The sequence below is a fragment of the Medicago sativa genome, chromosome 5 (genome assembly GCF_051527215.1).
Source record: "Medicago sativa cultivar Bolivia chromosome 5, Bolivia_mono, whole genome shotgun sequence".
Lineage (NCBI taxonomy): Eukaryota > Viridiplantae > Streptophyta > Magnoliopsida > Fabales > Fabaceae > Medicago > Medicago sativa.
Genome location: NC_140753.1, coordinates 37,296,686 through 37,368,774, shown reverse-complemented (window position 1 = coordinate 37,368,774; position 72,089 = coordinate 37,296,686). Strand labels below are relative to the sequence as shown.

General features: G+C 35.3%; 4 protein-coding genes across 4 annotated transcripts; all 4 read left to right on the top strand.

Annotated features, from left to right (window-relative positions):
- Nucleotides 1-24,642: 24,642 nt before the first annotated feature.
- LOC146922105 (uncharacterized) lies at nucleotides 24,643-26,954 on the top strand. The gene has a single exon (XM_085715214.1). It carries the CDS (start codon nucleotides 24,985-24,987, stop codon nucleotides 26,362-26,364), a length of 1,380 nt encoding a protein of 459 aa, XP_085571340.1. The 5' UTR covers nucleotides 24,643-24,984; the 3' UTR covers nucleotides 26,365-26,954.
- A 797-nt stretch (nucleotides 26,955-27,751) lies between these two features.
- On the top strand, nucleotides 27,752-30,063 carry LOC146922104 (uncharacterized). The gene has a single exon (XM_085715215.1). The coding sequence runs from the start codon at nucleotides 28,094-28,096 to the stop codon at nucleotides 29,471-29,473; it is 1,380 nt and encodes a 459-aa protein (XP_085571341.1). The 5' UTR covers nucleotides 27,752-28,093; the 3' UTR covers nucleotides 29,474-30,063.
- A 797-nt stretch (nucleotides 30,064-30,860) lies between these two features.
- On the top strand, nucleotides 30,861-32,582 carry LOC146922103 (uncharacterized). The gene has a single exon (XM_085711459.1). The coding sequence runs from the start codon at nucleotides 31,203-31,205 to the stop codon at nucleotides 32,580-32,582; it is 1,380 nt and encodes a 459-aa protein (XP_085567585.1). The 5' UTR covers nucleotides 30,861-31,202.
- Nucleotides 32,583-33,969: 1,387 nt separating this feature from the next.
- LOC146922102 (uncharacterized) lies at nucleotides 33,970-35,691 on the top strand. Its single transcript, XM_085711458.1, has one exon. It carries the CDS (start codon nucleotides 34,312-34,314, stop codon nucleotides 35,689-35,691), a length of 1,380 nt encoding a protein of 459 aa, XP_085567584.1. The 5' UTR covers nucleotides 33,970-34,311.
- Nucleotides 35,692-72,089: the final 36,398 nt, after the last annotated feature.

The following is a 72,089-nucleotide window of genomic DNA, read 5'->3' as shown; positions in this document are numbered from 1 at the left end:
TTAATGAAACTGTCGAAATGATGGTTAATAAACAAGTGGAGGTTTGTTTTAGAATTGGAAAATATGAGGATGTTATTTTGTGTGATGTAGTACCAATGGAGGCTAGTCACTTATTGTTTGGGAGACCTTGGCAATTTGATAGAAAAACTAATCATGATGGATATTCAAATAAATATTCTTTTGTTCATCATGGCAAAAAGGTTATTCTTGCACCATTGAGTCCTAGTGAGGTGAGAGAAGATCAAAAGAAATTGAGAGAAAAATATGAGCAAGAAAGAAAAGAAAGTGAGAAAGAAGTAGAGGAGAAGGAAAAGTGTGAGAGAAAAGAAGAGGAAAAGGAAAATAAAAATGAAAGTGAGAAGGAAAAGGAAGATAAAAGGGAGAGTCAAAAAAGAATTCTTGTTGATAAAAATGAAGGAGGTAAACATAAAAAAACAGGGAGAGAGAATAAAGGAAAATTCCTTTTACATAATTCAGTCCCATTTAGTGCAAGTTTGGATTTGAGGACAAATCCTTTTGAAGGGAGGGAGAATGATGAGATCATGAGTTCATTAAGCATGTGGAAGGAGACATATAAAAAAATGCACTACAAAAATAATATTTTATTCTGTTTTTTAGTCCATTTAATTCCAAGTCAGCATCATATTTTCTAATTGAATAATTTCTTCTATGAGCTATTATTCTCACTGCTTTGGTATTAACTAGTTGAAGATTCATGGCTTAAATCTCTAGTGTCATTTGATTCATCATTGCATAATTTGATACATGAAGTGGAGTATTAAGTCACAATCTGCTCAAGGGACAATCTCGTTGGTTTTTATTGTTTCCAAAGTAGAGAATTATTTTGATTCATGGTACTAGCTCACCAAAGACCAAATAAAACGTGATTTTTAATTGTCACAATCATTCAGGTCAATTCCAATGAAGATAAATGGGCTGGTTCATAACGGTTTTAGAATTAAAATGTGGAAGCTTGATAGTAATTACTACATTTAAAGGTGGTAGCTTGCAACGGTTATGGAATCTGTTTGGAGCAGCTTTTATCCATTGAAAATGAAGATAACAAGAAAGTCACGTTAATTCTCAAAGAATAATTTTATGGCTATATTTTTGTAAGGCTGATTATATGCCATATAGATTAGGATTAGTTTTATTTGAATTAATTAGGGACTGTTGAGTTTATTAGAGTTGGAACTCTATAAATTGTAACTTTTTCTATAAAATAAGACATGTAGAATTTTGATAAAAATATACCTTTGTGTATGTGTGAGAGCTTTGTCTCTTTCTTTGGTTCTGGATTGAACCAAGTTTTTCGAATCTTATCAACGGCTTCCTTACCATTGTGGCGATTCTTCGTAGCTTAGCATTCCTTCTTGGATTGGAAGTGAGTGTGACGCCTTCTTTCACCATTTCTTTCCCCAAATCCATATTTTTATTTTACTTTTATTCCTATACAATTTTCTGTCCTTTATCATTTGGTATCAGAGCATGGTTTCGTTTGGGACAATTTTTGTTTCAATTTCGAAATCATCATCATCTTCATTTTCAATTTTATCAATGCAATTCCTTAATTTCATTTTCTTATTGAAGTATTAGAAAGAAAAAATTTTAAAAAAAAATGTCTCCAGAATTAGATATGAGAGAGTTTTTCATGGTAAGGAGAATGTTTGGAAATCAGGTCAAGGAGGAGGATACAACTCAAAGAGAAAATCTTTTCCAAACAAGATGTCTAGTGCAAGGAAAGGTATGTGCTTTAATTATTGATGGAGGGAGTTGTAGTAATTTTGCTAGTACTCGATTGGTGTCTAAACTTAATTTGGACACAAAATCTCATCCTAAACCTTACAAACTCCAATGGCTTAATGAAACTGTCGAAATGATGGTTAATAAACAAGTGGAGGTTTGTTTTAGAATTGGAAAATATGAGGATGTTATTTTGTGTGATGTAGTACCAATGGAGGCTAGTCACTTATTGTTTGGGAGACCTTGGCAATTTGATAGAAAAACTAATCATGATGGATATTCAAATAAATATTCTTTTGTTCATCATGGCAAAAAGGTTATTCTTGCACCATTGAGTCCTAGTGAGGTGAGAGAAGATCAAAAGAAATTGAGAGAAAAATATGAGCAAGAAAGAAAAGAAAGTGAGAAAGAAGTAGAGGAGAAGGAAAAGTGTGAGAGAAAAGAAGAGGAAAAGGAAAATAAAAATGAAAGTGAGAAGGAAAAGGAAGATAAAAGGGAGAGTCAAAAAAGAATTCTTGTTGATAAAAATGAAGGAGGTAAACATAAAAAAACAGGGAGAGAGAATAAAGGAAAATTCCTTTTACATAATTCAGTCCCATTTAGTGCAAGTTTGGATTTGAGGACAAATCCTTTTGAAGGGAGGGAGAATGATGAGATCATGAGTTCATTAAGCATGTGGAAGGAGACATATAAAAAAATGCACTACAAAAATAATATTTTATTCTGTTTTTTAGTCCATTTAATTCCAAGTCAGCATCATATTTTCTAATTGAATAATTTCTTCTATGAGCTATTATTCTCACTGCTTTGGTATTAACTAGTTGAAGATTCATGGCTTAAATCTCTAGTGTCATTTGATTCATCATTGCATAATTTGATACATGAAGTGGAGTATTAAGTCACAATCTGCTCAAGGGACAATCTCGTTGGTTTTTATTGTTTCCAAAGTAGAGAATTATTTTGATTCATGGTACTAGCTCACCAAAGACCAAATAAAACGTGATTTTTAATTGTCACAATCATTCAGGTCAATTCCAATGAAGATAAATGGGCTGGTTCATAACGGTTTTAGAATTAAAATGTGGAAGCTTGATAGTAATTACTACATTTAAAGGTGGTAGCTTGCAACGGTTATGGAATCTGTTTGGAGCAGCTTTTATCCATTGAAAATGAAGATAACAAGAAAGTCACGTTAATTCTCAAAGAATAATTTTATGGCTATATTTTTGTAAGGCTGATTATATGCCATATAGATTAGGATTAGTTTTATTTGAATTAATTAGGGACTGTTGAGTTTATTAGAGTTGGAACTCTATAAATTGTAACTTTTTCTATAAAATAAGACATGTAGAATTTTGATAAAAATATACCTTTGTGTATGTGTGAGAGCTTTGTCTCTTTCTTTGGTTCTGGATTGAACCAAGTTTTTCGAATCTTATCAATGGCTTCCTTACCATTGTGGCGATTCTTCGTAGCTTAGCATTCCTTCTTGGATTGGAAGTGAGTGTGACGCCTTCTTTCACCATTTCTTTCCCCAAATCCATATTTTTATTTTACTTTTATTCCTATACAATTTTCTGTCCTTTATCATTTGGTATCAGAGCACGGTTTCGTTTGGGACAATTTTTGTTTCAATTTCGAAATCATCATCATCTTCATTTTCAATTTTATCAATGCAATTCCTTAATTTCATTTTCTCATTGAAGTATTAGAAAGAAAAAATTTTAAAAAAAAATGTCTCCAGAATTAGATATGAGAGAGCTTCTCATGGTAAGGAGAATGTTTGGAAATCAGGTCAAGGAGGAGGATACAACTCAAAGAGAAAATCTTTTCCAAACAAGATGTCTAGTGCAAGGAAAGGTATGTGCTTTAATTATTGATGGAGGGAGTTGTAGTAATTTTGCTAGTACTCGATTGGTGTCTAAACTTAATTTGGACACAAAATCTCATCCTAAACCTTACAAACTCCAATGGCTTAATGAAACTGTCGAAATGATGGTTAATAAACAAGTGGAGGTTTGTTTTAGAATTGGAAAATATGAGGATGTTATTTTGTGTGATGTAGTACCAATGGAGGCTAGTCACTTATTGTTTGGGAGACCTTGGCAATTTGATAGAAAAACTAATCATGATGGATATTCAAATAAATATTCTTTTGTTCATCATGGCAAAAAGGTTATTCTTGCACCATTGAGTCCTAGTGAGGTGAGAGAAGATCAAAAGAAATTGAGAGAAAAATATGAGCAAGAAAGAAAAGAAAGTGAGAAAGAAGTAGAGGAGAAGGAAAAGTGTGAGAGAAAAGAAGAGGAAAAGGAAAATAAAAATGAAAGTGAGAAGGAAAAGGAAGATAAAAGGGAGAGTCAAAAAAGAATTCTTGTTGATAAAAATGAAGGAGGTAAACATAAAAAAACAGGGAGAGAGAATAAAGGAAAATTCCTTTTACATAATTCAGTCCCATTTAGTGCAAGTTTGGATTTGAGGACAAATCCTTTTGAAGGGAGGGAGAATGATGAGATCATGAGTTCATTAAGCATGTGGAAGGAGACATATAAAAAAATGCACTACAAAAATAATATTTTATTCTGTTTTTTAGTCCATTTAATTCCAAGTCAGCATCATATTTTCTAATTGAATAATTTCTTCTATGAGCTATTATTCTCACTGCTTTGGTATTAACTAGTTGAAGATTCATGGCTTAAATCTCTAGTGTCATTTGATTCATCATTGCATAATTTGATACATGAAGTGGAGTATTAAGTCACAATCTGCTCAAGGGACAATCTCGTTGGTTTTTATTGTTTCCAAAGTAGAGAATTATTTTGATTCATGGTACTAGCTCACCAAAGACCAAATAAAACGTGATTTTTAATTGTCACAATCATTCAGGTCAATTCCAATGAAGATAAATGGGCTGGTTCATAACGGTTTTAGAATTAAAATGTGGAAGCTTGATAGTAATTACTACATTTAAAGGTGGTAGCTTGCAACGGTTATGGAATCTGTTTGGAGCAGCTTTTATCCATTGAAAATGAAGATAACAAGAAAGTCACGTTAATTCTCAAAGAATAATTTTATGGCTATATTTTTGTAAGGCTGATTATATGCCATATAGATTAGGATTAGTTTTATTTGAATTAATTAGGGACTGTTGAGTTTATTAGAGTTGGAACTCTATAAATTGTAACTTTTTCTATAAAATAAGACATGTAGAATTTTGATAAAAATATACCTTTGTGTATGTGTGAGAGCTTTGTCTCTTTCTTTGGTTCTGGATTGAACCAAGTTTTTCGAATCTTATCAATGGCTTCCTTACCATTGTGGCGATTCTTCGTAGCTTAGCATTCCTTCTTGGATTGGAAGTGAGTGTGACGCCTTCTTTCACCATTTCTTTCCCCAAATCCATATTTTTATTTTACTTTTATTCCTATACAATTTTCTGTCCTTTATCATTTGGTATCAGAGCACGGTTTCGTTTGGGACAATTTTTGTTTCAATTTCGAAATCATCATCATCTTCATTTTCAATTTTATCAATGCAATTCCTTAATTTCATTTTCTCATTGAAGTATTAGAAAGAAAAAATTTTAAAAAAAAATGTCTCCAGAATTAGATATGAGAGAGCTTCTCATGGTAAGGAGAATGTTTGGAAATCAGGTCAAGGAGGAGGATACAACTCAAAGAGAAAATCTTTTCCAAACAAGATGTCTAGTGCAAGGAAAGGTATGTGCTTTAATTATTGATGGAGGGAGTTGTAGTAATTTTGCTAGTACTCGATTGGTGTCTAAACTTAATTTGGACACAAAATCTCATCCTAAACCTTACAAACTCCAATGGCTTAATGAAACTGTCGAAATGATGGTTAATAAACAAGTGGAGGTTTGTTTTAGAATTGGAAAATATGAGGATGTTATTTTGTGTGATGTAGTACCAATGGAGGCTAGTCACTTATTGTTTGGGAGACCTTGGCAATTTGATAGAAAAACTAATCATGATGGATATTCAAATAAATATTCTTTTGTTCATCATGGCAAAAAGGTTATTCTTGCACCATTGAGTCCTAGTGAGGTGAGAGAAGATCAAAAGAAATTGAGAGAAAAATATGAGCAAGAAAGAAAAGAAAGTGAGAAAGAAGTAGAGGAGAAGGAAAAGTGTGAGAGAAAAGAAGAGGAAAAGGAAAATAAAAATGAAAGTGAGAAGGAAAAGGAAGATAAAAGGGAGAGTCAAAAAAGAATTCTTGTTGATAAAAATGAAGGAGGTAAACATAAAAAAACAGGGAGAGAGAATAAAGGAAAATTCCTTTTACATAATTCAGTCCCATTTAGTGCAAGTTTGGATTTGAGGACAAATCCTTTTGAAGGGAGGGAGAATGATGAGATCATGAGTTCATTAAGCATGTGGAAGGAGACATATAAAAAAATGCACTACAAAAATAATATTTTATTCTGTTTTTTAGTCCATTTAATTCCAAGTCAGCATCATATTTTCTAATTGAATAATTTCTTCTATGAGCTATTATTCTCACTGCTTTGGTATTAACTAGTTGAAGATTCATGGCTTAAATCTCTAGTGTCATTTGATTCATCATTGCATAATTTGATACATGAAGTGGAGTATTAAGTCACAATCTGCTCAAGGGACAATCTCGTTGGTTTTTATTGTTTCCAAAGTAGAGAATTATTTTGATTCATGGTACTAGCTCACCAAAGACCAAATAAAACGTGATTTTTAATTGTCACAATCATTCAGGTCAATTCCAATGAAGATAAATGGGCTGGTTCATAACGGTTTTAGAATTAAAATGTGGAAGCTTGATAGTAATTACTACATTTAAAGGTGGTAGCTTGCAACGGTTATGGAATCTGTTTGGAGCAGCTTTTATCCATTGAAAATGAAGATAACAAGAAAGTCACGTTAATTCTCAAAGAATAATTTTATGGCTATATTTTTGTAAGGCTGATTATATGCCATATAGATTAGGATTAGTTTTATTTGAATTAATTAGGGACTGTTGAGTTTATTAGAGTTGGAACTCTATAAATTGTAACTTTTTCTATAAAATAAGACATGTAGAATTTTGATAAAAATATACCTTTGTGTATGTGTGAGAGCTTTGTCTCTTTCTTTGGTTCTGGATTGAATCAAGTTTTTCGAATCTTATCAATGGCTTCCTTACCATTGTGGCGATTCTTCGTAGCTTAGCATTCCTTCTTGGATTGGAAGTGAGTGTGACGCCTTCTTTCACCATTTCTTTCCCCAAATCCATATTTTTATTTTACTTTTATTCCTATACAATTTTCTGTCCTTTATCATTTGGTATCAGAGCACGGTTTCGTTTGGGACAATTTTTGTTTCAATTTCGAAATCATCATCATCTTCATTTTCAATTTTATCAATGCAATTCCTTAATTTCATTTTCTTATTGAAGTATTAGAAAGAAAAAATTTTAAAAAAAAATGTCTCCAGAATTAGATATGAGAGAGCTTCTCATGGTAAGGAGAATGTTTGGAAATCAGGTCAAGGAGGAGGATACAACTCAAAGAGAAAATCTTTTCCAAACAAGATGTCTAGTGCAAGGAAAGGTATGTGCTTTAATTATTGATGGAGGGAGTTGTAGTAATTTTGCTAGTACTCGATTGGTGTCTAAACTTAATTTGGACACAAAATCTCATCCTAAACCTTACAAACTCCAATGGCTTAATGAAACTGTCGAAATGATGGTTAATAAACAAGTGGAGGTTTGTTTTAGAATTGGAAAATATGAGGATGTTATTTTGTGTGATGTAGTACCAATGGAGGCTAGTCACTTATTGTTTGGGAGACCTTGGCAATTTGATAGAAAAACTAATCATGATGGATATTCAAATAAATATTCTTTTGTTCATCATGGCAAAAAGGTTATTCTTGCACCATTGAGTCCTAGTGAGGTGAGAGAAGATCAAAAGAAATTGAGAGAAAAATATGAGCAAGAAAGAAAAGAAAGTGAGAAAGAAGTAGAGGAGAAGGAAAAGTGTGAGAGAAAAGAAGAGGAAAAGGAAAATAAAAATGAAAGTGAGAAGGAAAAGGAAGATAAAAGGGAGAGTCAAAAAAGAATTCTTGTTGATAAAAATGAAGGAGGTAAACATAAAAAAACAGGGAGAGAGAATAAAGGAAAATTCCTTTTACATAATTCAGTCCCATTTAGTGCAAGTTTGGATTTGAGGACAAATCCTTTTGAAGGGAGGGAGAATGATGAGATCATGAGTTCATTAAGCATGTGGAAGGAGACATATAAAAAAATGCACTACAAAAATAATATTTTATTCTGTTTTTTAGTCCATTTAATTCCAAGTCAGCATCATATTTTCTAATTGAATAATTTCTTCTATGAGCTATTATTCTCACTGCTTTGGTATTAACTAGTTGAAGATTCATGGCTTAAATCTCTAGTGTCATTTGATTCATCATTGCATAATTTGATACATGAAGTGGAGTATTAAGTCACAATCTGCTCAAGGGACAATCTCGTTGGTTTTTATTGTTTCCAAAGTAGAGAATTATTTTGATTCATGGTACTAGCTCACCAAAGACCAAATAAAACGTGATTTTTAATTGTCACAATCATTCAGGTCAATTCCAATGAAGATAAATGGGCTGGTTCATAACGGTTTTAGAATTAAAATGTGGAAGCTTGATAGTAATTACTACATTTAAAGGTGGTAGCTTGCAACGGTTATGGAATCTGTTTGGAGCAGCTTTTATCCATTGAAAATGAAGATAACAAGAAAGTCACGTTAATTCTCAAAGAATAATTTTATGGCTATATTTTTGTAAGGCTGATTATATGCCATATAGATTAGGATTAGTTTTATTTGAATTAATTAGGGACTGTTGAGTTTATTAGAGTTGGAACTCTATAAATTGTAACTTTTTCTATAAAATAAGACATGTAGAATTTTGATAAAAATATACCTTTGTGTATGTGTGAGAGCTTTGTCTCTTTCTTTGGTTCTGGATTGAATCAAGTTTTTCGAATCTTATCAATGGCTTCCTTACCATTGTGGCGATTCTTCGTAGCTTAGCATTCCTTCTTGGATTGGAAGTGAGTGTGACGCCTTCTTTCACCATTTCTTTCCCCAAATCCATATTTTTATTTTACTTTTATTCCTATACAATTTTCTGTCCTTTATCATTTGGTATCAGAGCACGGTTTCGTTTGGGACAATTTTTGTTTCAATTTCGAAATCATCATCATCTTCATTTTCAATTTTATCAATGCAATTCCTTAATTTCATTTTCTTATTGAAGTATTAGAAAGAAAAAATTTTAAAAAAAAATGTCTCCAGAATTAGATATGAGAGAGCTTCTCATGGTAAGGAGAATGTTTGGAAATCAGGTCAAGGAGGAGGATACAACTCAAAGAGAAAATCTTTTCCAAACAAGATGTCTAGTGCAAGGAAAGGTATGTGCTTTAATTATTGATGGAGGGAGTTGTAGTAATTTTGCTAGTACTCGATTGGTGTCTAAACTTAATTTGGACACAAAATCTCATCCTAAACCTTACAAACTCCAATGGCTTAATGAAACTGTCGAAATGATGGTTAATAAACAAGTGGAGGTTTGTTTTAGAATTGGAAAATATGAGGATGTTATTTTGTGTGATGTAGTACCAATGGAGGCTAGTCACTTATTGTTTGGGAGACCTTGGCAATTTGATAGAAAAACTAATCATGATGGATATTCAAATAAATATTCTTTTGTTCATCATGGCAAAAAGGTTATTCTTGCACCATTGAGTCCTAGTGAGGTGAGAGAAGATCAAAAGAAATTGAGAGAAAAATATGAGCAAGAAAGAAAAGAAAGTGAGAAAGAAGTAGAGGAGAAGGAAAAGTGTGAGAGAAAAGAAGAGGAAAAGGAAAATAAAAATGAAAGTGAGAAGGAAAAGGAAGATAAAAGGGAGAGTCAAAAAAGAATTCTTGTTGATAAAAATGAAGGAGGTAAACATAAAAAAACAGGGAGAGAGAATAAAGGAAAATTCCTTTTACATAATTCAGTCCCATTTAGTGCAAGTTTGGATTTGAGGACAAATCCTTTTGAAGGGAGGGAGAATGATGAGATCATGAGTTCATTAAGCATGTGGAAGGAGACATATAAAAAAATGCACTACAAAAATAATATTTTATTCTGTTTTTTAGTCCATTTAATTCCAAGTCAGCATCATATTTTCTAATTGAATAATTTCTTCTATGAGCTATTATTCTCACTGCTTTGGTATTAACTAGTTGAAGATTCATGGCTTAAATCTCTAGTGTCATTTGATTCATCATTGCATAATTTGATACATGAAGTGGAGTATTAAGTCACAATCTGCTCAAGGGACAATCTCGTTGGTTTTTATTGTTTCCAAAGTAGAGAATTATTTTGATTCATGGTACTAGCTCACCAAAGACCAAATAAAACGTGATTTTTAATTGTCACAATCATTCAGGTCAATTCCAATGAAGATAAATGGGCTGGTTCATAACGGTTTTAGAATTAAAATGTGGAAGCTTGATAGTAATTACTACATTTAAAGGTGGTAGCTTGCAACGGTTATGGAATCTGTTTGGAGCAGCTTTTATCCATTGAAAATGAAGATAACAAGAAAGTCACGTTAATTCTCAAAGAATAATTTTATGGCTATATTTTTGTAAGGCTGATTATATGCCATATAGATTAGGATTAGTTTTATTTGAATTAATTAGGGACTGTTGAGTTTATTAGAGTTGGAACTCTATAAATTGTAACTTTTTCTATAAAATAAGACATGTAGAATTTTGATAAAAATATACCTTTGTGTATGTGTGAGAGCTTTGTCTCTTTCTTTGGTTCTGGATTGAATCAAGTTTTTCGAATCTTATCAATGGCTTCCTTACCATTGTGGCGATTCTTCGTAGCTTAGCATTCCTTCTTGGATTGGAAGTGAGTGTGACGCCTTCTTTCACCATTTCTTTCCCCAAATCCATATTTTTATTTTACTTTTATTCCTATACAATTTTCTGTCCTTTATCATTGATACCAAATGATAAAGGCCAGAATTCGTATAGGAATAAAAAGTAAAATAAAAATATGGAATTGGGGAAAGGAATGGTAAAAGAACGCGTCACACTCACTTCCAATCCAAGAAGGAATGCTAAGCTACGAAGAATCGCCACAACGGTAAGGAAGCCATTGATAAGATTCGAAAAACTTGGTTCAATCCAGAACCAAAGAAAGAGACAAAGCTCTCACACATACACAAAGGTATATTTTTATCAAAATTCTACATGTCTTATTTTATAGAAAAAGTTACAATTTATAGAGTTCCAACTCTAATAAACTCAACAGTCCCTAATTAATTCAAATAAAACTAATCCTAATCTATATGGCATATAATCAGCCTTACAAAAATATAGCCATAAAATTATTCTTTGAGAATTAACGTGACTTTCTTGTTATCTTCATTTTCAATGGATAAAAGCTGCTCCAAACAGATTCCATAACCGTTGCAAGCTACCACCTTTAAATGTAGTAATTACTATCAAGCTTCCACATTTTAATTCTAAAACCGTTATGAACCAGCCCATTTATCTTCATTGGAATTGACCTGAATGATTGTGACAATTAAAAATCACGTTTTATTTGGTCTTTGGTGAGCTAGTACCATGAATCAAAATAATTCTCTACTTTGGAAACAATAAAAACCAACGAGATTGTCCCTTGAGCAGATTGTGACTTAATACTCCACTTCATGTATCAAATTATGCAATGATGAATCAAATGACACTAGAGATTTAAGCCATGAATCTTCAACTAGTTAATACCAAAGCAGTGAGAATAATAGCTCATAGAAGAAATTATTCAATTAGAAAATATGATGCTGACTTGGAATTAAATGGACTAAAAAACAGAATAAAATATTATTTTTGTAGTGCATTTTTTTATATGTCTCCTTCCACATGCTTAATGAACTCATGATCTCATCAGTACTCCTTTGATTGCAATTATTGATACTGGTGCTACTCATTCTTTTATCGCGGCGAGTTGTGTTGAGCGTTTGGGTTTGGTTGTGACTCCGTTGTCTCGAGGGATGGTTATCGATACCCCGGCTAGTGGTTCAGTGACTACTTCTTTAGTGTGTGCTAAGTGTCCTGTTAGTTTTGGTAATATTGACTTTGAGTTGGATCTTGTGTGTCTTCCGTTGAAGCATATGGACGTAATTTTTGGTATGGATTGGATGTTGACTTTTGGTGTTAACATTAATTGTTTAACCAAGAGTATAACGTTTTCTAAGCCGGTAGCTGAGGAAGGCGGAAGGTTCTTGACCGCGGAGCAAGTGAAGAAGTCTTTGGATGGCGAAGCTTGTGTGTTCATGATGTTTGCTTCCTTGAAGGAGAGTAGTGAGAAAGGAGTTAGTGATTTGCCGGTAGTGCAAGAATTTCCAGAAGTTTTTCCGGACGACATTACCGAGTTACCACCGGAGAGAGAGGTTGAGTTTGCAATTGATTTGGTGCCTGGAACGAGTCCTATTTCGATTGCGCCGTATCGGATGTCTACATCAGAGTTGGGAGAGTTGAGGAAGCAGTTGGAAGAGTTGTTGGAGAAACAGTTTATCAGGCCAAGTGTTTCGCCGTGGGGAGCTCCTGTGTTGTTGGTTAAGAAGAAAGATGGAGGCATGAGGTTATGTGTGGATTATCGGCAGTTGAACAAGGTGACAATCAAGAATCGGTATCCGCTTCCGAGGATTGATGATTTGATGGATCAGTTGGTTGGTGCAGAAGTGTTTAACAAGATTGATTTGAGATCAGGATATCATCAGATTAGAGTGAAGGCGGAAGATATATCCAAAACTGCGTTCAGAACGAGGTATGGACACTATGAGTATTCTGTGATGCCATTTGGAGTGTCTAATGCGCCAGGTGTCTTCATGGAATACATGAATAGGATATTTCATCCTTTTCTGGACCGTTTTGTGGTGGTGTTTATAGATGATATTTTGGTATATTCGAAGTCTGAAGAAGAACATGTCGAGCATTTGAGGATTGTGTTGGGAGTGTTGAAGGAGAAGAGGTTGTTTGCTAAGTTGTCGAAGTGTGAGTTTTGGTTGCGGGAAGTGAGTTTCCTTGGTAATGTGATTTCTAAAGGTGGTATTGCCGTGGATCCGTCGAAGGTTGATGCAGTGTTGCAGTGGGAATCGCCTAAGTCCGTATTTGAGGTTAGAAGCTTTCTTGGATTGGCAGGTTACTATCGGAGGTTCATTGAGGGATTCTCTAAGTTGGCGTTGCCATTGACGCAGTTGACTCGGAAAGGACAAGCTTATGTTTGGGACGCTAAGTGTGAGAAGAGTTTCCAAGAGTTGAAGAAGAGGTTGACTTCAGCTCCAGTGTTGATTTTGCCGAATCCAAAGTTATCTTTTGTTGTGTATTGTGATGCTTCTAAGATGGGTCTTGGTGGTGTGCTTATGCAGAATCGTCAGGTTGTGGCTTATGCTTCAAGGCAGTTGAAAGTGCATGAGAAGAATTATCCGACTCATGACTTAGAATTATCCGACTCATGACTTAGAAGCATAGAAGTCATGAGTCGAATAATTCTTCTCATGCACTTTCAACTGCCTTGAAGCATAAGCCACAACCTGACGATTCTGCATAAGCACACCACCAAGACCCATCTTAGAAGCATCACAATACACAACAAAAGATTCCTTTAGATTCGGCAAAATCAACACTGGAGCTGAAGTCAACCTCTTCTTCAACTCTTGGAAACTCTTCTCACACTTAGCGTCCCAAACATAAGCTTGTCCTTTCCGAGTCAACTGCGTCAATGGCAACGCCAACTTAGAGAATCCCTCAATGAACCTCCGATAGTAACCTGCCAATCCAAGAAAGCTTCTAACCTCAAATACGGACTTAGGTGATTCCCACTGCAACACTGCATCAACCTTCGACGGATCCACGGCAATACCACCTTTAGAAATCACATGACCAAGGAAACTCACTTCCCGCAACCAAAACTCACACTTCGACAACTTAGCAAACAACCTCTTCTCCTTCAACACTCCCAACACAATCCTCAAATGCTCGGCATGTTCTTCTTCAGACTTCGAATATACCAAAATATCATCTATAAACACCACCACAAAACGGTCCAGAAAAGGATGAAATATCCTATTCATGTATTCCATGAAGACACCTGGCGCATTAGACACTCCAAATGGCATCACAGAATACTCATAGTGTCCATACCTCGTTCTGAACGCAGTTTTGGATATATCTTCCGCCTTCACTCTAATCTGATGATATCCTGATCTCAAATCAATCTTGCTAAACACTTCTGCACCAACCAACTGATCCATCAAATCATCAATCCTCGGAAGCGGATACCGATTCTTGATTGTCACCTTGTTCAACTTCCGATAATCCACACATAACCTCATGCCTCCATCTTTCTTCTTAACCAACAACACAGGAGCACCCCACGGAGAAACACTCGGCCTGATAAACTGTTTCTCGAGCAACTCGTCCAACTGCTTCTTCAACTCCCCCAACTCTTATGCAGACATCCGATAAGGCGCAATCGAAATAGGACTCGTTCCCAGAACCAAATCAATTGCAAACTCAACTTCCCTCTCCAGCGGTAATTCGGTAATGTCGTCCGGAAAAACTTCTGGAAACTCTTGCACTACCGGCAAATCACCAACTCCTTTCTCACTATCTTCCTTCAAGAAAGCAAACATCATGAACACACTAGCTTCGCCATCCAAGGACTTCTTCCCTTGCTCCGCGGTCAAGAACTTCCCACCTTCCTCAGCTACCGGCTTAAAAAACGTTACACTCTTGGTCAAACAATTGATGTTAACACCAAAAGTCAACATCCAATCCATACCAAAAATAACGTCCATATGCTTCAACAGAAGACACACAAGATTCAACTCAAAATCAACAAGAACCTTAACACAAATCACAACCAACTGAGCCTCTGCATCCAAAGATACCTTCCCTTGCCAGACCAACAAACCTGAAGCAACCTACTACTCCCCCACTAAGCTCAAGCCCACCTAAAAAAACGGAACAACAAAACAAGTACCGACAGTACTTCCGTACATGTCGCATACAACTGGGAATTCAACGGGTTTTGGTCTGGACAAGACCGACCACGTCTCTTATACCAACTTGTAACACCCTATTTCTAATAAGCGGTAAAACGCGCGAATATACAACCATATTCTAGAAATAGATGCTACGTCTTCAAATAAACCACAATACATACATGCATAAAGATCATGTCACATCACATAGCAGCGGAACATATACATATAATTCATAGACATATCTGGATCTCCAATAAAATACAAATGTATTCTCCAAACTCCAAATAACAAAATAGCTCAACAATTCCAAAATATAAAGTCAAATAACAACATGCAAAGACTATCCTAGATCAGAGCCCTAATCTAAACACTTGCATGAAAAAGAGGACTCCACTCCTTGGCATCAACAAGCAACACTAAGCATCCTGCACTCCATCTACCCGTCCATACAGAAAGGTAGGTGGTAAACCACTGAGGGTTAGCATTACATCATCATAATCCATATAAGATTAATAAGAACTTTGGAAATGAAAGATATAATCAAGGATAAAGAATGACAATTCATACATAGTTCCACAATATTCACAACATGTAATAATCCAAGATCATTCAATATCATCATATCAAGTTCATATCCACAAGTGTATCTTACACATATCACAACCTCACCTTGTCAATCAACAATTAACAATTCAATCCGCAAGTACAATTAGCAATAATCAACCACCAAACACATCTTAATGCAATTCAATCTACCAACAGTTTATGCAATGTCTCTAGACTCATCTGGATGCATGTGGTACCAAAACACCTCAAGGACATCGTAATCACCTCCATTGGATATAAATCCACCACCATCAGTCATGTATGCATGAACATATGACCCAACTACAATGCATATGTTCACACAACAATAATCACCTCACCATCACCAATACTTGTATATATGCAATCATTAACAATTCACCACCACATATCATATATACAATTACCAACAACATCCAAAAATCACACAACATGAAGTTGTCACATAAACACACCACTAATCATCCCCACATAACATATAATAACTCTCCATAAAGGATTCACAATCAATTGATTCACAAAAGTCATCTTTAGTCAAGTTCGTCTCTCCAAGTCATAACTTAAAATTAATCGAAAAATTAATTCAAAACCAAGTAAACCAGCTCAATAGCCTATGCCTTGTATTCTCACAGTCCACATGTGTGTGCAGTAGAGGATACGTAAGCATTTCATCGGCCAAATCCGACGAATTCATAAAAATCACAAAGTTCGTCTCCATTATCATTTTTCAAAGAATTTCCCAAAAATGAGTAGGTTCACCTCAACACAGCTTAACCATCACTGTTGCACTCTTAAAAATCAAGTTTTCAAAGATTAAAAACATTCCACAAGGATTGGGTCGACTTGGAACGAGTTACGCGGGATTTTTCAATAAAACGTTTCAAGAGTAGTTTCCCCATAACTTGCAAACCAAAAATCGTATTCAAGTCAAACCAACGCCCTTAGAAAGATAAAAACATTCTCTACAATATTCATGTTTTCACCAAAAACCAGTTCAAAATAAAAACGAGTGAAAAGGCACGAAAACGCAAAAACAGGGGGCCTGCACTGAACAGCTCGCAACTGCGAGCAGGTTGCTCGCCATTGCGAGTGCTCGCAATTGCGAGTAAACGTTACTCGCCAGTGCGAGTTGTGACAGGTTCCTCTCGGGAAAAACCCCATTTTCACCCCAAAACCCCAATTTTGACTTCCCAATGCCCAAATTTGATCCCAAAGTTTGTCTAAACATTTCTAAACATGAAAAGACACTCAATTCCATATAAAATTTGCCCCAAAACATTCTCTAAACAAAAATCATCATTTGACCCATTTTTCATCAATTATTCAAAAACAACACAAAATCATCCAATTATGATTACCCAATGTTTTATTCATCAACAACAACATATATCAGCAACAACAGTAGCTATATCTCATGAATTTACCAACAATTCATCACAACAACATCTCATATCACCATTTTTGGACAAAAATGCAAAGTATACATATAACCACCACTTAAGCATGTAATTTCATCACTAACAACTCAATTATCATTCAAATTACATACTCAAACATTGCATCAAAACATGAACACGAATTTGAAAACAAATAGGTTCAATTCAACAATTTTACAAAAATGGGTAAAGAGAAAAAGTTGTGAATTATGGTTGAAATCTAACCCTCTTACCTCTAACACCAAGATTCTCTAACCCAATGCCTCAATTTTGCTCCTAGATGTTGAATCCCCTCTTTGCCTTCTAACCCTTGTTGTTGTTGTTGCCTCTAGTCTCTATCTCTTCTCTTCCCAAATGAAATGAAATGAATAATGTTTGTAAAACCTAGTTTCACCCACAACTAGAGTTTATATAATAGCTCTACTCAATTGGGCTTATCTCTTAAACCTTAATGGGCCTAACCCATTTCTAATTCAACCTAAAAAATGTTACTACTCTTTTACCGGTAAAATATAACACTAACGGTCACTCAACGGTAATTAAAATAATTACTACACCCTCTTTACTAACTAGGTAAAATAATAACTTCCACTAAACACCAAAAAAAAAATAACTTTTTGCAAAATTACAAAATTGACACTGCCCTCAAAATGACCAAAATGCCCCTACGTCCAAAATGACTAAAATACCCTTCTAACACCGAATTCTACGATTCCCAACCAAAAATACACACAGAGGAAAATAATCACATAAGAGCACATATAACACACATAAATAAATAATAAAATAAAACTAGCGAAAATCGGGCTGTTACAATCATCCTGGAAGACGAAAGGTCACACCTTGTGACCTTTCGTCTTCCAGGATAAAAACTCTATTTAAACAATATTTTAGTCAAGTTAGTTGTTCATTGCTTATATATTCAAGTAACCTAACTAAAATAGTGTTCAAATCGAGTTATCATCGTGGAAGACGAAAGGTCACACCTTGTGTCCTTTCGTCATCCAGGATAACAACTCTATTTAAACAATATTTTAGTCAAGTTACTTGTTCATTGGTTATATATTCAAGTAACCTGACTAAAATAGTGTTCAAATTGAGTTATCATCGTGGAAAACGAAAGGTCACACCTTGTGTCCTTTCGTCTTCCAGGATAACAACTCTATTTAAACAATATTTTAGTCAAGTTACTTGTTCATAGGTTATATATTCAAGTAACCTGACTAAAACAATGTTCAAATTGAGTTATCATCGTGGAAGACGAAAGGTCACACCTTGTGACCTTTCGTCTTCCAGGATAAAAACTCTATTTAAATAATATTTTAGACAGGTTACTTGTTCATTGGTTATATATTCAAGTAATCTGACTAAAATAATGTTCAAATCGAGTTATCATCCTGGAAGACGAAAGGCCACACCTTCTGAACTTTCGTCTTCCAGGATCAAAACTCTATGTAAACAATATTTTAGTCAAGTTACTTGTTCATTGGTTATATATTCAAGTAACCAAACTAAAATAATGTTCAAATCGAATTGTCATCCTGGAAGACGAAAGGTCACAACTTGTGACCTTTCGTCATCCAGGATAAAAACTCTATTTAAGCAATATTTTAGTCAAGTTACTTGTTCATTGGTTATATATTCAAGTAACCTGACTAAAATAATGTTCAAATCGAGCTATCATCCTGGAAGACGAAAGGTCACACCTTGTGACCTTTCGTCTTCCGGGATCAAAACTCTATTTAAACAATATTTTAGTCAAGTTACTTGTTCATTGGTTATACATTCAAGTAACCTGACTAAAATAATGTTCAAATCGAGCTATCATCCTGGAAGACGAAAGGGCACACCTTGTGACCTTTCGTCTTCCGGGATCAAAACTCTATTTAAACAATATTTTTGTCAAGTTACTTGTTCATTGGTTATATATTCAAGTAACCTGACTAAAATAATGTTCAAATCGTATTATCATCTTGGAAGACGAAAGGTCACACCTTGTGACCTTTCGTCTTCCAGGATAAAAACTCTATTTAAACAATATTTTAGTCAAGTTACTTGTTCATTGGTTATATATTCAAGTAACCTGACTAAAATAGTGTTCAAATCGAGTTATCATCCTGGAAGACGAATATATTCAAGTAACCTGACTAAAATTGTGTTCAAATTGAGTGATCATCCTGGAAGACGAAAGGTTACACCTTGTGACCTTTCGTCTTCCAGGATAAAAACTCTATTTAAACAATATTTTAGTCAAGTTAGTTGTTCATTGGTTATATATTCAAGTAACCTGACTAAAATAATGTTCAAATCGAGTTATCATCGTGGAAGACGAAACGTCACACCTTGTGACCTTTCGTCTTCCAGGATAAAAACTCTATTTAAACAATATTTTAGTCAAGTTACTTGTTCATTGGTTATATATTCAAGTAATCTGACTAAAATAATGTTCAAATCGAGTTATCATCCTGGAAGATGAAAGGCCACACCTTATGACCTTTCGTCTTCCAGGATCAAAACTCTATGTAAACAATATTTTAGTCAAGTTACTTGTTCATTGGTTATATATTCAAGTAATCTGACTAAAATAGTGTTCAAATTGAGTTATCATCGTGGAAGACGAAAGGTCACACCTTGTGTCTTTTCGTCTTCCAGGATAACAACTCTATTTAAACAATATTTTTGTCAAGTTACTCTTCATAGGTTATATATTCAAGTAACCTGACTAAAACAATGTTCAAATCGAGTTATCATCGTGGAAGACGAAAGGTCACACCTTGTGACCTTTCGTTTTCCAGGATAAAAACTCTATTTAAACAATATTTTAGTCAAGTTACTTGTTCATTGGTTATATATATTCAAGTAACCTGACTAAAATAATGTTCAAATCGAGCTATCATCCTGGAAGACGAAAGGCCACACCTTGTGACCTTTCGTCTTCCAGGATCAAAACTCTATGTAAACAATATTTTAGTCAAGTTACTTGTTCATTGGTTATATATTCAAGTAACCTGACTAAAATAGTGTTCAAATTGAGTTATCATCGGTGGAAGACGAAAGGTCACTGATAGGCGTTTGGCAAGTGCACCAAATACTATCGAAGTAGTAAAATATCGATCCCACGAGGACTGTTTTTAATCTCAATAATTCAACTACGTTGTATTTTAGGATGTATAAAGGTTATTTTGATTTGCCACTAGGCAGTAAATTGGTTTGATTGCATAAAAGTAATTGCTAAAAATAAATTGGTTTTCAAGAATAAGAGAGAGATGAGTTTAGGTCTTTCGAATCATCTATGTTCCCCTAATTGTTATGTTGCACCTATTCGTATGAATGATCTTCTAATCCCACGATAGTTAACAAAATAGTCCTAATCAATCCCTTGAGTTAGGACCCTCTTCTTAAACTACAGCCCCTAATCCCTTAGGTGGTCTAATAATCTTTGAAGGTTTAAAGCACGTTAACCTAATATCACTAATAAACGATTATCCATTCCTAGACTAACCACGTTTATTAGAACAATTCAATAGGTCTAAGTAGAAAGCTATGGTCAGTAGTCATTCGTTCTCACAAAATCATATTTATATTTGATCAGGATATAAAAAGCATTAAGAACAATTGAATTGAATAAAGACTAGAATATCATTCACAATAAATAGAGTTTCACAACATAATATCTCAATTAGGGTTACAACGAATCATCTCAGACCTAACCTCTAATGGATTTAGCTACTCATAATAGTGTTTACAAATAACATAATCATTAGAGGTAATAAAACATACACAAAGTGGTTGGAAGATGAAGAAATCGTCCTCCTGGCCTTCCTTGCAGTTGCAAAATCGCACTTCGCTCTCTAGAATTCGTAACCCTTGTTTTTGGAATAGACTTCAGCTTAAATAGGCACAGAATATCGCCCAAATCGTGTCACGTTTTAAGTGAATCGTGACACGTTTTTACCTTCTGGAGCAAGAAACTGAATTAGGGTTTAACCAAATCGTGTCACGTTTTACCAATCGTGACACGTTTCTTCAATGTCGAAACAAGAGTTCTGATGCTTCCCAAATCGTGGCACGTTTCTATGCAATCGTGACACGTTTTCTTCTTTTGCAATCCTTCAGTTTTTCTGCTCTTTTTGCTGCATAAGTCTCATTGTGAACTCCATTTTTGTGCTAAAATACATCTAAAATTACGTAATGACAAGCTGTCATCACAACCCCAAACTTAAACCATTCCTTGTCCTCAAGGAATTTAATTGTAAAGCTGACAATCGACAGTAAAATAACAATTACCTGATCAAGAAGTAGTACCCAAAAGTTCAACACCTTACTAGCTAAAGATAAGCTAGTTTGACTTGTATGCATCCACCAATTCACAACTCCACGCAAATATTTGAAATAGGGTTCTACCAGTTGACATGCAGGTCTACATATTACCATACGCTTGAAAAGTTTCTCAACATCATTCAAAGTCAATATCATTACACACTTTTGAGGTCTTTAGGGTTATAACGGGGCTGAGGTGAAAGGTGGGATACGTTTGGATAAGTAGGCTACACAAGATTTGAGTTAGGCATTCCTACGAAAGTTAAAGCACAAAATTCAATCCAACACATTCATTCACCTAATAGAACCACAGTTGCAAAGGTACTAGAGAATATTTATAACTTTAGGGACAATCGAGTTTGAAGTTACTCGTATGTTTCAAAGTTTGGTCCCTTTTTCATCATTCATTTCATTTTTTTTCTTTTTTTCATACATCACTTTTTGAATGTATTTTTGCATTTTGCATGACAATTCTTTTTCTTTTTGTTCTCTTATTCTCTAGTACCCCCACCCCAAACTTAATTGGTTGCAAATTCCAATAGCAACCCCAAACTTAATTTTAAGCAACATTCTACAATGCCTAACTCAGAAAAACAATAAGGGACAAGTCCTAAAAGTCTCTAAGTTTGTAATGTAGTTTGTCACCGAACAAAAAGTTCTAATCCTACCGGCTCAAAGTGGCTAAGAAAAGGATAAAGTTTAACAATTATAATCAGGGTAGGCTTCAAAAGGCTCACAGGACCAAGCACTTTTGCCTCAGTGTGTAATTAACAAAGACCAATCAATAATAGAGAAACAATGCAAGTTCTAGAAATGTAGTTGCATGGAAAACTAAGCTAAATATAAGTAAATTGAAAAACAAAATATGGCAATGAACCTTATGGCTGAGATTTCTGGGAGTATGTGACTACCTAGCAACGCCGTACACTTCGCCTTTGAAATACCAAGTCACTCCTCCTTTTGAACTTTTGGAATACCACTTGAACAACTATTTGTTACTAAACTGTAAAAAGTCAACTAAACAAACAAATTCATCAATAATAAACAAGTGCAGGAATAATTACATAAACGGGGGTTAAAACCGAGTTAAACTTAATGAAAGCAAATAAAATTGTTCGAACATAAAATTAAAGTTACATAACCAAAGTGCTGAAACAAAAACAGAAAAATAATAAAAGGTGGGCCATCAGTAGCCCACTCAATCCTGCATCTGGTCCTCCGGAATCCAAGTGTTTGGGTCCTCCTCTGCATAGGTATCCTCCCCAAAGTGCTGCCTAGACTGAGCTCCACCAGTAGCAAAGTCAGCTCAGATCTCCTGCTCTCTATCTTGAGCTCGACCTCTGGTGACATCAAAGTAGTGGTCCATAGCCTCCTCGGACCCATCAAAGCGCTCGAAAGACCCAGTCATCTTCCTCTTGTTGAGGCAGACCGCCTCAGTGAACTCCTGACCAAACCTAGGACGGTTCCAGTACTCCTGATCTGACACCTCATTCATCCAGCTGGCATGGCCGAACATGTAGTCCAGCATCATCGGATGAATGGGTGCATAGGTACCCTGCTGACTGCTCCCCTCTCCATGAACAAACTGAGGTGGAGGTGGTTGTGGTTGGGGCTGTGGCTGTGGTTGTGGTTGCCCTTCTGCTGCCATAAGATCCTGCATGCGCTCCTGGTAGTCCTTCATAAACCCCTCCATGTATGTGTCGGTGATAGGCTTCATCATTGGAGCATCCAAATCATTGGCAAAAAGATCACAGTCGGCTTCCTCACAAAGCCAGCAAATAAGGCTTAGATGAGGCAAAGCCTTCTTGTTACCTGTAGCAAAATCAGCAATATTATTGGCGATCAACTCACCAACATTAATAGGAGCACCATCCATAATAGCCGCGATCGTGTGGACTCGCACCAATGGAATTTCAGAAGAACATGAGGTGCCCTCCAGTGTTTGCACCACAAATGATGCCCAAGCTTTAGAGACCGGCTTGAAGTCAGACTTCAACAGCATCCGCTTCCCTCCTTTCCAAGTAGCCCCCTCTACACATATCTGCAATAGCAATTCTTCCCAAGCTTCATCATCCCAATTACCACAAGTGATGAGGGCAACAATGGAACGGAGGGAGGGCTTGCTTGCTTGCTGCCCATTTTGATGTTTTTATTTTATTTTTTATGTTGTAATAAAAGTGTAAGGGACCAATTCTGGCCAAAAACACTAAGTATGGTTATTTTGTGTGTTTAATCCATTTTAAAGCTTCCAAAGCTTTAAATGGAATGTTTTTTAGTGTTTATTTCGTGCAAAGGAGTGCTGAAGGCAAAAGAAAAACAAAGCATTAAAGAACATTTAATCTGATGGAGGAAAGAAGGCAGAATTGAAAAAAGAAAGAGAAAAGACTTCAATGAGACAATGAAGGCATTTCATTTCAGCATATGAAACCACCATTATCATCAAAATCACGTCCATAATCATGAGCATCAAGAGCAGCCACCCTCATTCATTGATTTGTCTTGTAACCATTTCTTACATTCATGTTAATTTACTTCAGCCATAGGAAATAATGATAGATTAATTTGGCTGAAGGAATTTTAAGAGTTATTTGCCTTTTCCTTTGTAATTCAGCAAGTGTCCCTCCTACCTATATATAGGACACGAAAATTATGAATAAAACAAGACTATTTTGAGTGAAAAACTACACTATGTGTGTTTTTGAGCAATTGCTCTTTGGTTCTGGATTGGACCAATTTTGATCATATCAAGAATCCTTTCTTGTGGTGATCCTCAATCCCATAGACTTATCACTTTCTTGGATTAGAAAGTGTGGCGTCCCTTTCTTTCCATTCCATTTCTCCATTTTATCCACAAAATCTGTTTGGGTCAAAATTCTGCCATTTGCATATTTTAACCCAAATAACCACTTTCCATTCTGTTTTATTGCATTTTGAGTCACAAGAATTTTAAAGTTCATATTATCAAATCAATTTCGTGAGTTTGGAGGAAAAATAACAATTCTTGGAAGATTGCACTCATCAAGTGGTAATCAGAGCAAGGTTCTAAAAAGGGCCAAACTTTGGTAAAGTGTCTTTCTTCTTGTTCCTTATTATTTTTTTTTCTTCTTTTTCTGTCCAATATTGATATTCATACAAAAAAAACGAAAAAAAAATATATTAGGAAAAAATTGCTCCTTTTTGTGTTTCTGCCACACTCTAATTTTTTTTCTTTATTTCTTTCATTTCTAGTCAACCTTTTATCCTTTGTTTCTTGTTTTAGTGTCTTTCTGTGTTAAGTCTTTGGGATTGTTGATTGTTTTTGGTTTCTTTAAAGAACTAAAAGAGCAATTTGAGTGGTAAGGACCATTTTAAACACTTGTTACTAATTTCACAAAATTTCACAATCATGTCTGATCCACCTTCACCTAGAACAGCAGCTATGACGATTCAAATGAGAGCAATGCGTGAGCATTTTGAGAGGCTGCTAAGAGAACAAGCTGAACAATTCCAACAAAGAGTTGATGAGTTAGAAAGAAGGTCTCAAAATTCTAATGATGGCAGTGGTGATGAGGATGAGAGGAGGCCTAGAAGGAGACCAAGGGAAAATCATTTAAGAGGCATAAAAATTAAAGTCCCGTCTTTTGTTGGAAAGAGTGACCCAGAAGCATACCTAGAATGGGAGACTAAAATTGAACAAATTTTTAATTGCCATAATTACTCTAATGTTGAAAAAGTGCAGGTTGCTTCCATTGAGTTCAAGGAGTATGCTTTAGTATGGTGGGATCAATTGATCAAAGAAAGAAGGAGGTATGGAGAACAACCGATTGATACTTGGGATGAGATGAAGAGAATCATGAGGAGACGGTTTGTGCCTTCCTATTACCATAGAGACTTGCACAACAAATTGCAAAGACTTACTCAAGGTTCGAAGAGTGTTGAAGAATATTTCAAGGAGATGGAGATTGCAAAAATTAGAGCTAATGTGGAGGAAGACAATGAAGCAACCATGGCCAGATTTCTTCATGGTCTAAATCATGACATTAGTGACATTGTTGAACTTCATCACTATGTTGAAATGGATGACTTGGTACATCAAGCTGTCAAAGTGGAACAACAACTCAAAAGAAAAGGCCAAGTTAGAAGAAACATTTCTTCTTCTAATTCTTCAAGTTGGAAGGATAAAATAGAGAAGGAGGGAGCCTCTTCATCAATTCCAAAGGAGTCCACGGCTGATCTTAAAGGTATACAAACAAACCATTCTCAAAGTACTTCTACTAACAAAAGTGTTAAGTGTTTCAAATGTCAAGGTCAAGGTCACATAGCTTCTCAATGTCCAACAAAGAGAACTATGATGATTGAGGAGAATGAACACGTTGAGGTAGAGCATCATGATGGCTATGTTGAAGAGGAGGCTGAAGAAATACCAAGAGGAGACCTTTTCATGATTAGGAGGTTTTTGGGAAATCAAGCTAAGGAGGAGGAATCAAATCAAAGGGAAACTCTTTTCCACACAAGATGCCTTGTTCAAGGGAAGGTATGCTCTATAATTATTGATGGAGGTAGCTGTACTAATGTTGCTAGTACACGCTTGGTGTCTAAATTGGAATTAGAAACAAAACCTCACCCAAGGCCTTACAAACTTCAATGGCTTAATGAAAATGCAGAAATGATTTGTGATAAACAAGTAGAGGTCTGTTTTAAAATTGGTAAGTATGAAGATGCTATTTTGTGTGATGTAGTACCAATGGAGGCTAGTCATTTGTTGTTAGGGAGACCTTGGCAGTTTGATAGAAGTGTTCTTCACGATGGCCGAACCAACAAGTACTCTTTTATGCATTCTGGTCAAAAGATTGTTCTTGCACCATTGAGTCCTAGTGAGGTTAGAGATGATCAAAAGAAAATGAAAGAAAAATATGAGCAAGAAAAAAGAGAAAAAGAAAATGAAAAATCAGAAGAAAAGAAAGAGAGTTTGCTTGAAAAAGAAAGAGAGTTTCAAGAAGTAGTCATGAACAAACAGCCCCTATATTTACTACTTTGCAAAAAGGTGGCTTTGTTGACTAACACTCAAAATTTTCCAAGTTGTACTAAGTTTCTCTTGCAGGAATGTGAAGATGTATTCCCAAAGAAGGTATCACAAAAATTTGAAAGAATTGTGTTTGAACCTGGAGGTTGTATAGCTTCCAAATTCGAGGACGAATTCTTTCGAAGAGGGGGAGTATGATGAGGGCAACAATGGAACGGAGGGAGGGCTTGCTTGCTTGCTGCCCATTTTGATGTTTTTATTTTATTTTTTATGTTGTAATAAAAGTGTAAGGGACCAATTCTGGCCAAAAACACTAAGTATGGTTATTTTGTGTGTTTAATCCATTTTAAAGCTTCCAAAGCTTTAAATGGAATGTTTTTTAGTGTTTATTTCGTGCAAAGGAGTGCTGAAGGCAAAAGAAAAACAAAGCATTAAAGAACATTTAATCTGATGGAGGAAAGAAGGCAGAATTGAAAAAAGAAAGAGAAAAGACTTCAATGAGACAATGAAGGCATTTCATTTCAGCATATGAAACCACCATTATCATCAAAATCACGTCCATAATCATGAGCATCAAGAGCAGCCACCCTCATTCATTGATTTGTCTTGTAACCATTTCTTACATTCATGTTAATTTACTTCAGCCATAGGAAATAATGATAGATTAATTTGGCTGAAGGAATTTTAAGAGTTATTTGCCTTTTCCTTTGTAATTCAGCAAGTGTCCCTCCTACCTATATATAGGACACGAAAATTATGAATAAAACAAGACTATTTTGAGTGAAAAACTACACTATGTGTGTTTTTGAGCAATTGCTCTTTGGTTCTGGATTGGACCAATTTTGATCATATCAAGAATCCTTTCTTGTGGTGATCCTCAATCCCATAGACTTATCACTTTCTTGGATTAGAAAGTGTGGCGTCCCTTTCTTTCCATTCCATTTCTCCATTTTATCCACAAAATCTGTTTGGGTCAAAATTCTGCCATTTGCATATTTTAACCCAAATAACCACTTTCCATTCTGTTTTATTGCATTTTGAGTCACAAGAATTTTAAAGTTCATATTATCAAATCAATTTCGTGAGTTTGGAGGAAAAATAACAATTCTTGGAAGATTGCACTCATCAAGTGGTAATCAGAGCAAGGTTCTAAAAAGGGCCAAACTTTGGTAAAGTGTCTTTCTTCTTGTTCCTTATTATTTTTTTTTCTTCTTTTTCTGTCCAATATTGATATTCATACAAAAAAAACGAAAAAAAAATATATTAGGAAAAAATTGCTCCTTTTTGTGTTTCTGCCACACTCTAATTTTTTTTCTTTATTTCTTTCATTTCTAGTCAACCTTTTATCCTTTGTTTCTTGTTTTAGTGTCTTTCTGTGTTAAGTCTTTGGGATTGTTGATTGTTTTTGGTTTCTTTAAAGAACTAAAAGAGCAATTTGAGTGGTAAGGACCATTTTAAACACTTGTTACTAATTTCACAAAATTTCACAATCATGTCTGATCCACCTTCACCTAGAACAGCAGCTATGACGATTCAAATGAGAGCAATGCGTGAGCATTTTGAGAGGCTGCTAAGAGAACAAGCTGAACAATTCCAACAAAGAGTTGATGAGTTAGAAAGAAGGTCTCAAAATTCTAATGATGGCAGTGGTGATGAGGATGAGAGGAGGCCTAGAAGGAGACCAAGGGAAAATCATTTAAGAGGCATAAAAATTAAAGTCCCGTCTTTTGTTGGAAAGAGTGACCCAGAAGCATACCTAGAATGGGAGACTAAAATTGAACAAATTTTTAATTGCCATAATTACTCTAATGTTGAAAAAGTGCAGGTTGCTTCCATTGAGTTCAAGGAGTATGCTTTAGTATGGTGGGATCAATTGATCAAAGAAAGAAGGAGGTATGGAGAACAACCGATTGATACTTGGGATGAGATGAAGAGAATCATGAGGAGACGGTTTGTGCCTTCCTATTACCATAGAGACTTGCACAACAAATTGCAAAGACTTACTCAAGGTTCGAAGAGTGTTGAAGAATATTTCAAGGAGATGGAGATTGCAAAAATTAGAGCTAATGTGGAGGAAGACAATGAAGCAACCATGGCCAGATTTCTTCATGGTCTAAATCATGACATTAGTGACATTGTTGAACTTCATCACTATGTTGAAATGGATGACTTGGTACATCAAGCTGTCAAAGTGGAACAACAACTCAAAAGAAAAGGCCAAGTTAGAAGAAACATTTCTTCTTCTAATTCTTCAAGTTGGAAGGATAAAATAGAGAAGGAGGGAGCCTCTTCATCAATTCCAAAGGAGTCCACGGCTGATCTTAAAGGTATACAAACAAACCATTCTCAAAGTACTTCTACTAACAAAAGTGTTAAGTGTTTCAAATGTCAAGGTCAAGGTCACATAGCTTCTCAATGTCCAACAAAGAGAACTATGATGATTGAGGAGAATGAACACGTTGAGGTAGAGCATCATGATGGCTATGTTGAAGAGGAGGCTGAAGAAATACCAAGAGGAGACCTTTTCATGATTAGGAGGTTTTTGGGAAATCAAGCTAAGGAGGAGGAATCAAATCAAAGGGAAACTCTTTTCCACACAAGATGCCTTGTTCAAGGGAAGGTATGCTCTATAATTATTGATGGAGGTAGCTGTACTAATGTTGCTAGTACACGCTTGGTGTCTAAATTGGAATTAGAAACAAAACCTCACCCAAGGCCTTACAAACTTCAATGGCTTAATGAAAATGCAGAAATGATTTGTGATAAACAAGTAGAGGTCTGTTTTAAAATTGGTAAGTATGAAGATGCTATTTTGTGTGATGTAGTACCAATGGAGGCTAGTCATTTGTTGTTAGGGAGACCTTGGCAGTTTGATAGAAGTGTTCTTCACGATGGCCGAACCAACAAGTACTCTTTTATGCATTCTGGTCAAAAGATTGTTCTTGCACCATTGAGTCCTAGTGAGGTTAGAGATGATCAAAAGAAAATGAAAGAAAAATATGAGCAAGAAAAAAGAGAAAAAGAAAATGAAAAATCAGAAGAAAAGAAAGAGAGTTTGCTTGAAAAAGAAAGAGAGTTTCAAGAAGTAGTCATGAACAAACAGCCCCTATATTTACTACTTTGCAAAAAGGTGGCTTTGTTGACTAACACTCAAAATTTTCCAAGTTGTACTAAGTTTCTCTTGCAGGAATGTGAAGATGTATTCCCAAAGAAGGTATCACAAAAATTTGAAAGAATTGTGTTTGAACCTGGAGGTTGTATAGCTTCCAAATTCGAGGACGAATTCTTTCGAAGAGGGGGAGTATGATGAGGGCAACAATGGAACGGAGGGAGGGCTTGCTTGCTTGCTGCCCATTTTGATGTTTTTATTTTATTTTTTATGTTGTAATAAAAGTGTAAGGGACCAATTCTGGCCAAAAACACTAAGTATGGTTATTTTGTGTGTTTAATCCATTTTAAAGCTTCCAAAGCTTTAAATGGAATGTTTTTTAGTGTTTATTTCGTGCAAAGGAGTGCTGAAGGCAAAAGAAAAACAAAGCATTAAAGAACATTTAATCTGATGGAGGAAAGAAGGCAGAATTGAAAAAAGAAAGAGAAAAGACTTCAATGAGACAATGAAGGCATTTCATTTCAGCATATGAAACCACCATTATCATCAAAATCACGTCCATAATCATGAGCATCAAGAGCAGCCACCCTCATTCATTGATTTGTCTTGTAACCATTTCTTACATTCATGTTAATTTACTTCAGCCATAGGAAATAATGATAGATTAATTTGGCTGAAGGAATTTTAAGAGTTATTTGCCTTTTCCTTTGTAATTCAGCAAGTGTCCCTCCTACCTATATATAGGACACGAAAATTATGAATAAAACAAGACTATTTTGAGTGAAAAACTACACTATGTGTGTTTTTGAGCAATTGCTCTTTGGTTCTGGATTGGACCAATTTTGATCATATCAAGAATCCTTTCTTGTGGTGATCCTCAATCCCATAGACTTATCACTTTCTTGGATTAGAAAGTGTGGCGTCCCTTTCTTTCCATTCCATTTCTCCATTTTATCCACAAAATCTGTTTGGGTCAAAATTCTGCCATTTGCATATTTTAACCCAAATAACCACTTTCCATTCTGTTTTATTGCATTTTGAGTCACAAGAATTTTAAAGTTCATATTATCAAATCAATTTCGTGAGTTTGGAGGAAAAATAACAATTCTTGGAAGATTGCACTCATCAAGTGGTAATCAGAGCAAGGTTCTAAAAAGGGCCAAACTTTGGTAAAGTGTCTTTCTTCTTGTTCCTTATTATTTTTTTTTCTTCTTTTTCTGTCCAATATTGATATTCATACAAAAAAAACGAAAAAAAAATATATTAGGAAAAAATTGCTCCTTTTTGTGTTTCTGCCACACTCTAATTTTTTTTCTTTATTTCTTTCATTTCTAGTCAACCTTTTATCCTTTGTTTCTTGTTTTAGTGTCTTTCTGTGTTAAGTCTTTGGGATTGTTGATTGTTTTTGGTTTCTTTAAAGAACTAAAAGAGCAATTTGAGTGGTAAGGACCATTTTAAACACTTGTTACTAATTTCACAAAATTTCACAATCATGTCTGATCCACCTTCACCTAGAACAGCAGCTATGACGATTCAAATGAGAGCAATGCGTGAGCATTTTGAGAGGCTGCTAAGAGAACAAGCTGAACAATTCCAACAAAGAGTTGATGAGTTAGAAAGAAGGTCTCAAAATTCTAATGATGGCAGTGGTGATGAGGATGAGAGGAGGCCTAGAAGGAGACCAAGGGAAAATCATTTAAGAGGCATAAAAATTAAAGTCCCGTCTTTTGTTGGAAAGAGTGACCCAGAAGCATACCTAGAATGGGAGACTAAAATTGAACAAATTTTTAATTGCCATAATTACTCTAATGTTGAAAAAGTGCAGGTTGCTTCCATTGAGTTCAAGGAGTATGCTTTAGTATGGTGGGATCAATTGATCAAAGAAAGAAGGAGGTATGGAGAACAACCGATTGATACTTGGGATGAGATGAAGAGAATCATGAGGAGACGGTTTGTGCCTTCCTATTACCATAGAGACTTGCACAACAAATTGCAAAGACTTACTCAAGGTTCGAAGAGTGTTGAAGAATATTTCAAGGAGATGGAGATTGCAAAAATTAGAGCTAATGTGGAGGAAGACAATGAAGCAACCATGGCCAGATTTCTTCATGGTCTAAATCATGACATTAGTGACATTGTTGAACTTCATCACTATGTTGAAATGGATGACTTGGTACATCAAGCTGTCAAAGTGGAACAACAACTCAAAAGAAAAGGCCAAGTTAGAAGAAACATTTCTTCTTCTAATTCTTCAAGTTGGAAGGATAAAATAGAGAAGGAGGGAGCCTCTTCATCAATTCCAAAGGAGTCCACGGCTGATCTTAAAGGTATACAAACAAACCATTCTCAAAGTACTTCTACTAACAAAAGTGTTAAGTGTTTCAAATGTCAAGGTCAAGGTCACATAGCTTCTCAATGTCCAACAAAGAGAACTATGATGATTGAGGAGAATGAACACGTTGAGGTAGAGCATCATGATGGCTATGTTGAAGAGGAGGCTGAAGAAATACCAAGAGGAGACCTTTTCATGATTAGGAGGTTTTTGGGAAATCAAGCTAAGGAGGAGGAATCAAATCAAAGGGAAACTCTTTTCCACACAAGATGCCTTGTTCAAGGGAAGGTATGCTCTATAATTATTGATGGAGGTAGCTGTACTAATGTTGCTAGTACACGCTTGGTGTCTAAATTGGAATTAGAAACAAAACCTCACCCAAGGCCTTACAAACTTCAATGGCTTAATGAAAATGCAGAAATGATTTGTGATAAACAAGTAGAGGTCTGTTTTAAAATTGGTAAGTATAAAGATGCTGTTTTGTGTGATGTAGTACCAATGGAGGCTAGTCATTTGTTGTTAGGGAGACCTTGGCAGTTTGATAGAAGTGTTCTTCACGATGGCCGAACCAACAAGTACTCTTTTATGCATTCTGGTCAAAAGATTGTTCTTGCACCATTGAGTCCTAGTGAGGTTAGAGATGATCAAAAGAAAATGAAAGAAAAATATGAGCAAGAAAAAAGAGAAAAAGAAAATGAAAAATCAGAAGAAAAGAAAGAGAGTTTACTTGAAAAAGAAAGAGAGTTTCAAGAAGTAGTCATGAACAAACAACCCCTATATTTACTACTTTGCAAAAAGGTGGCTTTGTTGACTAACACTCAAAATTTTCCAAGTTGTACTAAGTTTCTCTTGCAGGAATGTGAAGATGTATTCCCAAATAAGGTATCACAAAAATTTGAAAGAATTGTGTTTGAACCTGGAGGTTGTATAGCTTCCAAATTCGAGGACGAATTCTTTCGAAGAGGGGGAGTATGATGAGGGCAACAATGGAACGGAGGGAGGGCTTGCTTGCTTGCTGCCCATTTTGATGTTTTTATTTTATTTTTTATGTTGTAATAAAAGTGTAAGGGACCAATTCTGGCCAAAAACACTAAGTATGGTTATTTTGTGTGTTTAATCCATTTTAAAGCTTCCAAAGCTTTAAATGGAATGTTTTTTAGTGTTTATTTCGTGCAAAGGAGTGCTGAAGGCAAAAGAAAAACAAAGCATTAAAGAACATTTAATCTGATGGAGGAAAGAAGGCAGAATTGAAAAAAGAAAGAGAAAAGACTTCAATGAGACAATGAAGGCATTTCATTTCAGCATATGAAACCACCATTATCATCAAAATCACGTCCATAATCATGAGCATCAAGAGCAGCCACCCTCATTCATTGATTTGTCTTGTAACCATTTCTTACATTCATGTTAATTTACTTCAGCCATAGGAAATAATGATAGATTAATTTGGCTGAAGGAATTTTAAGAGTTATTTGCCTTTTCCTTTGTAATTCAGCAAGTGTCCCTCCTACCTATATATAGGACACGAAAATTATGAATAAAACAAGACTATTTTGAGTGAAAAACTACACTATGTGTGTTTTTGAGCAATTGCTCTTTGGTTCTGGATTGGACCAATTTTGATCATATCAAGAATCCTTTCTTGTGGTGATCCTCAATCCCATAGACTTATCACTTTCTTGGATTAGAAAGTGTGGCGTCCCTTTCTTTCCATTCCATTTCTCCATTTTATCCACAAAATCTGTTTGGGTCAAAATTCTGCCATTTGCATATTTTAACCCAAATAACCACTTTCCATTCTGTTTTATTGCATTTTGAGTCACAAGAATTTTAAAGTTCATATTATCAAATCAATTTCGTGAGTTTGGAGGAAAAATAACAATTCTTGGAAGATTGCACTCATCAAGTGGTAATCAGAGCAAGGTTCTAAAAAGGGCCAAACTTTGGTAAAGTGTCTTTCTTCTTGTTCCTTATTATTTTTTTTTCTTCTTTTTCTGTCCAATATTGATATTCATACAAAAAAAACGAAAAAAAAATATATTAGGAAAAAATTGCTCCTTTTTGTGTTTCTGCCACACTCTAATTTTTTTTCTTTATTTCTTTCATTTCTAGTCAACCTTTTATCCTTTGTTTCTTGTTTTAGTGTCTTTCTGTGTTAAGTCTTTGGGATTGTTGATTGTTTTTGGTTTCTTTAAAGAACTAAAAGAGCAATTTGAGTGGTAAGGACCATTTTAAACACTTGTTACTAATTTCACAAAATTTCACAATCATGTCTGATCCACCTTCACCTAGAACAGCAGCTATGACGATTCAAATGAGAGCAATGCGTGAGCATTTTGAGAGGCTGCTAAGAGAACAAGCTGAACAATTCCAACAAAGAGTTGATGAGTTAGAAAGAAGGTCTCAAAATTCTAATGATGGCAGTGGTGATGAGGATGAGAGGAGGCCTAGAAGGAGACCAAGGGAAAATCATTTAAGAGGCATAAAAATTAAAGTCCCGTCTTTTGTTGGAAAGAGTGACCCAGAAGCATACCTAGAATGGGAGACTAAAATTGAACAAATTTTTAATTGCCATAATTACTCTAATGTTGAAAAAGTGCAGGTTGCTTCCATTGAGTTCAAGGAGTATGCTTTAGTATGGTGGGATCAATTGATCAAAGAAAGAAGGAGGTATGGAGAACAACCGATTGATACTTGGGATGAGATGAAGAGAATCATGAGGAGACGGTTTGTGCCTTCCTATTACCATAGAGACTTGCACAACAAATTGCAAAGACTTACTCAAGGTTCGAAGAGTGTTGAAGAATATTTCAAGGAGATGGAGATTGCAAAAATTAGAGCTAATGTGGAGGAAGACAATGAAGCAACCATGGCCAGATTTCTTCATGGTCTAAATCATGACATTAGTGACATTGTTGAACTTCATCACTATGTTGAAATGGATGACTTGGTACATCAAGCTGTCAAAGTGGAACAACAACTCAAAAGAAAAGGCCAAGTTAGAAGAAACATTTCTTCTTCTAATTCTTCAAGTTGGAAGGATAAAATAGAGAAGGAGGGAGCCTCTTCATCAATTCCAAAGGAGTCCACAGCTGATCTTAAAGGTATACAAACAAACCATTCTCAAAGTACTTCTACTAACAAAAGTGTTAAGTGTTTCAAATGTCAAGGTCAAGGTCACATAGCTTCTCAATGTCCAACAAAGAGAACTATGATGATTGAGGAGAATGAACACGTTGAGGTAGAGCATCATGATGGCTATGTTGAAGAGGAGGCTGAAGAAATACCAAGAGGAGACCTTTTCATGATTAGGAGGTTTTTGGGAAATCAAGCTAAGGAGGAGGAATCAAATCAAAGGGAAACTCTTTTCCACACAAGATGCCTTGTTCAAGGGAAGGTATGCTCTATAATTATTGATGGAGGTAGCTGTACTAATGTTGCTAGTACACGCTTGGTGTCTAAATTGGAATTAGAAACAAAACCTCACCCAAGGCCTTACAAACTTCAATGGCTTAATGAAAATGCAGAAATGATTTGTGATAAACAAGTAGAGGTCTGTTTTAAAATTGGTAAGTATAAAGATGCTGTTTTGTGTGATGTAGTACCAATGGAGGCTAGTCATTTGTTGTTAGGGAGACCTTGGCAGTTTGATAGAAGTGTTCTTCACGATGGCCGAACCAACAAGTACTCTTTTATGCATTCTGGTCAAAAGATTGTTCTTGCACCATTGAGTCCTAGTGAGGTTAGAGATGATCAAAAGAAAATGAAAGAAAAATATGAGCAAGAAAAAAGAGAAAAAGAAAATGAAAAATCAGAAGAAAAGAAAGAGAGTTTACTTGAAAAAGAAAGAGAGTTTCAAGAAGTAGTCATGAACAAACAGCCCCTATATTTACTACTTTGCAAAAAGGTGGCTTTGTTGACTAACACTCAAAATTTTCCAAGTTGTACTAAGTTTCTCTTGCAGGAATGTGAAGATGTATTCCCAAATAAGGTATCACAAAAATTTGAAAGAATTGTGTTTGAACCTGGAGGTTGTATAGCTTCCAAATTCGAGGACGAATTCTTTCGAAAAGGGGGAGTATGATGAGGGCAACAATGGAACGGAGGGAGGGCTTGCTTGCTTGCTGCCCATTTTGATGTTTTTATTTTATTTTTTATGTTGTAATAAAAGTGTAAGGGACCAATTCTGGCCAAAAACACTAAGTATGGTTATTTTGTGTGTTTAATCCATTTTAAAGCTTCCAAAGCTTTAAATGGAATGTTTTTTAGTGTTTATTTCGTGCAAAGGAGTGCTGAAGGCAAAAGAAAAACAAAGCATTAAAGAACATTTAATCTGATGGAGGAAAGAAGGCAGAATTGAAAAAAGAAAGAGAAAAGACTTCAATGAGACAATGAAGGCATTTCATTTCAGCATATGAAACCACCATTATCATCAAAATCACGTCCATAATCATGAGCATCAAGAGCAGCCACCCTCATTCATTGATTTGTCTTGTAACCATTTCTTACATTCATGTTAATTTACTTCAGCCATAGGAAATAATGATAGATTAATTTGGCTGAAGGAATTTTAAGAGTTATTTGCCTTTTCCTTTGTAATTCAGCAAGTGTCCCTCCTACCTATATATAGGACACGAAAATTATGAATAAAACAAGACTATTTTGAGTGAAAAACTACACTATGTGTGTTTTTGAGCAATTGCTCTTTGGTTCTGGATTGGACCAATTTTGATCATATCAAGAATCCTTTCTTGTGGTGATCCTCAATCCCATAGACTTATCACTTTCTTGGATTAGAAAGTGTGGCGTCCCTTTCTTTCCATTCCATTTCTCCATTTTATCCACAAAATCTGTTTGGGTCAAAATTCTGCCATTTGCATATTTTAACCCAAATAACCACTTTCCATTCTGTTTTATTGCATTTTGAGTCACAAGAATTTTAAAGTTCATATTATCAAATCAATTTCGTGAGTTTGGAGGAAAAATAACAATTCTTGGAAGATTGCACTCATCAACAAGTTTCCCTTCTCCTCTTCACATCACATTGCTCCGGTGGAACAATCTTCAGCAAGTTATTGATCGCCTCAGGTGAGAAGTCAATGTCTTTCCCACGTACATAAGACCCATACCTTCTCCCGGAGAACCGGGCATTAGCATAAAACTCTAGGGCCAATGTCTTGTTAGCTTGCTCGAAAATCATCCCATTTAAACCATGCCAATCCCGAGCAGTTAGGGCTTTCTCAAACTCGGGATTTTTCAACAACTTTGGGAGTAGGAAGGCCCTCTCCGGAATCACTCTGTAATGCTTGATGTCTTTGAAGCGGTCACGGGCTTGTGAGTTTAAAAAGCGGTGGTTCACGGATGGTGGTGGTGGTTCATTGGTAGATTTAGGTTTGACCGGTTTCTTTCTAGGGTTATCGGTTTTGGATTTCTTGGTGGCTTTTTGGGTGGATGCTTGACCTTTGTTACGTGTTTCGACCATGATTATGGTTAGGGTTTGGATTGAAGGTTCGGTTTTGTGGAAAAGTGAATACTAGGGTTAGGGTTAATATAAAGATGATGGAGATGGGTTGTTTGTTGATGATGATGAAGGTTTATGGTGATGGTTTGGTGATTTGAAGATGAAAAGATGAAGATTTTTGGTAGAAAAGGATTAGAAAATCGTAGGTTAGGGTTCTGGGAAAATTTTGGCAGAGTTTTGTTACTTTTGGAAGTGGATGGAATGAAAATCGTGTTGGGTTTATTTATAGGCTGGGAAAATCGTGTCACGTTTGGCCAAAAACGTGTCACGATTGGGTTTTGTAACAGTCAAAATTTGAAAAACCACCAAAATCGTGTTACGTTTGGGCAAAACGTGTCACGATTTTTCATTTTTGAAAAATTTCTTGCCCAGAAATCGTGTCACGTTTTGGCCAACGTGTCACGATTTCCCATTGTCGAATTGCACCAGTTTGAGACTTAGAAAAAATTTCATGTGCCAAAATTCGTGTCACGATTTCAGTATCGTGACACGTTTTTCCAAATGTCAAATGGGCACCTTTTTAGACTTAGAAAAATTTCTGAGAGGAGCTTCAGAGGGAGGCAAATCGTGTCACGTTTTGCCCAAAACGTGTCACGATTTGCACAGTATTGGAAAACAAAAATTTTCTTCCTCTGTTCGTTTCAGCAAAAAAAATCTTTTTGTATTTTTGAATATTTGAAAGCAATAAAAAGAAATAAGAAATACTACCTGAAATCTAAATGTGGGTTGCCTCCCACCAAGCGCTTCTTTACCGTCACTAGCTTGACTCATGACGACCCCTAAGGATCATTCAAAATAAGTCCTACCCTTGCCTTCGGTAGGTCGCCACCCAGATATGGCTTAACTCTTTGCCCATTTACCTTGAAACTTCGGTCACCTTCAGGTGTCATCAACTCGACAGCTCCATGAGGTGACACACTTTTCACCAAGAACGGTCCAGACCACTTTGACTTGAGCTTTCCAGGAAACAGTTTCAACCTGGAATTATACAACAAAACTAATTGCCCACAGTTAATATCCCTAGACACTAAGTTTTTGTCATGATACCTTTTAGTCCTGGCTTTATAAATGAGCGCATTTTCATATGCTCTAAGCCTCATCTCCTCCAGTTCATTAAGTTTCAAGAGTCTTTTCTTACCAGCGGCTTCTTGATCAAAGTTTAAGGTCTTAATGGCCCAGTATGCCTTATGTTCTAGCTCAACTGGTAGATGACATGCCTTTCCATAGACTAACTGATAGGGTGAGAGTCCGAGGTGAGTCTTAAAGGCAGTCCTATATGCCCATAGTGCGTCATCTAATTTTTTTGACCAATCCTTCCTATATTGACGCAACTGTTTTCTCTAAGATTTGTTTCAGCTGACGGTTTGAAACCTCTGCTTGACCACTTGTTTGTGGGTGGTAGGGAGTTGCAACTTTGTGCCTTATGTTATACTTTTTGAGCAAATTTTCAAGAAAATTATTGCAAAAGTGCTTCCCCCCATCACTGATCAAGACTCTAGGTGTTCCAAACCTAGTGAAAATGTTTTTATGCAGGAAGTTAACAACTGTCTTAGCATCATTAGCAACACATGGTATCGCTTCAACCCATTTAGTGACATAATCAACACAGACAAGAATATGAAGAAAAGAGTAAGAGGAAGGGAAAGGTCCCATAAAGTCGATGCCCCAACAATCAAATGGTTCAACTTCGATGATTCCTGATAGGAGAGCATACACCTTTGAAAGGTAGCCGGCGCATTACACAGCCCAAAGGGCATCCTCCTATAAGCAAATATACCAAATGGACAAGTGAAGGCTGTCTTCTCTTGATCTTCTGGAGCTACCGCAATCTGATTGTACCCCGAATACCCATGCAAAAAGCAATAAAAGGCTTGGCCAGCCAACCTCTCAATCATTTGGTCCATGAATGGTAAAGGGAAATGATCCTTCCTTGTTGCGGTGTTCAACCTCCGGTAGTCTATACACATTCTCCAACCAGTAACGGTACGGGTGGGTATTAATTCATTTTTTTCATTAGCCACCACCGTCATTCCACTTTTCTTTGGTACCACGTGGACAAAAACTCTATATTCAAATCGAGTTATCATCTTGGAAGACGAAAGGTCACACCTTGTGACCTTTCGTCTTCCAGGATAAAAACTCTATTTAAACAATATTTTAGTCAAGTTACTTGTTCATTGGTTATATATTCAAGTAACCTGACTAAAATAATGTTCAAATCGAGCTATCATCCTGGAAGACGAAAGGCCACACCTTGTGACCTTTCGTCTTCCAGGATCAAAACTCTCTGTAAACAATATTTTAGTCAAGTTACTTGTTCATTGGTTATATATTCATGTAACCTGACTAAAATAGTGTTCAAATCGAGTTATCATCCTGGAAGACGAAAGGTCACACCTTTTGACCTTTCGTCTTCCAGGATCAAAACTCTATTTAAACAATATTTTAGTCAAGTTACTTGTTCATTGGTTATATATTCATGTAACCTGACTAAAATAGTGTTCAAATCGAGTTATCATCCTGGAAGACGAAAGGTCACACCTTTTGACCTTTCGTCTTCCAGGATCAAAACTCTATTTAAACAATATTTTAATCAAGTTAGTTGTTCATTGGTTATATATTCAAATAACCTGACTAAAATAATATTCAAATCGAGTTATCATCGTGGAAGACGAAAGGTCACACCTGTGACCTTTCGTCTTCCAGGATATAAACTCTATTTAAACAATATTTTAGTCAAGTTAGTTGTTCATTGCTTATATATTCAAGTAACCTAACTAAAATAGTGTTCAAATCGAGTTATCATCGTGGAAGACGAAAGGTCACACCTTGTGTCCTTTCGTCATCCAGGATAACAATTCTATTTAAACAATATTTTAGTCAAGTTACTTGTTCATTGGTTATATATTCAAGTAACCTGACTAAAATAGTGTTCAAATTGAGTTATCATCGTGGAAGACGAAAGGTCACACCTTGTGTCCTTTCGTCTTCCAGGATAACAACTCTATTTAAACAATATTTTAGTCAAGTTACTTGTTCATAGGTTATATATTCAAGTAACCTGACAAAAACAATGTTCAAATCGAGTTATCATCGTGGAAGACGAAAGGTCACACCTTGTGACCTTTCGTCTTCCAGGATCAAAACTCTATTTAAACAATATTTTAGTCAAGTTACTTGTTCATTGGTTATATATTCAAGTAATCTGACTAAAATAATGTTCAAATCGAGTTATCATCCTGGAAGACGAAAGGCCACACCTTATGACCTTTCGTCTTCCAGGATCAAAACTCTATGTAAACAATATTTTAGTCAAGTTACTTGTTCATTGGTTATATATTCAAGTAACCAAACTAAAATAATGTTCAAATCGAATTGTCATCCTGGAAGACGAAAGGTCACAACTTGTGACCTTTCGTCTTCCAGGATAAACACTCTATTTAAACAATATTTTAGTCAAGTTACTTGTTCATTGGTTATATATTCAAGTAACCTGACTAAAATAATGTTCAAATCGAGCTATCATCCTGGAAGACGAAAGGCCACACCTTGTGACCTTTCGTCTTCCAGGATCAAAACTCTATGTAAACAATATTTTAGTCAAGTTACTTGTTCATTGGTTATATATTCAAGTAACCTGACTAAAACAGTGTTCAAATCGAGTTATCATCCTGGAAGACGAATATATTCAAGAAACCTGACTAAAATTGTGTTCAAATCGAGTGATCATCGTGGAAGACGAAAGGTCACACCTTGTGACCTTTCGTCTTCCAGGATAAAAACTCTATTTAAACAATATTTTAGTCAAGTTAGTTGTTCATTGGTTATATATTCAAGTAACCTGACTAAAATAATGTTCAAATCGAGTTATCATCGTGGAAGACGAAAGGTCACACCTTGTGTCCTTTCGTCATCCAGGATAACAACTCTATTTAAACAATATTTTAGTCAAGTTACTTGTTCATTGGTTATATATTCAAGTAACCTGACTAAAATAGTGTTCAAATTGAGTTCTCATCGTGGAAGACGAAAGGTCACACCATGTGTCCTTTCGTCTTCCAGGATAACAACTCTATTTAAACAATATTTTAGTTAAGTTACTTGTTCATAGGTTATATATTCAAGTAACCTGACTAAAACAATGTTCAAATCGAGTTATCATCGTGGAAGACGAAAGGTCACACCTCGTGACCTTTCGTCTTCCAGGATAAAAACTCTATTTAAGCAATATTTTAGTCAAGTTACTTGTTCATTGGTTATATATTCAAGTAACCTGACTAAAATAGTGTTCAAATAGAATTATCATCCTGGAAGACGAAAGGTCACACCTTGGGACCTTTCGTCTTCCAGGATAAAAACTCTATTTAAACAATATTTTAGTCAAGTTACTTGTTCATAGGTTATATATTCAAGTAACCTGACTAAAACAATGTTCAAATCGAGTTATCATCGTGGAAGAAGAAAGGTCACACCTTGTGACCTTTCGTCTTCCAGGATAAAAACTCTATTTAAACAATATTTTAGTCAAGTTAATTGTTCATTGGTTATATATTCAAGTAACCTGACTAAAATAATGTTCAAATCGAGTTATCAACCTGGAAGACGAAAGGCCACACCTTGTGACCTTTCGTCTTCCAGGATAAAAACTCTATTTAAACAATATTTTAGTCAAGTTACTTGTTCATTGGTTATATATTCAAGTAACCTGACTAAAATAATGTTCAAATCGAGTTATCATCGTGGAAGACGAAAGGTCACACCTTGTGTCCTTTCGTCATCCAGGATAAAAACTCTATTTAAACAATATTTTAGTCAAGTTACTTGTTCATTGGTTATATATTCATGTAACCTGACTAAAATAGTGTTCAAATCGAGTTATCATCCAGGAAGACGAAAGGTCACACCTTGTGACCTTTCGTCTTCCAGGATCAAAACTCTATTTAAACAATATTTTAGTCAAGTTACTTGTTCATTGGTTATATATTCAAGTAACCTTACTAAAATAGTGTTCAAATCGAGTTATCATCCTGGAAGACGAATATATTCAAGTAACCTGACTAAAATTGTGTTCAAATCGAGTGATCATCCTGGAAGACGAAAGGTCACACCTTGTGACATTTCGTCTTCCAGGATAAAAACTCTATTTAAACAATATTTTAGTCAAGTTAGTTGTTCATTGCTTCTATATTCAAGTAACCTAACTAAAATAGTGTTCAAATCGAGTAATCATCGTGGAAGACGAAAGGTCACACCTTGTGTCTTTTCGTCATCCAGGATAACAACTCTATTTAAACAATATTTTAGTCAAGTTACTTGTTCATTGGTTATATATTCAAGTAACCTGACTAAAATAGTGTTCAAATTGAGTTATCGTCGCGGAAGACGAAAGGTCACACCTTGTGTCCTTTCGTCTTCCAGGATAACAACTTTATTTAAACAATATTTTAGTCAAGTTACTTGTTCATAGGTTATATATTCAAGTAACCTGACTAAAACCATGTTCAAATCGAGTTATCATCGTGGAAGACGAAAGGTCACACCTCGTGACCTTTCGTCTTCCAGGATAAAAACTCTATTTAAACAATATTTTAGTCAAGTTACTTGTTCATTGGTTATATATTCAAGTAACCTGACTAAAATAGTGTTCAAATCGAATTATCATCCTGGAAGACGAAAGGTCACACCTTGTAACCTTTCGTCTTCCAGGATAAAAACTCTATTTAAACAATATTTTAGTCAAGTTACTTGTTTATAGGTTATATATTCAAGTAACCTGACTAAAACAATGTTTAAATCGAGTTATCATCGTGGAAGACGAAAGGTCACACCTTGTGACCTTTCGTCTTCCAGGATAAAAACTCTATTTAAACAATATTTTAGTCAAGTTACTTGTTCATTGGTTATATATTCAAGTAACCAAACTAAAATAATGTTCAAATCGAATTGTCATCCTCCAAGACGAAAGGTCACAACTTGTGACCTTTCGTCTTCCAGGATAAAAACTCTATTTAAACAATATTTTAGTCAAGTTAATTGTTCATTGGTTATATATTCAAGTAACCTGACTAAAATAATGTTCAAATCGAGTTATCAACCTGGAAGACGAAAGGCCACACCTTGTGACCTTTCGTCTTCCAGGATAAAAACTCTATTTAAACAATATTTTAGTCAAGTTACTTGTTCATTGGTTATATATTCAAGTAACCTGACTAAAATAATGTTCAAATCGAGTTATCATCGTGGAAGACGAAAGGTCACACCTTGTGTCCTTTCGTCATCCAGGATAACAACTTTATTTAAACAATATTTTAGTCAAGTTACTTGTTCATAGGTTATATATTCAAGTAACCTGACTAAAACCATGTTCAAATCGAGTTATCATCGTGGAAGACGAAAGGTCACACCTCGTGACCTTTCGTCTTCCAGGATAAAAACTCTATTTAAACAATATTTTAGTCAAGTTACTTGTTCATTGGTTATATATTCAAGTAACCTGACTAAAATAGTGTTCAAATCGAATTATCATCCTGGAAGACGAAAGGTCACACCTTGTAACCTTTCGTCTTCCAGGATAAAAACTCTATTTAAACAATATTTTAGTCAAGTTACTTGTTTATAGGTTATATATTCAAGTAACCTGACTAAAACAATGTTTAAATCGAGTTATCATCGTGGAAGACGAAAGGTCACACCTTGTGACCTTTCGTCTTCCAGGATAAAAACTCTATTTAAACAATATTTTAGTCAAGTTACTTGTTCATTGGTTATATATTCAAGTAACCAAACTAAAATAATGTTCAAATCGAATTGTCATCCTGGAAGACGAAAGGTCACAACTTGTGACCTTTCGTCTTCCAGGATAAAAACTCTATTTAAACAATATTTTAGTCAAGTTAATTGTTCATTGGTTATATATTCAAGTAACCTGACTAAAATAATGTTCAAATCGAGTTATCAACCTGGAAGACGAAAGGCCACACCTTGTGACCTTTCGTCTTCCAGGATAAAAACTCTATTTAAACAATATTTTAGTCAAGTTACTTGTTCATTGGTTATATATTCAAGTAACCTGACTAAAATAATGTTCAAATCGAGTTATCATCGTGGAAGACGAAAGGTCACACCTTGTGTCCTTTCGTCATCCAGGATAACAACTCTATTTAAACAATATTTTAGTCAAGTTACTTGTTCATTGGTTATTTATTCAAGTAACCTGACTAAAATAGTGTTCAAATCGAGTTATCATCGTGGAAGACGAAAGGTCACACCTTGTGTCCTTTCGTCATCCAGGATAACAACTCTATTTAAACAATATTTTAGTCAAGTTACTTGTTCATTGGTTATATATTCAAGTAACCTGACTAAAATAGTGTTCAAATCGAGTTATCATCGTGGAAGACGAAAGGTCACACCATGTGTCCTTTCGTCTTCCAGGATAACAACTCTATTTAAACAATATTTTAGTTAAGTTACTTGTTCATAGGTTATATATTCAAGTAACCTGACTAAAACAATGTTCAAATCGAGTTATCATCGTGGAAGACGAAAGGTCACACCTCGTGACCTTTCGTCTTCCAGGATAAAAACTCTATTTAAGCAATATTTTAGTCAAGTTACTTGTTCATTGGTTATATATTCAAGTAACCTGACTAAAATAGTGTTCAAATAGAATTATCATCCTGGAAGACGAAAGGTCACACCTTGGGACCTTTCGTCTTCCAGGATAAAAACTCTATTTAAACAATATTTTAGTCAAGTTACTTGTTCATAGGTTATATATTCAAGTAACCTGACTAAAACAATGTTCAAATCGAGTTATCATCGTGGAAGAAGAAAGGTCACACCTTGTGACCTTTCGTCTTCCAGGATAAAAACTCTATTTAAACAATATTTTAGTCAAGTTAATTGTTCATTGGTTATATATTCAAGTAACCTGACTAAAATAATGTTCAAATCGAGTTATCAACCTGGACGACGAAAGGCCACACCTTGTGACCTTTCGTCTTCCAGGATAAAAACTCTATTTAAACAATATTTTAGTCAAGTTACTTGTTCATTGGTTATATATTCAAGTAACCTGACTAAAATAATGTTCAAATCGAGTTATCATCGTGGAAGACGAAAGGTCACACCTTGTGTCCTTTCGTCATCCAGGATAAAAACTCTATTTAAACAATATTTTAGTCAAGTTACTTGTTCATTGGTTATATATTCATGTAACCTGACTAAAATAGTGTTCAAATCGAGTTATCATCCAGGAAGACGAAAGGTCACACCTTGTGACCTTTCGTCTTCCAGGATCAAAACTCTATTTAAACAATATTTTAGTCAAGTTACTTGTTCATTGGTTATATATTCAAGTAACCTTACTAAAATAGTGTTCAAATCGAGTTATCATCCTGGAAGACGAATATATTCAAGTAACCTGACTAAAATTGTGTTCAAATCGAGTGATCATCCTGGAAGACGAAAGGTCACACCTTGTGACATTTCGTCTTCCAGGATAAAAACTCTATTTAAACAATATTTTAGTCAAGTTAGTTGTTCATTGCTTCTATATTCAAGTAACCTAACTAAAATAGTGTTCAAATCGAGTAATCATCGTGGAAGACGAAAGGTCACACCTTGTGTCTTTTCGTCATCCAGGATAACAACTCTATTTAAACAATATTTTAGTCAAGTTACTTGTTCATTGGTTATATATTCAAGTAACCTGACTAAAATAGTGTTCAAATTGAGTTATCGTCGCGGAAGACGAAAGGTCACACCTTGTGTCCTTTCGTCTTCCAGGATAACAACTTTATTTAAACAATATTTTAGTCAAGTTACTTGTTCATAGGTTATATATTCAAGTAACCTGACTAAAACCATGTTCAAATCGAGTTATCATCGTGGAAGACGAAAGGTCACACCTCGTGACCTTTCGTCTTCCAGGATAAAAACTCTATTTAAACAATATTTTAGTCAAGTTACTTGTTCATTGGTTATATATTCAAGTAACCTGACTAAAATAGTGTTCAAATCGAATTATCATCCTGGAAGACGAAAGGTCACACCTTGTAACCTTTCGTCTTCCAGGATAAAAACTCTATTTAAACAATATTTTAGTCAAGTTACTTGTTTATAGGTTATATATTCAAGTAACCTGACTAAAACAATGTTTAAATCGAGTTATCATCGTGGAAGACGAAAGGTCACACCTTGTGACCTTTCGTCTTCCAGGATAAAAACTCTATTTAAACAATATTTTAGTCAAGTTACTTGTTCATTGGTTATATATTCAAGTAACCAAACTAAAATAATGTTCAAATCGAATTGTCATCCTCCAAGACGAAAGGTCACAACTTGTGACCTTTCGTCTTCCAGGATAAAAACTCTATTTAAACAATATTTTAGTCAAGTTAATTGTTCATTGGTTATATATTCAAGTAACCTGACTAAAATAATGTTCAAATCGAGTTATCAACCTGGAAGACGAAAGGCCACACCTTGTGACCTTTCGTCTTCCAGGATAAAAACTCTATTTAAACAATATTTTAGTCAAGTTACTTGTTCATTGGTTATATATTCAAGTAACCTGACTAAAATAATGTTCAAATCGAGTTATCATCGTGGAAGACGAAAGGTCACACCTTGTGTCCTTTCGTCATCCAGGATAACAACTTTATTTAAACAATATTTTAGTCAAGTTACTTGTTCATAGGTTATATATTCAAGTAACCTGACTAAAACCATGTTCAAATCGAGTTATCATCGTGGAAGACGAAAGGTCACACCTCGTGACCTTTCGTCTTCCAGGATAAAAACTCTATTTAAACAATATTTTAGTCAAGTTACTTGTTCATTGGTTATATATTCAAGTAACCTGACTAAAATAGTGTTCAAATCGAATTATCATCCTGGAAGACGAAAGGTCACACCTTGTAACCTTTCGTCTTCCAGGATAAAAACTCTATTTAAACAATATTTTAGTCAAGTTACTTGTTTATAGGTTATATATTCAAGTAACCTGACTAAAACAATGTTTAAATCGAGTTATCATCGTGGAAGACGAAAGGTCACACCTTGTGACCTTTCGTCTTCCAGGATAAAAACTCTATTTAAACAATATTTTAGTCAAGTTACTTGTTCATTGGTTATATATTCAAGTAACCAAACTAAAATAATGTTCAAATCGAATTGTCATCCTGGAAGACGAAAGGTCACAACTTGTGACCTTTCGTCTTCCAGGATAAAAACTCTATTTAAACAATATTTTAGTCAAGTTAATTGTTCATTGGTTATATATTCAAGTAACCTGACTAAAATAATGTTCAAATCGAGTTATCAACCTGGAAGACGAAAGGCCACACCTTGTGACCTTTCGTCTTCCAGGATAAAAACTCTATTTAAACAATATTTTAGTCAAGTTACTTGTTCATTGGTTATATATTCAAGTAACCTGACTAAAATAATGTTCAAATCGAGTTATCATCGTGGAAGACGAAAGGTCACACCTTGTGTCCTTTCGTCATCCAGGATAACAACTCTATTTAAACAATATTTTAGTCAAGTTACTTGTTCATTGGTTATTTATTCAAGTAACCTGACTAAAATAGTGTTCAAATTGAGTTATCATCGTGGAAGACGAAAGGTCACACCCTGTGTCCTTTCGTCTTCCAGGATAACAACTCTATTTAAACAATATTTTAGTTAAGTTACTTGTTCATAGGTTATATATTCAAGTAACCTGACTAAAACAATGTTCAAATCGAGTTATCATCGTGGAAGACGAAAGGTCACACCTTGTGACCTTTCGTCATCCAGGATAAAAACTCTATTTAAACAATATTTTAGTCAAGTTACTTGTTCATTGGTTATATATTCAAGTAACCTGACTAAAATAATGTTCAAATCGTATTATCATCCTGGAAGACGAAAGGTCACACCTTGTGACCTTTCGTCTTCCAGGATAAAAACTCTATTTAAACAATATTTTAGTCAAGTTACTTGTTCATTGGTTATATATTCATGTAACCTGACTAAAATAGTGTTCAAATCGAGTTATCATCCTGGAAGACGAAAGGTCACACCTTGTGACCTTTCGTCTTCCAGGATCAAAACTCTATTTAAACAATATTTTAGTCAAGTTACTTGTTCATTGGTTATATATTCAAGTAACCTTACTAAAATAGTGTTCAAATCGAGTTATCATCCTGGAAGACGAATATATTCAAGTAACCAGACTAAAATTGTGTTCAAATCGAGTGATCATCCTGGAAGACGAAAGGTCACACCTTGTGACCTTTCGTCTTCCAGGATAAAAACTCTATTTAAACAATATTTTAGTCAAGTTAGTTGTTCATTGCTTCTATATTCAAGTAACCTAATTAAAATAGTGTTCAAATCGAGTTATCGTCGTGGAAGACGAAAGGTCACACCTTGTGTCCTTTCGTCTTCCAGGATAACAACTTTATTTAAACAATATTTTAGTCAAGTTACTTGTTCATAGGTTATATATTCAAGTAACCTGACTAAAACAATGTTCAAATCGAGTTATCATCGTGGAAGACGAAAGGTCACACCTCGTGACCTTTCGTCTTCCAGGATAAAAACTCTATTTAAACAATATTTTAGTCAAGTTACTTGTTCATTGGTTATATATTCAAGTAACCTGACTAAAATAGTGTTCAAATCGAATTATCATCCTGGAAGACGAAAGGTCACACCTTGTGACCTTTCGTCTTCCAGGATAAAAACTCTATTTAAACAATATTTTAGTCAAGTTACTTGTTTATAGGTTATATATTCAAGTAACCTGACTAAAACAATGTTTAAATCGAGTTATCATCGTGGAAGACGAAAGGTCACACCTTGTGACCTTTCGTCTTCCAGGATAAAAACTCTATTTAAACAATATTTTAGTCAAGTTACTTGTTCATTGGTTATATATTCAAGTAACCAAACTAAAATAATGTTCAAATCGAATTGTCATCCTGGAAGACGAAAGGTCACAACTTGTGACCTTTCGTCTTCCAGGATAAAAACTCTATTTAAACAATATTTTAGTCAAGTTACTTGTTCATTGGTTATATATTTAAGTAACCTGACTAAAATAATGTTCAAATCGAGCTATCGTCCTGGAAGACGAAAGGTCACACCTTGTGTCCTTTCGTCTTCCAGGATAACAACTCTATTTAAACAATATTTTAGTCAAGTTACTTGTTCATAGGTTATATATTCAAGTAACCTGACTAAAACAATGTTCAAATCGAGTTATCATCGTGGAAGACGAAAGGTCACACCTTGTGACCTTTCGTCTTCCAGGATAAAAACTCTATTTAAACAATATTTTAGTCAAGTTACTTGTTCATTGGTTATATATTCCAGTAATCCGACTAAAGTAATGTTTAAATCGAGTTATCATCCTGGAAGACGAAAGGTGACAAGGTGTGACCTTTCGTCTTCCAGGTTAAAAACTCTATTTAAATAATATTTTAGTCAAGTTACTTGTTCATTGGTTATCTATTCAAGTAACCTGACTAAAATAATGATTAAATCGAGTTATCATCCTGGAAGACGAAAGGTCACACCTTTGTGACCTTTCGTCTTCCAGGATAAAAACACTATTTAAACAATATTTTAGTCACGTTACTTGTTCATTGGTTATATATTCAAGTAACCTTACTAAAATAATGTTTAAATCGAGTTATCATCCTGGAAGACGAAAGGTCACACCTTGTGACCTTTCGTCTTCCAGGATAAAAACTCTATTTAAACAATATTTTAGTCCAGTTACTTGTTCATTGGTTATATATTCCAGTAACCCGACTAAAGTAATGTTTAAATCGAGTTATCATCCTGGAAGACGAAAGGTCACAAGGTTTGACCTTTCGTCTTCCAGGATAAAAACTTGACTAAAATATTTAAACAATCAACAAGTAACTTGACTAAAATATTGTTTAAACATTATTTAAGTCAGGTTACTTGAATATATAACCAATCAACAAGTAACTTGACTAAAATATTGTTTAAATAGAGTTTTTAACCTGGAAGACGAAAGGTCACAAGGTGTGACCTTTCGTCTTCCAGGATGATAACTCGATTTAAACATTATTTTCGTCCGGTTACTTGAATATATAACCAATGAACAAGTAACTTGACTAAAATATTATTTAAATCGAGTTTTTAACCTGGAAGACGAAAGGTCACAAGGTGTGACCTTTCGTCTTCCAAGATGAAAACAATATTTAAACATTATTTTAGTCAGGTTACTTGAATATATAACCAATGAACAAGTAACTTGACTAAAATATTGCTTAAATCGAGTTTTTATCCTGGAAGACGAAAGGTCACACCTTGTGACCTTTCGTCTTCTTGGATTAAAACTCTATTAAATAATATTTTAGTCAAGTTACTTGTTCATTGGTTATATATTCAAGTAACCTGACTAAAATAATGTTTAAATCGAGTTATCATCCTGGAAGACGAAAGGTCACACCTTGTGACCTTTCGTCTTCCAGGATAAAAACTCTATTTAAACAATATTTTAGTCCAGTTACTTGTTCATTGGTTATATATTCCAGTAACCCGCTTAAAGTAATGTTTAAATCGAGTTATCATCCTGGAAGACGAAAGGTCACAAGGTGTGACCTTTCGTCTTCAAGGATAAAAACTCGATTTAAACAATATTTTAGTCAAGTTACTTGTTCATTGGTTATATATTCAAGTAACCTGACTAAAATAATGTTTAAATCGTGTTATCATCCTGGAACACGAAAGGTCACACCTTGTGACCTTTCGTCCTCCAGGATAAAAACTCTATTTAAACAATATTTTTGTCAAGTTACTTGTTCATTGGTTATATATTCCAGTAATCCGACTAAAGTAATGTTTAAATCGAGTTATCATCCTGGAAGACGAAAGGTGACAAGGTGTGACCTTTCGTCTTCCAGGTTAAAAACTCTATTTAAATAATATTTTAGTCAAGTTACTTGTTCATTGGTTATCTATTCAAGTAACCTGACTAAAATAATGATTAAATCGAGTTATCATCCTGGAAGACGAAAGGTCACGCCTTTGTGACCTTTCGTCTTCCAGGATAAAAACTCTATTTAAACAATATTTTAGTCACGTTACTTGTTCATTGGTTATATATTCAAGTAACCTGACTAAAGTAATGTTTAAATCGAGTTATCATCCTGGAAGACGAAAGGTCACACCTTGTGACCTTTCGTCTTCCAGGATAAAAACTCTATTTAAACAATATTTTAGTCCAGTTACTTGTTCATTGGTTATATATTCCAGTAACCCGCTTAAAGTAATGTTTAAATCGAGTTATCATCCTGGAAGACGAAAGGTCACAAGGTTTGACCTTTCGTCTTCCAGGATAAAAACTTGACTAAAATATTTAAACAATCAACAAGTAACTTGACTAAAATATTGTTTAAACATTATTTAAGTCAGGTTACTTGAATATATAACCAATCAACAAGTAACTTGACTAAAATATTGTTTAAATAGAGTTTTTAACCTGGAAGACGAAAGGTCACAAGGTGTGACCTTTCGTCTTCCAAGATGATAACTTGATTTAAACATTATTTTAGTCCGGTTACTTGAATATATAACCAATGAACAAGTAACTTGACTAAAATATTATTTAAATCGAGTTTTTAACCTGGAAGACGAAAGGTCACAAGGTGTGACCTTTCGTCTTCCAAGATGAAAACAATATTTAAACATTTTTTTAGTCAGGTTACTTGAATATATAACCAATGAACAAGTAACTTGACTAAAATATTGCTTAAATCGAGTTTTTATCCTGGAAGACGAAAGGTCACACCTTGTGACCTTTCGTCTTCTTGGATAAAAACTCTATTAAATAATATTTTAGTCAAGTTACTTGTTCATTGGTTATATATTCAAGTACCCTGACTAAAATAATGTTTAAATCGAGTTATCATCCTGGAAGACGAAAGGTCACAAGGTGTGACCTTTCGTCTTCCAGGATAAAAACTCGATTTAAACAATATTTTAGTCAGGTTACTTGTTTATTGGTTATATATTCAAGTAACCTGACTAAAATAATGTTTAAATCGTGTTTTCATCTTGGAAGACGAAAGGTCACACCTTGTGACCTTTCGTCTTCCAGGTTAAAAACTCTATTTAAATAATATTTTAGTCAAGTTACTTGTTCATTTATATTCAAGTAACCGGACTAAATTAATGTTTAAATCGAGTTATCATCCTGGAATACGAAAGGTCACACCTTGTGACCTTTCGTCTTCCAGGTTAAAAACTCTATTCAAACAATATTTTAGTCAAGTTACTTGTTGATTGGTTATATATTCAAGTAACCTGTCTAAAATAATGTTTAAATCGATTTATCTTCCTGGAAGACGAAAGGTCACACCTTGTGATCTTTCGTCTTCTAGGATAAAAACTCTATTTAAACAATATTTTAGTCAAGTTACTTGTTCATTGGTTATATATTCAAGTGCCCTGACTAAAATAATGTTTAAATCGAGTTATCATCCTGGAAGACGAAAGGTCACAAGGTGTGACCTTTCGTCTTCCAGGATAAAAACTCGATTTAAACAATATTTTAGTCAGGTTACTTGTTCATTGGTTATATATTCAAGTAACCTGACTAAAATAATGTTTAAATCGTGTTTTCATCTTGGAAGACGAAAGGTCACACCTTGTGAGCTTTCGTCTTCCAGGTTAAAAACTCTATTTAAATAATATTTTAGTCAAGTTACTTGTTCATTGGTTATATATTCAAGTAACCGGACTAAAATAATGTTTAAATCGAGTTATCATCCTGGAAGACGAAAGGTCACACCTTGTGACCTTTCGTCTTCCAGGTTAAAAACTCTATTTAAACAATATTTTAGTCAAGTTACTTGTTGATTGGTTATATATTCAAGTAACCTGACTAAAATAATGTTTAAATCGATTTATCTTCCTGGAAGACGAAAGGTCACACCTTGTGATCTTTCGTCTTCTAGGATAAAAACTCTATTTAAACAATATTTTAGTCAAGTTACTTGTTCATTGGTTATATATTCAAGTAACCTGACTAAAATAATGTTTAAATCGAGTTATCATCCAGGAAGACGAAAGGTCACACCTTGTGACTTTTCGTCTTCCAGGATAAAAACTCTATTTAAGCAATATTTTAGTCAAGTTACTTGTTCATTGGTTATATATTCAAGTAACCTGACTAAAATAATGTTTAAATCGTGTTTTCATCTTGGAAGACGAAAGGTCACACCTTGTGACCTTTCGTCTTCCAGGATAAAAACTCTATTTAAACAATATTTTAGTCCAGTTACTTGTTCATTGGTTATATATTCCAGTAACCCGACTAAAGTAATGTTTAAATCGAGTTATCATCCTGGAAGACGAAAGGTCACAAGGTTTGACCTTTCGTCTTCCAGGATAAAAACTTGACTAAAATATTTAAACAATCAACAAGTAACTTGACTAAAATATTGTTTAAACATTATTTAAGTCAGGTTACTTGAATATATAACCAATCAACAAGTAACTTGACTAAAATATTGTTTAAATAGAGTTTTTAACCTGGAAGACGAAAGGTCACAAGGTGTGACCTTTCGTCTTCCAGGATGATAACTCGATTTAAACATTATTTTAGTCCGGTTACTTGAATATATAACCAATGAACAAGTAACTTGACTAAAATATTATTTAAATCGAGTTTTTAACCTGGAAGACGAAAGGTCACAAGGTGTGACCTTTCGTCTTCCAAGATGAAAACAATATTTAAACATTATTTTAGTCAGGTTACTTGAATATATAACCAATGAACAAGTAACTTGACTAAAATATTGCTTAAATCGAGTTTTTATCCTGGAAGACGAAAGGTCACACCTTGTGACCTTTCGTCTTCTTGGATAAAAACTCTATTAAATAATATTTTAGTCAAGTTACTTCTTCATTGGTTATATATTCAAGTACCCTGACTAAAATAATGTTTCCAGGATAAAAACTCGATTTAAACAATATTTTAGTCAGGTTACTTGTTCATTGGTTATATATTCAAGTAACCTGACTAAAATAATGTTTAAATCGTGTTTTCATCGTGGAAGACGAAAGGTCACACCTTGTGACCTTTCGTCTTCCAGGTTAAAAACTCTATTTAAATAATATTTTAGTTAAGTTACTTGTTCATTGGTTATATATTCAAGTAACCGGACTAAAATAATGTTTAAATCGAGTTATCATCCTGGAAGACGAAAGGTCACACCTTGTGACCTTTCGTCTTCCAGGATAAAAAAGCTACTTAAAAAATATTTTAGTCAAGTTACTTGTTCATTGGTTATATATTCAAGTAACCTGACTAAAATAATGTTTAAATCGTGTTATCATCTTGGAAGACGAAAGGTGTGACCTTTCGTCTTCCAGGTTAAAAACTTTATTTAAATAATATTTTAGTCAAGTTACTTGTTCATTGTTATATATTCAAGTAACCTGACTAAAATAATGATTAAATCGAGTTATCATCCTGGAAGAGGAAAGGTCACACCTTTGTGACCTTTCGTCTTCCGGCATAAAAACTCTATTTAAACAATATTTTAGTCACGTTACTTGTTCATAGGTTATATATTCAAGTAACCGGACTAAAATAATGTTTAAATCGAGTTATCATCCTGGAAGATGAAAGGTCACAAGAACACGAAATGTCACACCTTGTGACCTTTCGTCTTCCAGGATAAAAATCCTATTTAAACAATATTTTAGTCAAGTTACTTGTTCATTGGTTATATATTCAAGTAACCTGACTAAAATAATGATTAAATCGAGTTATCATCCTGGAAGACGAAAGGTCACACCTTGTGACCTTTCGTCTTCCAGGATAAAAAAGCTATTTAAAAAATATTTTAGTCAAGTTACTTGTTCATTGGTTATATATTCAAGTAACCTGACTAAAATAATGTTTAAATCGTGTTATCATCTTGGAAGACGAAAGGTCACACCTTGTGACCTTTCGTCTTCCAGGTTAAAAACTCTATTTAAATAATATTTTAGTCAAGTTACTTGTTCATTGTTATATATTCAAGTAACCTGACTAAAATAATGTTTAAATCGAGTTATCATCCTGGAAGACGAAAGGTTACACCTTGTGACCTTTCGTCTTCCAGGTTAAAAACTCTATTTAAATAATATTTTAGTCAAGTTACTTGTTCATTGTTATATATTCAAGTAACCTGACTAAAATAATGTTTAAATCGAGTTATCATCCTGGAAGACGAAAGGTTACACCTTGTGACCTTTCGTCTTTCAGGATAAAAACTCTGTTTAAACAATATTTTAGTCACGTTACTTGTTCATTGGTTATATATATTCAAGTAACCTGACTAAAATCATGTTTAAATCGAGTTATCATCCTGGAAGACGAAAGATCACACCTTGTGACCTTTCGTCTTCCAGGATAAAAACTCTGTTTAAACAATATTTTAGTCAGCTTACTTGTTCATTGGTTATATATTCAAGTAACCTGACTAAAATAATGTTTAAATCGAGTTATCATCCTGGAAGACGAAAGGTCACACCTCGTGACCTTTCGTCTTCCAGGATAAAAAATCTATTTAAAAAATATTTTAGTCAAGTTACTTGTTCATTGGTTATATATTCAAGTAACCTGACTAAAATAATGATTAAATCGAGTTATCATCCTGGAAGAGGAAAGGTCACACCTTTGTGACCTTTCGTCTTCCGGGATAAAAACTCTATTTAAACAATATTTTAGTCACGTTACTTGTTCATAGGTTATATATTCAAGTAACCGGACTAAAATAATGTTTAAATCGAGTTATCATCCTGGAAGATGAAAGGTCACAAGAACACGAAATGTCACACCTTCTGACCTTTCGTATTCCAGGATAAAAACTCTATTTAAACAATATTTTAGTCAAGTTACTTGTTCATTGGTTATATATTTAAGTAACCGGACTAAAATAATTATTAAATCGAGTTATAATCCTGGAAGACGAAAGGTCACACCTTGTGACCTTTCGTCTTCAAGGATAAAAACTCTATTTAAACAATATTTTAGCAAGTTACTTGTTCATTGGTTATATATTCAAGTAACTTGACTAAAATAATGTTTAACTCGAGTTATCATCCTGGAAGACGAAAGGTCACACCTTGTGACCTTTCGTCTTCCAGGATAAAAACACTATTTAAACAATATTTTAGTCAATTTACTTGTTCATTGGTTATATATTCACGTAACCTGACTAAAATAATGTTTAAATCGAGTTATCATCCTGGAAGACGAAAGGTCACACCTTGTGACCTTTCGTCTTCCAGGATAAAAACGCTATTAAATAATATTTTAGTCAAGTTACTTGTTCATTGGTTATATATTCAAGTAACCTGACTAAAATAATGATTAAATCGAGTTATCATCATGGAAGACGAAAGATCACACCTTGTGACCTTTCGTCTTCCAGGATAAAAACTCTATTAAATAATATTTTAGTCAAGTTACTTGTTCATTGGTTATATATTTAAGTAACCTGACTAAAATAATGATTAAATCGAGTTATCATCCTGGAAGACGAAAGGTCACACCTTGTGACCTTTCGTCTTCAAGGAAAAAAAGCTATTTTAACAATATTTTAGTCACGTTACTTGTACATTGGTTATATATTCAAGTAGCCTGACTAAAATATTATTTAAATCGAGTTATCATATTGGAAGACGAAAGGTCACACCTTGTGATCTTTCGTCTTCCAGGATAAAAACTCTATTTAAACAATATTTTAGCAAGTTACTTGTTCATTGGTTATATATTCAAGTAACCTGACTAAAATAATGTTTAAATCGAGTTATCATCCTGGAAGATGAAAGGTCACAAGAACACGAAATGTCACACCTTGTGACCTTTCGTCTTCCAGGATAAAAACTCTATTTAAACAATATTTTAGTCAAGTTACTTGTTCATTGGTTATATATTCAAGTAACCTGACTAAAATAATGATTAAATCGAGTTATCATCATGGAAGACGAAAGGTGACACCTTGTGACCTTTCGTCTTCCAGGATAAAAACTCTATTAAATAATATTTTAGTCAAGTTACTTGTTCATTGGTTATATATTTAAGTAACCGGACTAAAATAATGTTTAAATCGAGTTATCATCCTTGAGGATGAAAGGTCACAAGAACACGGAATGTCACACCTTGTGACCTTTCGTTTTCCAGGATAAAAACTCTATTTAAACAATATTTTAGTCAAGTTACTTGTTCATTGTTGATATATTCAAGTAGCCTGACTAAAGTAATGTTTAAATCGAGTTATCATCCTGGAAGACGAAAGGTCACAAGGTGTGACCTTTCGTCTTCCAGTATAAAAACTCGATTTAAACAATATTTTAGTCAATTTACTTGTTCATTGGTTATATATTCAATTAACCTGACTAAAATAATGTTTAAATCGAGTTATCATCCTGGAAGACGAAAGGTTACACCTTGTGACCTTTCGTCTTTCAGGATAAAAACTTTGTTTAAACAATATTTTAGTCACGTTACTTGTTCATTGGTTATATATTCAAGTAACCTGACTAAAATCATGTTTAAATCGAGTTATCATCCTGGAAGACGAAAGATCAGACCTTGTGACCTTTCGTCTTCCAGGATAAAAACTTTGTTTAAACAATATTTTAGTCAGGTTACTTGTTCATTGGTTATATATTCAAGTAACCTGACTAAAATAATGTTTAAATTGAGTTATCATCCTGGAAGACGAAAGGTCACACCTTGTGACCTTTCGTCTTCCAGGATAAAAAAAGCTATTTAATAAATATTTTAGTCAAGTTACTTGTTCATTGGTTATATATTCAAGTAACCTGACTAAAATAATGTTTAAATCGTGTTATCATCTTGGAAGACGAAAGGTCACACCTTGTGACCTTTCGTCTTCCAGGTTAAAAACTCTATTTAAATAATATTTTAGTCAAGTTACTTGTTCATTGTTATATATTCAAGTAACCTGACTAAAATAATGATTAAATCGAGTTATCATCCTGGAAGAGGAAAGGTCACACCTTTGTGACCTTTCGTCTTCCAGGATAAAAACTCTATTTAAACAATATTTTAGTCACGTTACTTGTTCATAGGTTATATATTCAAGTAACCTGACTAAAATAATGATTAAATCGAGTTATCATCATGGAAGACGAAAGGTGACACCTTGTGACCTTTCGTCTTCCAGGATAAAAACTCTATTAAATAATATTTTAGTCAAGTTACTTGTTCATTGGTTACCCACTATTCCATTGAACTGATCCACAGGGACTTCATGATCAACATAGGCCTGTTCCAGTACCTTCATTAACACTTTCCTGTGAGCTTCTGAGCTCAAGATCAGAGACAAGATGGATATTTTTGACGGAGTTTGCAGCAGTTGGTCTACAATCTTGTAATCGCTCTTTTTGATAAGCCTCAGAATTTCGTCCAGATTAGACTCGTCAATAGATTGGCCTGATGGGCCGGCATTCTTGTCAATAGGAGGGGTAACTGGTGGAGTTACTGTGGCAATATGTGTAAGCACCTTCTTTTGAAACAAGGGTGGACGGACCTTTCTGCTTCTCAGAGCTGTAATTTCTCCGGCGACTTTATCAACCGTAGCTGGGGATACCAGAGGCACTTCCACCCCATTCTCAATCATAGTTGCATCATACTTGTAAGGGATTGCCTTAGTAGAGGCATAAGATATCAGGCCAGGTAGCCTGATCACCAAAGGTTCAACATTCCTTGTCTGAGATGCACTTTCAGCCAGAGAATCATGAAACACTGGCACAATCACGCAAACATCACTGGCAATCAAGTGCTTGTCATCCATTAAGCTTTGTATATCATCTTGCACCACACAACAACCCATGGGATTTTGAAGACATTCTGAACAAGAAGCATGATCGTGATTGAACAAAGAAGCCTGGCAAAGTCTGACATGTAGTGGCACCAAAGAAGTAGCAACATTACGGACATCTAAAGTGGGAGCCTCTCTAGGAACACGAACTCCTTCGAAAGCCTCGATCATGTTAACAGCAACATGGTTTGGAAGTGGGTTGTCAAGAACGTGAGGAACACTATTTTCAAAAGTCAACCGTCCTCTGTCTATCAAATCCTTCACAACATACTTAAGAGCATAGCAACCCTCCACATCATGGCCTTGAGCGCCCTGATGGAATTCACATGTGAGATCCTGTCGGAACCTAGGAGGCAATGGTGTAGGCGGAGGCTTGCCTGGTCTGGTGACGCAGTGGCCCTTAGCAAGTAGAGTTAGGAGCAGATCAGCATACCACATTGGTATTGGTAGGAAATAAGTCTTGGGTCGAGGACCCTGTTGTTGTTGCTGTTGCTGTTGAGCAGGAGGCTGCTGTTGTACTTGCTGAGCAACGGCATTAACGGGCACTGGCGGTTGACCCGGTGGCAGAGGATATTGCTGGTAGAATGGTGGGAAGAAAGGATGTTGAGAGTACTGCATATATTGGTAGGGCAGAGGGAACTGAGCAGCAGCTGTAGACTGGTTACCAGATACCATCCCTACTTCGGAATCTTTCTTCTTATGGTGGCCATTACCATACTTCTTAGGTGCACTAGCTGAAGATTCCCCCTTTTCAAGAAAAATGATACCTTCTCTGACAGCCTCCTCTAGACGAGTTCCCATAGTAACCATGTCGGAGAAATTATTTGGAGCAGAGACTATCATTCTTTCAACATATTCCTTCTTCAAAGTTTTCAGGAATGTCTGGGTCAGTTCTTCCTCATCAATCCGAGGAGAAACACGGGCAGCTGCCCTTCTCCATCTCTGAGCATATTCACGGAAGGTTTCATCTGACTTCTGAGACAAAGACTTAAGAGAATCCCGATTTGGCTTCAAGCGGGTGTTAAACTCATAATGATTTTCAAAAGCAGCAGCGAGTTCCTCAAAAGTATGGATATTGTCTTTGCTTAAACCAGTATACCAGTCTGCCGCATCTTCCATCAAGCTATCCTGGAAATAGTGGATCATCAACGCATCATTATCTGCGTAGTTGGCCATCTTTCGGACGTACCGAATGACATGGCTATGTGGACAAGAAGTTCCATTGTATTTGTCAAAATCTGGCACTTTGAACTTCTTAGGAATCTCAAATCGGGATACTAGGCATAGATCACGAGCTTTAGCAGAAACACCGTTCCCACGGCTAGCTTTGACCTCACGGAGTTCTCCAGCTAACTCTCTTAACTGTTTTCTCATAGCTTCCATTATAGGGTCTTGTCCACGCGGAGTGTCAACATCGATTACCTGTTGCACAGTGTGTATAATAGGATCGGTAACAACAGTAGTTACTTGAGGCATAGAGGTAGATGTAGGAGCAAAAGTCGTCACAGGAATCTGTCCTTGATTGTCAATACCAGAAATACCAGCCGCAGTATTAGGAGCATAGAAGGCTGAGAGTCCATAAGGGCGTCCATTGGGCATAACAAACCGAGCATCAGACATCACAGTAGATAGTGGAATAGATGGAATCACTTCAGTAGAAGCTGGGACAGATGTGGCTGGTTGTTCTTGTGCAGCCATCATGGTAGACATAACGTCATGAGCCTTTGCCAAGTCTTCTTTCATAGCAGCCAATTCGGCACGGAGCTGAGCATTTTCTTCTTCAAAGTTAGCCATGTTTCTTCTCCTGTAAAATCTTGTTTGATGAACTCTATCTGGTTGGTAGACTTTACGAGCACGAGCCACTTTTCAGACTGCAGCAGAAGAACCAGGAGGCAATGAGCACGAGAGAAGTCTTTTGTGACCAATGAATGCACATGATGCATGAGATGTGTTAATACATATGCAAAAAGACTCTTTTTTGTGTTATCGAAGGGTTTTTAGACAAATTAGAAATTTGTAAACATTACTAAACAATTGAAACATCAAAACCAGACAAAACAATCAAACATCATAGAGTCTTACAAGATGATTCCCTTTGAAATACTAAGCCAAGGGATAGACTTTGAAATGTAAAACATCAATAACAACTGGAAATAACGGTAGGAAATAGAAACCCTCAAGCATAGGAAGTGGAAGTATCATCCTCAGACTCAGACCCAGACTCATAGCTGCAGTATTGGGCATAGAAGTTACGGGCACCCCTAGCCCTCTTGGAGTCTCTCATAAGCAACTTATCCTTTTCTTTAATTTCTTTCCTAGCTTTAGCCAACTCTTTCTTCAGAGTCAACACCTCATGAGTCTTCTGTTCATCTTTTCCATCCAAAGTCATGATCAAATTCTCAGCCTCATAGTATCTAGTCCTCCACTGACGCTTCTCCCAACTCTCCATAGCTAGATGCTCCTGATACATCTCCTGAGTAGGTGGAAGTAGAGGCAAAGGCATGGTTGGAATAGATGCAGACACATATCTCATGGCGGGGTAAGGCATACCAATCTTCTCAGCTTGGTTTATCACCCACTGTGTATAGGCCTCATGAGCAACACCGGACCTTACACCCATATGCTTCACCTCTTTCTTCCGAAGCTTAGACCAAGCCTCTATGAAATCTTCTCTTATTCCCGTGGGAGCATTGGAGTAATGGAAGAAGTAAGGAGATGTAGCAAGATGGATGGGCTTTTCTTTCATCGGGAAACCGAATTGTCGCAAGGCGAGCTCCGGGTTATAGTTGATTCCACCCCGGGTACCAAGAAGAGGTACATTAAGAAACTTCCCACCACCTAGGATAATCTCTTTGACTTTAGCAGTGGGAGTGAGCCAAACCACTTCATTAGGGATGAGAGCCATGATCCTCTGTGAAATAGTCCAATTCTCTGGATTATCATGGAAAGACTTCGGAAGGTGCGAAATAGAGGAGAGGTACACAACAAAGAATGTATCCACGACCCTTGTAGGATCGATCGTGAATAGCATGGTATGTGTCAGCTAGCAAAGTAGGAACCGGATTCTTGTAGTGGAAGATCATAATAGCATTCATATCCATGAAGCCATCAAGATTTGGAAAGAGAATAAGCAAATAGATGAGGAGTGCAAGAATAGCTTCAAGAGTGTCTTGACAAGTGGTTTTGAGGTTGGCTTTCTCAAGTAGATACTCCAAAGTGAACCCTCGGATGTGAGCCTTAGTGACAAGATTCTTGGAGACATCGGTGGTCTTGAGATAGAGATCTTTAGCAATAACCAATGGAGTAGGAGGATTCTCAAGTCCCGCGAAGGTACCCCCTTAGCAATAGATAGATCCATCAAGCAAGAATAAGCCTTGAGTGTGGGCACTAACTGAAAGTCGGGAAAAGTGAAGCACCGATAGTCCCGATCATAGAATTGCACTAGAGTGTGCACAAGCTTCTCATCCACATTAGTCTGGAGAAGAGTAAGTAAGGCCCCGTAACGATGTCAGAAACCATTTGGATCCTCGATCTTGAGTGCCAAATCTCTCAAACTAGCCAAATCCACTTCCTTGAACTTGTAGGACTTAGTCTTCCCCATTCCTACAATGTTTACAAATTCAATTGGTCTAAGCCCTTCGATAAATGCATGGAAAAAGAGTTTATGCATGTATGCATGTATGCATGATTATGTTCAAGTACGGAGAAAACATGGTGGGTTGAAATTCAAAGTCAAGGAGTCATGGGTGGACACGGGGTCCGGTGAAACTAGGGCTTTGGATAATAGTAACCGGGTTCTAAAAAGGTTCCCAAGTTGCAACCTCTCCGACGTATATCATGGTGCCACGAAACAAACACTCGCTCCATGATTATCCGTAAGAAGGTCTAACTTGACTGTAGTATCGCGTGACGACTAAAATTCGAGACAACACTCGGTTTAGCCTCCGCACTACAATCTAGAAAATGGCCAGGGTTTGGTTATCTACGGTTCATAGCGTCATAGAACAATTAGAAGTAAAGTGCCTAAACGCGACAACACGCGCCGACAACATCACCCCCAAAATGCCTCAGCTATGTGGGATTGATCGCATAATCCAATACACGAGGCAACCCTCGGAATGGATTGTCGATTATATCCCTCCTAAATCCTAAGTTCACTCAGCCCGGGTGTAGGACTTTTGATATTCTCACCCCACACGTTTGCAAGAATTTAAACATTTATTCACATAAGAAAGCAAGTAAAAGAAGCAAGTAAAAACGAAAGCGCAAGCGTGGAAATAAAGACTAGGCGTAACTCTCAAATCTCCCCAGTGAAGTCGCCAGCTGTTTTATCTTGGTTTTTGGGTGTCAAACATTGATTACGTTTGAACCTTTTTAACCTTTGATATCTAATTTTTTCTTGGGAAGGGAAAAAATAAGCAAAACCCTTGAGAATTGAGGTCCGGGAGTTGTTTTCGCTACGGGAAGGTGTTAGGCACCCATAACGACTATAGTATCCTATAGGAACCGTCTTTACTTTCTACGCGCGCGCTTTATTTTTAAATGCTATTTGAAAAATGATATTTACACCTAAGAGTTTACTAAGTCAAGAATTGGAGGGAGAAGAAGGTGTTTGAATTTTCATTTTATTTGAATTGAAGGAATATTGGTTCCTTGCCTACGTACCCTTTTAAGGGATCAAATCCACCGTAGTTCTCTTCCAAAAAGTTTTTGTTTTTGTTGGTTGATTTTAAGTTTAAAAATGGGATTTTGAAGAATAGAAAGAGGCCTCAAGGGCATGAGATTGGAAAAGAGTGAGGTGGCATTAGTTATTTTGCAAAAGAAGTCTAAGTATTATTAGAATTCATTAAAGTTTTATTTAAGAAAATGAAAGGAAAATACAATGGGATTTTGATCCCAAGGTTTATTTGGAAAATCATTTGAGTGAAATTTGTTCATATTTTTTGGAGAAAGGATTTTTTTGTCTAAGTTTCAAAGCTCCTAACCATACATCTAAAGCATTCAAACCCTAAACATACATCTAAGGCATGCATGCCCTAACCATACATCTAAAGTATCTATGTGATGTGTGTGCATGTGTCGGTGCTTGTGTCGGTGTACATCATTAGAGTCCATTGTCCTTTACATCATTGGCCTACATACATTCTATGGTCTTGCAAGAATTTAAATTGCATAAAAGTAAAGTACAAAAATTCCTAAGCTTTTACATTCTAACTTTTGTATGAATTTTAAAATGTAAGAAAATAAACACCAAGAATATAAGATGGAGTAGGAGATGCTCATGGAATGCATGAAATATGAAGTAAAGTGGTTAGTAAAAATAAGGCATAAAATGATAGAAAGATAGGCAAGGAAATACTAAACAAAGAATAGCAAGAATAACAAGAATAAAGTGTCAAAATGTAGTAAATATTCACCATAACCTCTCAATATGCACATGACCTATAATTCTCCTATCATAACAATTTTCAAAGGCTTCATTGCATTATGAGTGTGAGAATTATAGGGGCATATTCAAGTCAAGGATCATGATATATTTTTAGGCACACTTGGCACTTTATTTTCACATACAAATATTTACATGACTTGTAAAAACAAGAAACTAACACCACACGTCACAAACAGTACCAAATACACTAAACCAAGGACAAACATATCACCAAATTGATTCATCAAGTATCAATCATCATGAGATCAAGTATTGGAATCAAACTATACAAAAAAACTTCACAAATGTTGACAAAAGGCACCAAAACATCACAAACAAGATCACCTATGTTTTCTATCCATTTTTCATGTCAAAATATCATAGGAGACTGGTGTTGAACATCAAGCATGATTGCAAGAGAATTCACAAGATTTTTTAGAAGTTTTAACAAGATTTTTTTTTAAGAAATGGAAAAGAATTGAATCAACAAAAGAACAAATTATTCCTTCATTTTTTGATCAATACTTGACATATAAATACATCAAGATCCATCAAAAAATATCAAGAAAATGACTTGAACATTTTTTAGGGATTTTTTAAAGGGTTTTTGGTAAAACAGTGGTGTAAAAATCGAAAAGCAGTGTCAGGATAGCAAGAAAATTGACAAAACGCAAGCAAAGACACATCAGGCCCAAACAAGGGGATCCACACCAAACAGAGAGTTTGAGGGACCGTAGGATTGATCCAATTGGATCAATCCTATTGGATCAATCCTAGATCCAACGATCACAAAGGCATGGGGAACATGGTAAACATCACAAACACACGAGTACATGATCACATGGGGTATAAAAGCAAATTATGTGAAAGGAACCTCATAAACACATCTCGTTTCTCTCTCTAACAAAGGTTAGAGAGAGAAGCTCTGCACATCACCTCTTTCTTCTCCGTTTCACCTTCTTATTCCGGCGCGGTGGCCGGTCACCTCCCGGTGACGGCACCGTCGCCGGAAAACGAAATCCGTTCAGTTTCAGAAAATTTTTGCAGTTTTGGATGCCTATTTCTTCGCTTGTTTCAAATACACGAATGGTTTTTGAAAAGAGAAGGTGAAACGCAGTAGATCTAGGTTTTAATTTGAGGAGTTTTTTTTTTTTGAAAAAGAGTGAAAGAAACAGAAAAGGACGAAGATGCACGAATTACCTCTGTTGTTGATTCGTGAACTTGGACTTGGCTTTGAGATTGCAACCGTTCCGTCCTTTCTTCTCCTCCGTTCTTGATTCCAATCAGCTACACCGAAGAATTGTTCGTGTTCGAACAATCTGAGATATCAGTTTTATTTTGATGTGATGTTGTTGCGATTTGATTCGGATTTTGAATATTAGGGTTTTGAGGAATTCAATTTTTTTGCGAATTTCAGTTTTGAGGATATAATTTGCGATGGTTTGAGGTGGAATTGTGTTGGTTTGAGATGAATCAGTTCATGGAACTTGATGAGTTCCTGGGACCGATTGGAGTTTGTTACGGTTTGTAACTAACTCGGATTGCGTTTGTTTTTCTGGAATTGGTGAAATTGTGTGTTGAATTCGGACGAATTCGATTTGTTGCTGAGAAATCAGTGATTATCTTGGATGAATTTGGTTTGGATTGTGATGATTTTGGGAAATTTGATGAATTAGGGTTCAAGGATGAAGATGAATCTTCATCTTTGTTCTTGAAGAATTTTCGGTTTTGATTCTGTTTTGGTGGAGAGAGAAATTGTAACTGTGTTTGTGGTGAGTTGGCAAAAAATGAATGGGTCCTCTATGACTTGGCCTGTGACTGGGCTTTTATAGGTGATGTGTAAATTTCTGGACCAATGAGGAACTGCCACGTGGACTGGACTTGTAACTAACTTCTATGGACTGATCTGCAATTAACTAAAAATAAAGGACTAAACTGCAATAAAACAAAAGGACTAAAATGCAATTAAAATAAAATTGGTAAAAAATGTAATTGAAAATAACGTAAAGTGAAACCAAAAATAAAATCAACAAAAAGGACTAAAATGAACCAATTACATAAATGAGGTACTTCAAAGTAACCTCTCTCTGTCAAAATTTCGTGTGAAATGACCAAAATGCCCCTGGGGACTAAAACGACTCAAAATGACTCAGATGCAATTTTTAAAATGGTTTTTAACAGGGAATTCAAGCAAGAGTTTATACAAGCAAATTAAAAGACACAGAGACAAACTTTTTTAGAGATTAAACAGAGTTTTAACACTGGACATGACTAAAATGCCCCCCTAGGGGCTAAACTGACTCAAAGTGACTTCAAATGTAATTTTGAAATGGATTTTGACATGGAACTAAACAAAAACTCATTCAAACCAATTGAAAGGACTCAGGGACAACTTTTCAAAGATTGAAAGAAATTTTAACATAGGAAATGACTAAAATGCCCCTAGGGGCTAAACTGACTCAAAATGACTTCAAATGTAATTTTTGGAATGGGTTTTGACGTGGAATTAAAACAAGGACTTATACAAATCAAATGAAAAGACACAAACAATTTTCAAGGACTAAAATGAGTTTGGATGCAGGAAATGACTAAAATACCCTTTTTCATGAATTTTGCAAGTAATATTGAAATAAGATGCAGAGAAAGATGCAATTGATCAGAGACAAATTCAAATGACTTTGAAATGCAAGGAAAATATTTTGGATGACTTGAAATCCAAGAAAACATAGACAAATACACAGTTGGAAAGATTTTTTAAAGCTAAATTGAGAGATGAAGCAGAGTAAAATGTCAGTGTAATCAATAGCAAATTGACAATTCTTCAAGAGTAACAGACATATATCAAAGATGAAAGAAAATTTTGAGTAAGTATTTTTAGGTCCAAAATTAGGGTATAACATCTGTTTCCTTGTTGAATCCCCCTATGATAGTAACTACTGCTACCGATGGAGGAATCGTAGCAACCCATGTTTGTGGAAATTGTCCTATTACCGTGTCTAGTAAGACGTATTATATAGATTTGGTGTGTCAGCCGATGAAACAACTAGATGTGATATTAGGCATGGATTGGTTGTCAGCGAACCATGTATATATAGGGTGTGCAGAGAAAACTATTTACATGCCTACCAGTAACACGGAGGAAGGAGTAGCTTTGTCAGAACTGATTAAGCACATGTATCATATGGCTCAGTTTATTTGTACACAAGATAAAGGTTTTTATGTAATGCTCACTGTGACTCCAGAAAATCTAATTTAGGCCCCGGTGATATTCCAATAGTTAGTGAGTATTTGGATGTTTTTCCAGCCGACATCACTAGCTTGCCACCGGAAAGAGAAATTGAGTTTTCGATTGATTTGATTCCGGGAGCTGAGCCAGTGTCAGTAGCACCTTACAGAATGTCTCCTTTGGAACTCAAGGAATTGAAATCGCAGTTAGAAGAGCTTATTCAGAAGCATTTAATCAGGCCCAATGTCTCTCCATGGGGTGCACCGGTATTGCCGGTCAAGAAGAATGATGGTAGCATGAGGCTGTGTATTGACTATCGTCAGCTTAATAAGGTAACCATCAAGAACAAGTATCCTTTGCCAAGAATTGATGACCTTCTTGATCAACTTAAGGAGCATCAGTGTTCTCAAAAATTGATCTTAGGTCGGGTTATCATCAGATACGCATCAAATTTTCTGATGTGTCCAATACGGCTTTCAAAACGCGTTACGGACACTAAGAATTCCTGGTTATGCCTTTTGGAGTATCCAACGCACCAGCAGATTTCATGGATTATATGAACCGAATTTTCCAACCTTATCTAGATCAGTTCGTCATTATTTTCATTGATGACATTCTGGTTTATTCTAAGAATCCGCAAGAGCATGCTCAGCATCTAAGGATAGTGTTGGATATCCTTCGCGAGAAGCAATTGTTTGCAAAGTTCAGTAAGTGCGAATTTTGGTTATCAGAAGTTAAGTTTTTGGGTCATGTTATTTCTCAGGGTGGTGTAGCCGTTAATCAATCAAAGGTTGAGGCTGTTCAAAATTGGGCAAGGCTGAAGAATGTTTCTGAAGTTCGAAGCTTTTGGGACTAGCAAGTTATTACCGATGTTTCATCATGAAGTTTTCTCAAATCGCTTTGCCATTAACACGACTCACAAGGAAAGAGGTACCTTTTGTATGGGATGAAGAATGTGAAAAGAGTTTTAGGACCCTGAAGAAGAAGTTGACTTAAGCTCCTGTTTTGACAATTCCAGATCCGGAAAAGAAATATGTGGTGTTTTGTGATGCATCGTCTAAGGGACTCGGTGGAGTACTTATGCAAGAAAACAATGTGGTAGCCTATGCATCTAGGCAACTCAAGACGCATGAAGCAAACTATCCCGCCCATGACTTGGAGTTGGCAGCTATAGTATTCGTTCTGAAGATATGGAGGCATCACCTTTATGGGACACATTTTGAGTTGTTTAGTGACCACAAGAGTTTGAAATACTTATTTGATCAAAGGGATTTGAATATGAGGCAGAGGCGTTGGATGGAATACCTTAAAGACTTCGATTTTGATTTGAAGTATCATCCAGGAAAGGCCAATGTTGTAGCGGATGCTTTGAGTCGTAAGGCCTTAGCTCAAGCCAAAGTTATGATGCACACTTGTCAGATGTATGAAAAGGTTCGTGATCTTAATCTTGGAGTCACAGACATTGGTGATGGTATTTGTTTGTATAATTTGGAAGTCTCGTGTGACTTGCGATCAAGAATTGTACAAGCCCAAAGTGATGATTTGGAACTACAGAGACGAAGTGGTTACCCAGAATTTTCTATGGCTGCGGATGGAGCAATTTTGTTCGAAGGAAGATTATGTGTTCCAAATGACCAACAGCTGAGGAGATTAATTTTGGAAGAAGCTCATAAGAGCAGTTTTTCAATTCACCCTGGTACGACTAACACTACAAGAAACATTACATTTTGCCAGGGGCAAAATCCCTGGCAAACTGGACGTTTGTGAAGGAATTTCCCAGGGGCATAAGCCATCGCAAAACCGCTCATCGCAAACCTTTTGCTAGGGGTTCCACCCCTGGGGAAAAAATGAGGGCCTTAACCCCTGGTAAACGGCCTGGCATTTTCCCTGACAAAAGCCCTGGCATATTCCCTCACTTTCTTCTGCAACTTTGCAGTCTCTGACTCCGACTGCGCTGACTGACTGACTCACGAATGACTGATGGAAAGTCAAGTCAGATCCGCAAAAAACCAGGGACATGCGAGGGGTTTAACCCCTGGCAAACATCCATATTATTTTTTTTAAAAATGTTTTATTTATAAAAACGTATTTTTTATTAATTAATTAAATATTTTAAAAATAATTTTTATTAATAAAATGTATTTAAATTAATTAAAAAAATCGATTTTTTTTAAAAGTAGTTTTTTCAAATACAATTAAATGTTTCAAAAATCATTTTAATAAATAAAATTTATTTTAAATAATAAATAAAATTGTTTTTAAAATATAAATAATTGTTTCAAAAATCATTTTAATTAATAAAAAGTAAAAAATAACAGATTTTTTACTATAGAAATTTAAAAAACGAATTTCCATAAATTAGAAAAAAAAATGTTTTAGAAAAACTGGTTTAATTAGTATATAAACAGTTTTCTACCTAAAAATACTGTTTTAATTAGTATATCAACAAATCTACCTAAAAAGTACATATTCAACATGTATCTAATATATTCTATTAAAAAAAACATGCATATATTCCATAGAAAAAAACATGCATATATTCTATAAAATAACATCCAACATCATCAACATATATTATTCTATATAGCATTTATTAATTTGAATTTCGAAAAAAAAATAACAATATATATTATTATACAATTTTTTTCTCTAGTTTTAACATTTTTTTCTAATATATTATTTTCTTTAACAGTTTTATTTTAAAAAAAATCGAATTTTTTTTTGCCCAAAAACAAAACCGATCATGAAAAATTAAAACATCATATATATCCAAAAAAATCAAACATGTATTTTAAACTACTTATAAATTCAAAAATATCATATATATCAATAGTATTTAGAAGAACAAGTTAAATACAAAATGAATATTTTAATAAGTAGTAAAGAATAAACACACAAAAATATAAGAAGTGATGAGAGATTTACCAAATTAAAGAAGTTTGTTAATGTTGAAGAAAAATAGTGTATGAAAGAAATTGAGAAGAAAAAAGAAGTGATAGCATACTACCATTTCCGAGGACTTGGAAGAAATTGAGAAGAAAGAAATTGAAAGAAATAGTGTATGTTATAAAAGAAGTTTCCAGTTTCCAAGTATCAAACCCAAGTGATAGCATTCGGTGCAATGGCTTGGAAATATATAGATGAAAAAAGACATGTGATAGATATAGGTAGGTCCCAACTTGCTTGAAAAAAAAAAGCAAAAGTGTGCAGCGCTTTGTCACCTCAAGGAGTAACTTTTGCAGGATTATCTGCTTTTGGCAGGAATCTACCATTTCCGAGGGCCTATCCCTCACATAACCCCTCAGATATTTGCTGAAAAAGCCTGCAGTGAACAGCTTTTGACCTGCCAAGCCTGCAGCAAGCTACTTTTGAATTTTCAAAATGGCGCCTTGTAATATGCGACGGAATAAGTGAGGGCCTACCCTTGTGTTATATGCCACGGGTTTTACTTGGCATTTTCCCTGGGAATTTTCCCAGGGGTTACAAACCCCTGTCAAAATCCCTGGCAAAGGGTAATGTTTCTTGTAGTGTAAGATGTATCAAGATTTAAAGAAGGGGTATTGGTGGCCCGACATGAAAAAGGATATTGCTGAGTTTGTAGCACGGTGTATTGTATGTCAACAAGTCAAGATAGAACATCAGAGACCAGCCGATATGTTACAACCATTAGAGATTCCTCAGTGGAAATGGGAGCACATTACCATGGATTTTGTAGGAGGGTTACCCCGTACCCAAAAAGGGCATGGCTCCATTTGGGTAATTGTGGATAGGCTAACCAAGTCAGCTCATTTCTTATCGGTAAAATCTACTTACAAGACATCACAATATGCAGATTTGTTTATTTCTGAGATTGTCAAGTTACACGGAGTTCCAGTGAGTATCGTATCAGATAGGGATCCAATCTTTACTTCACATTTTTGGAGAGATTTTAATAGAGCTTTGGGAACTAAATTGAAACTAAGCACGTCTCATCATCCACAGACCGATGGTCAATCAGAAAGGACTATCCAAACCTTAGAGGATATGTTACGTGCTTGTGTTCTGGAAGATGGAGGAAGTTGGAATCATCATCTACCTTTGATAGAATTTTCTTATAACAATAGCTATCACTCAAGTATTGGAATGGCCCCATATGAAGCTTTGTATGGTAGGAAGTGTAGGACCCCATTATGTTGGGCTGAGGTTGGACCAGAGATCATTCAAGAAACGACTTTGAAGATTAAGTCAATTCAAGAGAAGATGAAGATAGCTCAAAGTCGTCAGAAAAGCTATGCGGACCAAAGACGAAGACCTTTGGAGTTTAATGAAGGTGATCATGTGTTTCTAAGAGTTACGCCGAAACTGGGTTTGAGAGGTGTTTTTAGAACCAAGAAATTGAGTCGTAGGTATGTGGGACCGTTTTTGATACTTAAGCGTATCGGACCAGTAG

What these genes read in the sequence shown, in the direction of transcription:
- LOC146922105 (XM_085715214.1), top strand. Translation starts at nt 24,985, where the DNA reads ATGAAGAGAATCATGAGGAGACGGTTTGTGCCTTCCTATTACCATAGA.
- LOC146922104 (XM_085715215.1), top strand. Translation starts at nt 28,094, where the DNA reads ATGAAGAGAATCATGAGGAGACGGTTTGTGCCTTCCTATTACCATAGA.
- LOC146922103 (XM_085711459.1), top strand. Translation starts at nt 31,203, where the DNA reads ATGAAGAGAATCATGAGGAGACGGTTTGTGCCTTCCTATTACCATAGA.
- LOC146922102 (XM_085711458.1), top strand. Translation starts at nt 34,312, where the DNA reads ATGAAGAGAATCATGAGGAGACGGTTTGTGCCTTCCTATTACCATAGA.